This window comes from Sturnira hondurensis, unplaced genomic scaffold (assembly GCF_014824575.4).
Source record: "Sturnira hondurensis isolate 20B ecotype Veracruz unplaced genomic scaffold, ASM1482457v3 Scaffold0006713, whole genome shotgun sequence".
Taxonomy (NCBI): Eukaryota; Metazoa; Chordata; class Mammalia; order Chiroptera; family Phyllostomidae; genus Sturnira; species Sturnira hondurensis.
In genome coordinates, this window is record NW_028079344.1 from 2,712,268 (window position 1) to 2,784,356 (window position 72,089).

The following is a 72,089-nucleotide window of genomic DNA, read 5'->3' on the forward strand; positions in this document are numbered from 1 at the left end:
CTATATTTTTACCTTCAACATTTTGTCTTTTATCTTAAGTGAGTCTTTTATTGACATCATATAAGTGGATCGTGTCTTATTTGTCCAGTCTGCTAATCTCTGCATGTCGATTGGAAAGTTTAACTTATTTACATTTAAGTAATTACTGATAATGGGGAATTTAGGTTTCTTATTTAGCTCTTTTCTGTATGACTGGTTTTTTTGTTCTGCAATTCCCACTTTACTGCTGTATTAAAATTTGGTTTAATTTTTTAATATGCCATTTTGATTCTCTTCTTCTTTTCCTTTCTACATCTTTTTTAAATTTTCTCAGTGATGACCACAGGATTGAAATTAACATCTTTAACTTATAACAACCTAGTGTGAATAATAATTTAGTTTCAGTAATCTACAAATATCCTACTCTTGAACATTTTCATCTCTCCCCCTTATATTATTGCCAAAGAGTACATCTTTATATTATTTGTGTATTTATCTATATATTTATATTATTATATTTATTTTACAATATATGTTTTTGTGGCCATTAATATAGATTTATAATCTTTATGCATTTGCCTTTTAAGTCATGTAATTATAATTTAAGAAATGAGACGTTACAAACCAAAGTACATTAATACTGGTTTCTCTATTTACAAATGTAGTTACCTTCACCAGTAACTTACAGGAAACAAAGGCAAGCACCTGGCGTTAGTCCTTCAGGTAGCCGAGGCAGGTTGGAGTTTCTTTGAGAATTTCGGCTCTGCTCCTCCAGAACCAGGACTAGAGTCTCCTGCCTGGAATACAGGCTGTGGCCTTTCAGACTGCTGTCGTGCTGGCTTGGGGGGCAAAGGCAACTAAAACACACAAAGTTTCCCTACCACTTTTAAGTGGCCTTTCTTTCAATTCAGCTTTTTCTTCATTATTTTAAGTCTTTGTCTATTTCCCAGAGTTCTGATAAAGTTGATCCTGACAGCGTTTGCTTGGTTGTTTGATGTTTCTGTGAAGGAACAGACCTTGTGTTAACGAACAAGGGACCAAGGGGGTACAATACACTATTACCGAAAGGACCCCAGTAGGTTCTCATTGTCCGCCACCAGAGGAAAGACATCTCTCAATGCCAGAGATTTGTGGAAAGGAAAGGAAATGTTTATTTCAGACTGAAATGTTTATATATGCCGCGGCCCGCCGCAGCAAGGGTGGTCTCGAGGTGAGGCGAGGGACTGAAAGAATGGAGAGGACCAAATGCTCTGCTGGCAAATGGCAACTTTATTCAAAGAATAGCTGGCTTATATACAAACTGCTGTGGCCTAAAGCAAGACCGCAAGGAACTAGAAACAATGTTACACACCCTAGAGTTATCAAAAGGGCAGGATGTTCTCATATCCTTGGAACATTAGCCCAAGGACAATGGTGTCCTCATTACTATCATTTCCTTGGAACATGACGCATATGCCAAGATCTTGTTATCTCCTTCAAGGCTGGGAACAAGAAGGTCCGGAAAATGTCAAGATACCCGCCGGCTCCAGGGACCAGAAACTAAGTTCCTCCACCATTTTCACAGTGGAGGACTCTGTCCTTGGTCCCCTGCAGCCTGGCGGGCTCCCACATATATACAGTCTGAAAGTAGTGACCCAACATGTTCATTAAACTATCAAAGTCCTTTAGGATATCCGCATATGCACACAGTCCTTCCTTCTCCTCCACCCTAATTTGGGGTACCGAATGTCAGGAAAAGTAGATTCAGGCTCCCGACACCAGCAGCTGTGTCGTTGGCCAGGATCAAGCCATGTGGTTCTCCTTGGCAAAGCTGCGAGGGGGTCTCCACTCTGCCAAGACCACGTGGCTCTCCCCTTAATGGCTGCCAAGTTTTGGGTTAAATCCTCCCACCAATCCTCCTCTGCAGCCCCATTTCCAACTCCTCCCACAATCACTGATGCTTGCCAGCACTCCCCTATCCTTCCAGCTTTACTGGGCTGCCATAGTGAGTCTGGGCAGGTGTGACCCCATGGCACGGAGCCAATCATCTCCAAGGTCTCACTTGGGTGCTGTAACCAGAAGGAGTTGCCTCCCAGTTACATCTTGGGTGGAAGTCACTTCCTTCTCCCTGGCTCAAAGCATGGCCACAGCTATTTAATGTATCTATGAGACCAGTTAAAAGTTATAGATACCTTAAATGACTATGCCAGAAGTTAGCTGCAAAGCTGTTGCTATGTAAAACAGCTTTCAATGGCCCTGCTCCATTCGTCCCTCCCCCCAACTCACACCTGTGGCCAGGGCAGGTGGGGAGGACATTCTATATATATTTTTCTAATACTTCCTGGACACCTTGAGTCCTGGACCCCATTCCAAATCCCTATTTGGGCCCCCCCTCTTGACTGCACCCTGTTACGCTTGGAGCTACCCTCTGTACCATTTTTCTGATGTCCTCCACCCTATTCTCTTTTAAAACATGTACTTTGAGGCCCTGGCTGTCGTAGCTCAGTGGATTGAGCGCGGGCCTGCGAACCAGATGATCGCGGTTCGATTCCCAGCCAGGGCACATGCCTGGGTTGCAAACCGGTTCCTTGCAGGCTAACTACCAGCAGGGGATGCACAAAAGGCAACCATACGGGCCCCCCCTCTTGACTGCACCCTGTTACGCTTGGAGCTACCCTCTGTACCATTTTTCTGATGTCCTCCACCCTATTCTCTTTTAAAACATGTACTTTGAGCCCCTCCAATGGACTTGATGGGTCACAGTCCTCCCGACCCCCTTCACTCCACATTCCTCACACACCCCCTGAGGGAAGAAGCAGCTTCCTGCTTCTTTGCTCATTGCTATCAAAAACAGTCATGGGCTTGCTTTAGGTAACCGCAACATACTCAGGACTCTCTCTTCTAACCTTGCAGTTCACTTCTAGGCCTTCCTCCAAGTAGCTATCAGAATTAAATACCTCTCCCTGGCTGGTGTAGCTCAGTGGATTGAGCATGGGCCTGTGAACCACACGATCATGGTTCGATTCCCAGTCAGGGCACATGCCTGGGTTGCAGGCCAGTTCCCAGCAGGGGACTCATGAGAGGCAACCATACATTGATGTTTCTCTCCTTCTCTCCTTCCCTTCCCCTCTAAAGATAAATAAATAAAATCTTTAAAAAAAGAATTAAATACCTCTACTAAGATTATTTCAGTTATATCCAATGCACAGTTCTTATAGGTCATCATCTACTTTCCTTATGAAAGGCATTCTCATCCTTATACTACCTTGTGTATTTATTCTACTGAATGAATTCTTCACTGCACCAATCTCTTCCTGCCATGTTCCTTGTGCTTTCTGGAACTCCAACATAAGGAGTTCCAACCCTTCTCTAAACATTCCCAATACCGCTTTGCCCTCATTGAAACCTTTCTTTTCTTTGGAGGCAATAATCCCCTTCAGTCCTCTCAAGCAGAGGCTGTTCATACTCAAACTATTCAAAGGTTGGGAGTAGGATAAGTGCCCCTTCATATTCCTCACTGCTACTTCCTGACCACAGTTCTCTATTTTTTTAATTTCAGGTTTATAATATTGAATTTTTTAAGGAAATAAAGTGCTTGGCCAAAAATTGAAATCAGGTATACAGTTGAAAGCAATACTTTTTCACCCCAGAACCCAGTCCCCCATAGGCACCCATCAGCATATACCTGTATGTGCACTCAACATAGGCACAGGTACACTTGGGGACATGTAGGCATATACATGAATAGACTGATACCTGCACCTTTATGCAAGCATGTGCACATGTAGACACAAGTACATGTATCCCATCTGTACATGTAATTATATACACACATGAATATGTGCATGCTTACATATGTTTGTCTTTATAAATTAGATCAATCTATTCATACCTTTAGTTTATCAACAAACTTTTGTGAAGTATTATATATATGTAGAAGAGTGTACAAATCAGCTTGATGGATGATATTAAAGTGAATACACACATTTAACACTCTTCTGCTACTTATTATTTTTACTTAACACTTCATTGTGGAGATCTTACCAATGAACACAAATTACAAACTCACTCTATATATTGATTCCATTCTAGGTGTGAGTGTATAATTTGTTCAACGAGTCCTGAATCTTTAGGCCTCTCTCAATGGTTATCCATGTGCAAGTCATTTAGACCACATTTATGAGCATATCAGAAACTGGAAATTCTGTATTCCCTCACTGTCTTATGCCAACACCTCCATAACTTCCATTGGCAGTATCTCCTTGGTTCGTTGGAGGAACAGTGGCCCACTGGTTGTGAGGCTGCCACCTGGCCTTTGTTACCCCAGGGCTCTGTCATCCCCACCGATGTGCATGTACTCAGCTCTATGCCATCCTCTCTCACTGTCATTCCAGCCTATAGAAGAGCCTCCACTGAACTTCTAGTGATGAAAGTTCAGGGTGCCCCCTCATCAGAGAGGGCAAGATGACCTTTTTAAAAGGTTTTGTTTATTTATTTTTAGAGAGAAGGAAAGGGAAGGAGAGAGAGGAGAAAAACATTAATGTGTGGTTGCCTCTTGTGCACCCCCTACTGGTGACTTGGCCTGCAGCGCAGGCATATGCCCTGACTGGAAATCAAACCAGCAGCCCTTTGGATAGCAGGCTGGCTCTCAATCCACTGAACCACACCAGCCAGGGTGAGATGATCTTTATGAATGGGACATCCTTGGAGTTATCCTGTGGAATCTAAACCCTCAGGGGAACTTCTAGATTCATAATATATGCATTCTAGCATGACCACTTTTCTCAGACTCGTAATCTCTTCTGTTTTTGCCAGGACAACTCAGGCATGTCCAGTTCACTTAGCTTTGGCCATCACTTTCTCTAGGCTTCAGAGAACTCCTCTCATAGAAAGTTTGCTCATCTCCTGCTAGATTTAGTCAATAAAAATACAGAATGTTCAGTGAAATTTGACTTCCAGATGCCTTTTAGCATAAATACAGCAAGTACTTTTTAGCAAAAGTATGTCACAATATTATATGACACATACTTTTATTTTATCAGGCAACCCTCCCTGGGGTCTTTGCCAGTGTCTTCAGTCCTGTGTCCCCAAAAGCACCCCCAAGTCAATAGATTCTTGCTTTTCCAGCCTTATTCTGTATTCCTTGATCAAGCATCCTCCAAATCCCTTACCAGGGTATTCCAGGCTATTACAGTGCCTTCCATATATATTCTCTTTCCCCCCTTATCAGGTCCAGTACACCACCAACCAGATTATGCTAAAATTTAACCCTGTCAGCCTTGAGGTTATGAGGAGAGGTGAAAGCAACACTGACTGCTTTTCAGAGAAGAGGCCTCTGCAGCATCTTCGAGCACAGGGAAGCACTGGCTCTTCCTCGGGAGGGGTAGCCTCATGTGCAGGTTCTGAGGGTTCAGGTGGTCTGCAGAGCTAGCAGCTTCTAGAAATTGCATCCAGACATTCCATTCCACATTTCAGAATCACAGGCTTTGCCAGCCAAAGCCCTGACTGGTGGTGTGCTGGTAAGTGTTTAACAATCAGCTCTCAAAAAAGAAGGCGAAAAATCCCCTGAATCTTAGTGTTTGCTGGTTTTCATAGTATAAATATTCTACCGTGACTGAGTATGATGTCATTGAGCATGGAGCTCTGAAGGTGAACTAATAATCATGAACGAGGAAGAGCTAGGACCAGCATAATGCTGGCCCTGCCCAAAGCATATGACTTTGGCCGAGCATTTAAACATCTCTGGAGCACGGTGACTCTATCAGGACTGGTATCCGTTGAACAGCTGTGTCTGCTCTTCTGCTACAGGAGATAAGGGCCTTTGTGTAAGCTACTGAAGAGGCCATCTGCCTCACGCTTAGCTTGCTAATGGCTCTCAGTCTCCCATTTTCTATCTGCAGAGCAGTGATACAACTTCACAGTAACCAGACAATTCTGCCTCCTTGTAGGCATTTTTCCCTATATATTTTAAATACCTGAGTAATTTCATCTGCAAGAGTTTTGTCTTTCCCTGGCACTTTCTCTAAGTCACTACCAATGAAATCTTTAGCAATTAGGCCCCTCTTTGGGCTAGAGACTACCTACATCTCATATAACACTCATATTGACATACTTTTTGTCCACTGGGAGCTAAATAAGCCAGCCTCTAAGCCCAATCTTACTGTCTATTTTCTTCTTCTTTATTTTTTTTTAATTACTGTTGACACACAATATTATATTACTTTCAGGCACACAACCCAGTGATTAGACATTTATGTAAGTTACAAAGTGATCACACTGATAAATCTTGTACCCATCTGACACCATTCATACTATTATAATATTATTAGCTATGTTTTCTATGCTGTACTTTACATCCCTATGACTATTCTGCAACTACCAATGTGTACTTTACAAAAAAGATTCTATTTACCTATTTTTAAAGAGAGGAGAAAGAGGGAGAGAAACACTGAACATCTTCCCCTCACACATTCTCAACCTGGGTTCTGGCCTGCAACATAGGCGTGTGCTTTGACTAGGAATCAAAATGGCAACCTCTTGGTTTGCAGGATGACACCCAACCCACTGAGCCTTATATAAGCATTTATATATTGTTTATTTCTTGTTTTGAACTCTGAAGAGGTTAAAACAGAAACAAAATGGAATATCTTCTTAAGCAATTCTGTACTTTTTAAAATTGTTGTTAAGTTACTGCTGTTCCCATTTTTCCCTCATTGCTCTCCCTTGCCCCATCCAACCCCCACTTCCAAAGAAAATCCTCACCCCATTTTCCTTGTCTATGGATCCTTTGTACATGTTCCTCAACTGGACCCTTCCCCTTCTTTCCCCCACTATCCCCTTCCCTCTTCCTCTGGGTAGAGTAGACTTGGTTGAAGGCCTTTGTTTTTCATTATTTGGAATATTTCTTGCCATTCCCTTCTGATGTATAGTGTTTCCATTGAGAGGTCAGCTGCTAGCCTTATTGGGGCTCCCTTGTATGTTACTATCTATTTCTTCCTTGCTGCCTTCAAGATTCTCTCTTTGTCTTTGAACTTTGCCATTTTAATTATGATGTGTCTTGGAGTGGGCTTCTTTAAGTTCATCTTAAAGAAGATGAACTGTGCTTCCTAGACTTGCGTGACTTTTTCTCTCATCAAGTTAAGGAAGTTTTCTGTCATTACTTTTTCAAACAGGTTTTCTATCCCTTGCTCCTCTTCTTCTCCATCTGGTATCCCTATTATATGGATATTATTACATTTAATGTTGTCCTGAAGCTCTTCAGGACATTAAACCCTCTTCATTCTTTTTGAGTCTTTTTCTTTTTTTTTGCTGTCTCTGAATTTTTTTCTACCTTGTCATCCAGCTCACTGATTCAATCCTCTGCTTCATATAACCTGATTGTAATTCCTTCTATTGTGTTCTTCATTTCAGGTGTTGTATTCTTCATCTCTTCCAATCATCTTTTATTGGTAGTTTCTATGTCTTTTTTCATGCTTGTGTAGTTCACAGTAAGTTCCTTGAAGCTTCCCTGGAGTTCTTTGAAATTCTCACTGAGCTCCTTGAACATCCTTATAACCATTATTTTGAACTCAATGTCTAATAGTTTGGTTGCCTCAATTTCATTTAGTGGTCTTTCTGGAGATTCCTCATTTCCTTTTGATTAGGGGTTGTTTCTTAGTCTTCCAATTTGAAGTGACTCTTCTTGTTTATTTCTGCTTGTTAGATCTATCTTTTTTGACTTCCTGTCCTCATGGTGTGATCTTCTGTGGTAGGACGGCTATGGAACTCAGTGGTGCAATCTCCTTGATCACCTGGGCCTGATGCTTTTGTGCTGCCCTTTATGCCTTTTATGTGGTTTTAACTAGGTTTTGGTTATTGTTGGGTCACTCTTTTGTTCTTCCTTCTGGTTGACTGACTGAAAGTTACTCTGCCCTCCACATCTTGTATACTATTGTGCAGGTGCTACCAGAATAAAAACCAAACAGCCCAGGAAACAGATCCACAACCACAAAAATATCCCCAACCTACAATTACACTATCAACAGCCAAAAGTAATAAAGACTATTATAAGAAATGAAAAATGAATATGAGATGACTAACTGAAAGAAAAGAGATTTTGTGAGGCTAAAAGGAGGGGAAATAAGAGTAGGAATAGAAACAAAACAAAGCAGGAAAGAAAACAAAATTTACTTTGTAACTAAGAAAGGAAGGAGGGAAGCTACAATAGAGTCAGAGAGAAGTGTGTAGTATTAGGTTAAAACTGAATTTAAAGAAAAAATACATATATTTGTATATATCTAGTGAGAGAAAAAACAGACATAACAAATATATATATATATATATATATATATATATATCCCTAATTTCAGAAAATATCCACTGCAATGGTATCGACAACTAATGAACTAAGATTTATATAGGTGGAATGGGAATAAGAGGGCAGAAGGAAAGAAAGAAGAGCTCAAGAGATATCTAGAGGAAAGAGAAACTATTTTGAGAGGATACAGGAAGAAGAAATACTAAAAGTGTGGGATGAATACCCATCTAAGACAGGAAAAATTAATGTTTAAAATGAAAAAAGGGAAAGGCAGGAAGAAGGCAAAATGGAGTAGGAGAGGGGAACAGTGAAAATTGAGATTGGCAATACAAAGATAGTCACTAGCTAGAAATAAGATTGAAGAACTGTAACAAAAACCACCTTATCCACTACCTATGAGCAAAGATTGATAAAGGTGGAGAGAGAATAAGGGTATTTTAAGAATGGGAAAAAGAATGTGAGATGCCTAATGACAGTCACAAATGGTTTTGAGAGACTGGAAGGGGGAGGAATGGCAATACTGCAGAATAGAAACAAGTCATAGCAAGAGAAAAAACAGAATTTAAAGCAAAAATATGATTGAGAAGGAAGGAGGTAGTATTGAGGAAGAGAAGGAAAGAGCAATATATGAGATTTGTTTTTTTTTAATTTATTTAAATTATTTTAATTATTAAAATTATTTATCGTTGTTCAATTACAGTTGTCTGTACTTTCTCCCCACCTCTTCCCCCACCTTTTCCAAACCCACTTCCCTCCCTTGCTTCCATCTTCCCCCTTGGTTTTGTCCATGTGCCCTTTATAGTAATTCCTGAAAACGCTTCTCCCCACTCAATATATGAGATTTGATATAAACTATATTATAAAACCTTGAGCCATATTATGCCCAAACTTGTAGGATATTAAATGAATGTTAAACAGTTTTGCAGGAGAGAAGATAATGTCTTGTGCCTGTCACTATTTTCTCTGCTCTGCTGGGTTTAGTAAATCGGGGCCTGAGGAGCTGTGTAGCACATAGTATCTGGTGAAGGGCCTTTTTCCTCTTTCCCCTGAGGAAATGTATGCAGCAAGAAACTCCTAGGCCTGACCTCACAGCTCTGCTGAGCCCATAATCCCACAGGTGGGTATTGAGTTTGCCTGTCTGTGACAGGCTCTGGCTGACTGGAGCAAGTCTCAGGCATTCAGCTCCTGCCTTCCAGACCCAAGCCTGTGGCTCTCTTGCTGGAGGTTTGGCCTTAATTCTCTGCTCTGCTCTGCCCTCTATTTGCCACTCATGCTGGGTTGGGTCCTTCCATTCCTTCAGTGTATTCTCTGCCTCTGAGTTTTTTGGTTAGCAAAGCTGCTGCGTCCCACCTGTGTGCACAGGCCTGCACACCCAAGCCCCTGCCAGGACTCAGGTACTCCTCAGCTCCCCTTTTAAAAGAGTTTCTCTATGGCCCCCATGCTGTAGCATGGTTCCCTTGGGTTCCTGTCCACTATGCACTCTCCCTCTCCAAAAATCACAGTCTCTCATGGTCAGGGCTTGTCACTTCCTTACAGGGCCTCCAACAATTTCAGAAAAAGATTCTCTCTGAATCTTTCTCAAATGGTGTTGGAAAGATCCCCTCAACTCTACTATAACACAAGGCAATGATGGTGTGCTGTCCCTGCTCCCTTCAGAGGTCTTCAGCCTTGGGCCTGCCTATTCCTACCATGCTGTTTCTGGAGTCCACACATCCCAGGCCTCCCATCACCATCCAAGTAGCTCATGGGTCCTAAGCCGTTCTGTAGCTTACTCAACTCTGTGCAGCACTGGTGGTCTGCCCAGAAAGCCTGGGTCATCAGCTTCCAGTCCACCTAGAAAGCCCAGGCCATTGGCCCCTGAGGAACCCACAGGTGGTCTGGCTCCTGCATACTCCTGTGCATTCCGCACACTCTCTTCCATGTACACTCTCACTCACAGACACTTTCACTCACTTTCCACCCTGTGTTCTGAGTTCAAATTCAGTCCATGTCTAGGAACAGATGAACTGAACTGCCTGCTATTCTGCCACCACCTTGGATCTCTGCAAGGCTCTTTATCTGTCCTTTAAGTCTAAATGATAGCTTTACTGGGTAGAATATCTTGGTTATACCTCCTTAGTTTTCATCACTTTGAATATTTCATGCCAATCTCTTCTGCCATGCAAAATTTCTGTTGAGAAATCAGCAGACAGTCTTATGGGAGCTCTCTGTTACGTAAGTGCTTTTCTCTTGCTGCTTTTTAAGGTTTTCTGTCTTTAAGTTTGGCATTTTCATTATGATGTGTCTTGGTGTAGGTCTCTTCCAGTTTTTCTTGTTTGAGACTCTCTCCACTTCCTTAACTTCTATGTCTGTTTCCTTCACCAATTTAGGGAAGTTTTCCATTATTACATTATCAAATAGGTTTTCAATTCTTTGTTCTCTTCTTCTTCCAGCACTCCCTTGATGAAAATGTTGGTATTCTTGAAGTTGTCCCAGAGGCATCTTAAGCTATCCTCATTTTTTAAATTTTCTCCTTTTGCTGTTCTGATTGGTTGTTATTCACCCTTATCTTCCAAATTGTTGATTTGATCCTTTAATCTACTGTTGATTCCTTAAAGTGTATTCTTCATTCTAGTTAACATAGTCTTCATTTCCGACTGGTCCTTTTTTATGTTTTCAATCTGTTTTTATGTTATCAGTGTCTTTGTTAAAGTACTCACTAAGTTTACATTGTCTTCCTCTAAGGTCATTGAGCATTCTTATTACCAGTGTTTTGAACTGTGAACCTGATAACTTGTCTTCATTTTGTTTTGTTCTTTTTCTGTTCTGCTTTGTTCTTTCATGTGGGACATGTTCCTTTGCCTCCTCTTTTTTGCTGCCTCCCTGTGTTTGCTTATATGTATTATGTTGAGTTGCTATGTCAAGTGGCTTTATGTAGTAGGTGTCTTGTAGGGCCCAATGGCACAGCCTCTCTTGTCTGGGAGTTCCAGGTGTGGGCTGTATACACTTTCTTGCTCTAGTTGAGCCTTGATTGCTGTTGGCACATGAATGAGGGACTTACCCCCAGGCTGATTTGTTTTGAGCACTAAGAGCAACCACAGCCCTGGCTGGTGTAGCTCAGTGTATTGAGCACAGGCCTGTGAACCAAAGGATTGCAGTTAGATTCCCAGTCAGGGCACATGCCTGGGTTGCAGGCCAGTTCCCAGCAGAGACGCTCAAGAGGCAGCCATACATTGATGTTTCTTTCCCTCTCTCCTTCCCTTCCCCTCTAAAGATAAATAAATAAAATCTTTTAAAATTATTTTTTTTAAAAAAAGAGCAACCACAGTGGAGCATCTTCCTTGCAGGATTCAACTCCACGGAGCAGGAATTACTTTAATGGGGCTCTGGTACCTGATGATCCCTCCGCTTGAGTGTGTCACACATGGAGGTGGTTGGGTGGTGCTCTGGTGTGGTCTGAAGCTGTCCAGTAGGTACACTAGCCCTGCAGCCTCCTGGAGGGTGCAGGGCAAGGTCAGCTGCTGCCCATGGCCACCTAGTATGAGCTACGAAGTGACCTATACCTAGTTGATACTCAAGACAGGTCAAGCTGTTTACTGAGGCTGTATGCTGCTAGAGCTGGGTCTGGGGACACTTAATAACATGTACCCAGGCAAGATGCTTCTTGTTTGGGGCTTGTGAAAATTTAAGAGATTTTAAGAAAGTTCAAAGCATGAGCCAAGACAGGCCATTTGTATGGAAAAGCCACTGTTAACAGCTTGGGTGGGCCTGGAAGCTGAATGGGGCAGAGTCCCAGGGAATCACCAGGATGGGGTGAACAATGTTCATCAGGCTGAACATCAGGCTGAGGCTGATGGAGACTCAGATACTGCATTTACCTGCTGGCTCTATGGGGGCAGGGTTTAGCTAAGAAACAATAACCTCTGCTAGCACTTTTGTCCAGGAGAAAGCTCAGCCTCCAGCCCTTGCTGGATAGTTCATTTCTTCCCCATATGTCCCTGGTACCTTTTAAGTTCCCTCCCCAGTGCTAGAGCTCAGAGTGAGTGAGTCCATGTAACTCTGTGTGTGGGCCCTTTAAGAAGAATGTTTGGGACTCCAGAAGCCCTTGTCTCACTCAGCCACAATCCCCACTGGTCTTCAAAGTCATGGTGACTTGTCTTCCTGGCTCTGGAGCCTTGTGCTAGGTGGCCTAGTGTAGGGCTGGTAGCCCTTGCTTTCTAGGGGGAATTTCCACAGCTGAGCTATCCAATCTCAGTTTCTAACCACCACGTGGGGGTTGGGACCAGCTTGTTCCACATTTCTGCCCTTCCTACCTACCAGTCACAATGTAGCTTGTTCTTTATATCCTTAGTTGTAGGACTCATGCTCACCAGGATTTCAGGCCGTTCGGAATGATGGTGGTTCTGCGGTTCTGATGTGGTTGTGGAAGGAGGAGAATATCACGTTCACCTATTCCACAATATGACCTGAAGCCACTGTTTTCTTGCACAATTCCTGGAATCATTAGTGTTAGTTCCGCTTCCCTGAGAAGCAGACGCCAAAACAGGGTTAGATGTGTAAAATACTTACTGAGGGATATGCCTTTGTGTTGTGGACCCCTTTGCCTGGTTTTAAGAATTGTAACTCTACCCCCTGTGGCTAAGGATGAGCGAGTGAAGACCTTTGGAATGGGAGCTGCAAGAGATAAGGCTTGTCTCTGGTAACGCTGCCTCAGTTTCCTCTCCCTGCCCCCAAAGCTTGGTCGGAAGTTCTTGATGGGTAAGACCCCTCAGAAGAGGGGCAACCTAGGCCAGAAATGATCACTTGGGAGGCCTTCATGGAAAGACTCAGGGGCTGCAACAAAGAGGGGGCAATGGACTCTAGCCCCCCGCCATTCTGAAATAGCTCGAGTCCCCATGTTCTCTGGGAGAAGTGCTTCCTGGCTCTAATCCACTTAAACCTGAAAACCTAATGGGGAGGGTGCAGCTCCTTGCCTTCCTAGAGTGTGTCCTGGGGAAAAATCTGCCATCACAAAAACTTCCCGCTAAACCTGTGAAATCTGCTCTGCAAAAAGTGCTTTCATTCATATGTTAAGGGTTCGAGTAGGAAACCCTAAAACTCTGTTCTTGACAGACTCTGACTCAGACTATCCACTGTTTGATCCTTGCCACCCTGTATTCCTGTGTATTACAACCCAAGAAAAGCCCTCGGAGGAGGGGGCTCAATGCCCTTTTCCCCTGAGAAACTGGCCACTGCTCAAGGCCTTTTTTCCTCTGGGAAACTGGCCACCTCTCCTCCCCAAGCAGATCATGTCTCACTCATGCTTACTCTCATCCGTGGCACACGGGGGACTTGCGAGGAAAGTCGCCCTCATACCTTTGAAGTATAAATAAATGGGAAAAGAGGAAGATGGTGAGCCACCAGACTACAATACCAGTCTGAGCCCTGTAAAACAGGAGGGCAAAGAAGGAATTGGGAAGCATAATCACAGACTACAGTGCATTTCTAAAAAAGTTCCAGCTAGGCTGATGGTGCAGAGCCCTCAGAAAACAGTTGCATGCCAGAAAAATCCTGCATTTCACAGAAAGAGCCTGCACTAGAACCTGGAAAATGCCACTGACAAGTAAGATGTGGGGAGGGGCGGGCAGGCAGGCAGGCATGTGAGGATCCAGAAGTCCTCAGCCAGTAACACCCCCTCTAGCAGGAGATCTGAGCTTCACATTGCACAGTTGCCACACCTGTGTTTCCTAAAAATTCTACCTAAATTACATCTAAATGGTCATTATACCTAAAGACTGAATGGATGGAATTTAAGGATTTGGGGCTACAATGGATCATTGGTGATGCTGCAGAGCTTGTGTTGCATTAGTTTTGAAGGCTCATGACATAGGACGTTCCTACAATTAGGGACGCTCACACCGACTCTTGGCTTCAGGAGTAACGTCTCGTTATCGAAGCGCTGTCATCCTCGATCACAGTCTTTTTCACCAGTGGCCTCCCACCCCACCATTCAGCCACCGGTGACCACCATCTTAAGATAAACTCGATTGTTTCTGAAACTGTGCTGTCTTCAAAACACTCACCCAAATGATCATTCCCAGCCTCATGTATCCATTCATCAAGCACAATTCACAAGGTTCTGCCTGCTTTGCTTTAGTGTCAATAACGTAACTGTTTTCAGTCTATAAAAAAGTAAGTTGGGTGGAAAATGGGGAGTGTTTCTTTAGCATTTACCATCTTTCAAGTTCTATTTTTGACATTGCAAATTTTATTTAGTGTTCACAAAATCTTCTGAGGCGGTGCAACTATCCCTACTCTACAGATTGCAAGGGCCAGCGGGGGGTATGAAACCCTGCCTGCTGACCCTGTGGCCTATACCCAGCCTGGCACAGCAAGCAGAGGAATTTATACAGATGTTGTAAGTGAAAAAGGAACCAATGGGGATTTTTAATGGGATTAAAGTAGTATATTTTAAAAGTTAGTCTGATGGTATAGCAGGTGGGATTAAAGGAGGGGAGAACGAAGTCAGAGAGACCTCTGAGAGGCGAGCTTAACCACCTGGAGGCTCGTCTGGGGGCAGGTGTAGCAGAGAACAAAGCAGAAGGGGCAGCGTCTGGAAGGAGAAGTTGGTGTGAAGTTGTTCTCCTGACATACAAAGTCAACAGCGTTTCTGGATTTTGAGGCCGGGTGACTGGGAGAGTGGGGTTGACCTAGAAAGGATGGTGAGAGGGTGTGGCCTGCATGGCAGGCATGGGCTGGTAGTGGAGTCATGAACATGGAAGAGAGCTTCCAAAGCGGCTGTGGGCGGGGAAGGCAGAGGGCCAGCTGCCATGTCTGGGAAGCCTCCTCATTCGCAGGGCGGAGGGAGGAAGAGCTGAGATGCCAAAGCAGCACAAAGAGCCACTGTGGTGATCGGAGGAGACAGGCCGTGAAGGACCCAGCAGCTAAGCGTGTGGGGTTGAAGTCATGTTATTTCAAAGATGTTTACACTCTCTAGAGTATTTGAAATTAAAGGCAAAGTAGGCAATATTCAATTTAACATGTTTGGCTGAATAATATCATTAATAATAGGGCTTCTTTTTTTAAAAAAAATGGAAATTTTTGCAGTTAAGCCAAGGGTGTGATGTGTCCCACAAAAAGAAAGACTAGATATGGTTTCACAGTTAAGATAAAAAGGCCAGTAATTATAGAACAGTCAAGTCGGTCTTTAGACAAAGGGAAGTCCCGCTCAGAAGAAAGGCGTCTGGAGCCCAGCCATGCATTTCCTCATCATTCCTGAACGTATGGATACTTTTAGCACACCCTGTCCTCAGCCAGCAACCTTGACTCCCAGCCCCTTCTCTGAAATTGCAGCTCTGCTGATAGCTACCCCTGAAACTCTGGCTCTACTCCAGGGCTGTGGCAAGTAAATATCGCCTGGTTTCTTTTCTTTGAAAATTGTGAGATTTTTCTTTTAAGCTCTTAAAACTCACACAGTCCTTGCTGTGTTTAAGCTGTCTCTACCAATGTACTTTACAAATGTTTAGGCAAGAGCTCACTGAACTTACAAATCAGCTAAATGGATGTGCCAAGTGCATTAAACATAATAAATAAGAAAAATGAAAATGTCACAGAACTGGAAATTGCTCGTTGAGCCAGCTCATTGCCTGGAGCATAGTCAGCCAAAAAGTCTCCCTACTACAAGGGCAGGTCCTCTGTGATATTGTGACTTATAGTAAGAAACACACCAGGTCTGTCCAGAAAAAGTCCAACCATAGTTAATCTGACGAGGACGGTTTGCACGGCATCAGTGTAACCTGGCAGCCAAGGAGAGGGGACTGGAATGTGAGTGCCTGAACAATGACAACTTTACTGTGCTAGTCATTGGGACTGGTAGACACCACTGAGTGAGCATGTGCACTGTGTGGCCATTGCATTCAAAATGACTGAGCAAGTAGGAAAATGAATCATCAAATTTTGCATTAAGCTTGAACATTCCTCTGAGGAAACTATTGGGATCATTCAGAAGGCCACAGCTATAGACAACTGCTGATTGGCAACTTCATCACAACAATGCATCCACTCTTGTATCATGTCTTGTGCACAGTTTTTTTGTGAAACATCAAATCACCCAGGTGACTCAGCCCCCCTACAGCCCAGATTTGGCTCACTGTGACTTCTGGCTTTTCCCAAAACTAAAATAATCTTTGAAAGGGAAGAGATTTCAGACTGTCGATAAGATTCAGGAAAATACAATGGGGCAGCTGATGGCATTTGGGAGACCTGTGTGAGGTCCCAAGGTGACTACTTTGAAGGAGACTGAGGTGTCATTGTCCTGTGTACCATGTTTCTTGTATTTTGTATTTTCTTCAATAAATGTCTCTATTTTTTATTTTACATGGCTGGATACCTTCTGGATACAGGCCCATATATTTGATCTTTGTCTTCATTCTGGCAGAGTTCCTAAAACTGTTGGGATTTTCTAAGTGATGAGAGTGATAAAGGTGTCTTAATATTTATAACAAACCCCTTTCAACTACATCTGTATTTACGTCAATGAGGTGATCTTGGAAAGCCACTAAGGTTGAGGGCTGGTTTCCAGGGGAACTAATGTGATTGGCATGTTCAAGCTTGCAGTCTTACCCCCTGACCTTAGGGGAGGGAAGCAGAGATGGAGGCTGAGTTCGATGACCAATGACCACTGATTTAATCAATGCCTATGTAATGAAACTCTGGATGGGTTTCAGAGAGCTTCTGGGTTGGAGACCACATGGAGCAAAGCAGACAATGTGGTAGTGAAGAGAAGACAAGAAAAGCAAAGCAGAAACAAGAACTGAAATGAGTAAGGTGGCCAGAGCTCCTTCATGTCTGGACGAACGAGGTTGGGCAACCAACCTGACCGCCGTTGCCCTGGGACGTATTGCTCAGGGAAAACCTGAAGTTCAGTGGGAACCCCCACCTGAAAGTATATGCTATATTTTTTCTGACAAGAAAGACATACCATATTTAAGAAGGCTATCCATCCAAAATGATTAGCTCTTTCCAAAAATATTTTGAGGACTAATTAAGTAGAATTTGGTGACTATATTTTTAATTAGCTTATTATACCACCACCAATATTATAATATTGGATAAATGAAATGTTATTATCATATAATTCCCCTGCTATTTATAATGATGCTACACTGTACAATGAGTAATTTAAAATAGATAAAAATTAAAATTTTTTAAATCTTGGCTGACCATTTCTTTTTAAATTAAATACAGCGTATATGTATTAATAAACAGATTATGCCTCTTAGCTTAATTTCTCTGCAGATAGAATCAAAATTCCTCATTGATTTAGATACTGAGTTTATATGCTAAAAAACTTTTTAAATCCTCAATAGAGGATATGCCCACCGATTCTAGACAGAAGGAATGGGAGGGAGAGAAACAGGAGGAGAAACATCAATTGGTTACCTCTTGCACACTCCCTGACCGAGGTCCAAACCCACAACCAGGCATATGCCCTTATCAGGAATCGAACCTGCAACCCCTCAATCTACAGGGCTAATCTTTTGACTAAGGCTGCTAAAAACCTTTTTAAATAATTTGTAAACAATAATAAAAAAGAATAATCCAGGGCCTCTTGGAACTGGCAGCCAGGAGGTGCGGAACAACAGAAAGGACGTTAGGGGCTCTGTGTCAGGTTTGGAGCTAGTCAAAGGCGGTTGCTCTGGCCTCAAGCAAGCCACTTTGCCCCTCTGAATCTTGGCTTTTTATGAATGATTCATCTAGATGGATACATTGTTCATTTAAGAAGCATTTTGAAAGCTACTAGAGAGGTGGGGAGCACTGGGGAGGGGGCAGGGCTGGGACTATAAGACAGAAAACTGTACTTGAACAAGAACAGAATAAAAATAAAAATTAAAAAAAAAAGAAAGCTACTAGGTCTCAACCACGAAAAGGTAAGACAAGGTCTGTTGCTTAACATGTTGTTAAAGAACCTTACTACTACTCAGAACTTTTGGGATTCATAAAGCCAGAAATGAGTTCAAGACAAGTGACCTGAAGTTTTTAATTGTAAAATGCTAAGGATTACAAAATTCACTGACTGCTTTACATCTACAGTAGAATCACATTTTGTTTTCTTCTCCTTAGAAGGTGCTAAACTTGATTTGGCCCGGGGTCCATGCTGCCCCAGCACCACCTACTGGCTCCCTGGGGAATGGCCGGCCCTCCCTAGCCCAGCCGGGCAGCTCCACCTCACCTGGTGGCAACAGTGCTGGAAGGCTGCGCCACTGGGTGTGGAAAGCTGGGAGAAACAGGAGGCCTGAAGGGTTAACATTGTTTCTGAGCCAGGCAGGATCGCACACAAACAAAACAATATCACTGTCCTAAGTATCATAAAAAAGAATCCTTATGTTGTTGTGAGTATAATTTAGGTAACAATAAGATCACATAACCTGGAGTTGAAACTCCATCCCAGGCCTGTGACTCCCTGTCCTATACATGTGTCCCCTAAGGAGATGCCTGGCAGCAGGCGGCCGAGACTGGCACCAGCCCACACTCCCCGGAGTAGCCGCCATGGCAGAGAGCCCAGTGCTGGCAGATGCCCAGTGAGTGCGTGATTACTGGACAAATGAGGGCCCTGCCTGTGGGTCCCTCTTTCCCGGTTCCTTTCTTAGCACTTTACCAGGCTATATATTGGCTTAGTAATTTTCTATCAGGATTGAATCTGGTTTGGCTTCAAAGAGAAAATGAAGTATTTGTGTTCCTATAGAAAGACATAGACTAAATAGTATTGTGCTGCGTGGGTTTCTCCATGAAACAAACCTGAGACAAAAGCCTGTATGGGTGGTTCATTTCATGGAGGTGGGGTGTGGTACAGGGGCATAAAGCAGGGGAGGAGGGACAGCTAACACAAGAACACGTTCTCTCAGGGCCTCTACACTGGCCACTGATGCTCTGTCCAGCCCAGATCTTCTGAAAAGTGTTGTGAAACGTGCCTCAGAATGGCCTTCCACAGGGAATTGAGGAGGCTGGACCCCATTCTGCGTCTCCTTTCCTCTGAATTGTGCAGGTGAAAATGTAATGTGGGCTCCTACTTCCATCCTGCACAGCAGCCTCCGGCAGGCCCCAGGGCAAGGAAGATGAGGCACGCCCAGGTGTGAGAGCGCACCTGCAAGCCACAATCAGGACCCTCAGAGAGGCAGCTGTGGAGGATCATGAAATGTACGAAAGAAGTGCCCAGCTCAATTCTGATTCTGTTTTGGCTCAGCAATAAAATGTTCTGAACATGTCACCGATGATTTATAACCACCACCTAAGTTATTACAACATTATTGATGGATTGGATAGGTGGAAATACATGGATGCTTTGCTGGGGCTGGAAATGAGGGTGGGCCACCCTTCAGCCCGTACAGTACAGAGGACCCCCAGTCACTTTCCATGATCGGCATGCTGCCAGGCTCTGACCTTAGCAGTCCTGCTGAGACTGATAATATTAGATTTAGAAATTCATTGGTAACTAAGGCTATACATGAATGGTCCTTAAAAAACAGATTTATCATTTATTTTGCTGATTGTGTCTAATTAGGCAACTAAAATGCATAATAAAGACCTGAGAGCATTTTACCACAGAGAGGGACTAATTGAATAATTAATAGCCTTTTTCATTTAGCATGAATAATTAAGAAGTCCGAAGGAAGTACAGGCTGAATTCCATTAAAATTAAAGACTTCTAGGCCAAGCCCATGGCATATCCAAAGCAATATTAAATACAACCAAATTGCAGGACATGCAGACTATGTGAGCCTTCTGTTAGAGCTTGTGGTAGCATGTGACTCCGCCCCGAAATCACTGGATTTTTCAGCATTGCCACGGAGGGATACATTTTGTGGTCTGTTCGTTTCTTGTCCAGGTGGACAAGGTATGTTTTTCCAGAAGCAAATCAGCTGTTTCATCATTAGTGTGGCATTTGGTGGGGAGGCAAACTCAAACTTATTGGCTTATTTATCACTCATTTCTGGAGGTTATCACACTGGTTTTAAATACGAATAAGATATTATAAATGCAAAAAACACTAGGATTTTTCTATAATGAGCATCACTCCCTGTCCAAGTTCTTCTTTGTAATTTAGTGTCTAAAACTCCCTTCTACATGAAAACTTCACTTCATGTTATATGTTATATAACATGTTACATGGCAGCAAAACAGCACCATAATGTTACTGGAGGTGGGTCCTTGGTTCAGCAACTTTGGTACTTCAGTTTTGGATTAGAAAGAATTCAGAATCAAGACTCAAATACCAGCAATTTACATAGAAAGTCACAGAGGTAGAAGAAGTGACTTGTGGAAGAAATGGGCCTAGGAAACAAGTTACAGAGGCCAGAGAAGGGCACTTGGAGCTTAGGAGAGAAGCCAGGAAAACGGGCCCAGGGCAAGGGGTGGGGAAAGGCACAGGCAGGCTCCCCAGAGACAGCCACCCTGGGTCCTCTGTCTTGAGGGTATTTCTTTGGCAGTCTCAGGGGAGGATCCCAATAGAATATTCATTAGCTTTCCAGGTGTGTCCTTTCAGGGTAATGTTCTCTACTGACTGGTTGGCACCAGAGTGATGGAGGGCATTAGTTAATGCAACTGGTCCTGATGTCAGCCACGGTGACACTTGTCTGGTTTGCTGCTTTTCTCAGTCTGGAGCTGAAACACAACTGAGGCCTAGATGTATTCAATGCAGGTCAGAGCCTCATTGTTCTGTGGGCTTAATGCTCAAGGGCTATTCTCCTGCCCCCTGCTTCCATCCTCCTCTAAGGGGTCTAATCTGCATGACTAGCAACATGCCAGGGGAGGAGAGATCAGGGGAGGGCTCAAATCACATGACCAATGATATGAAAGGTCAGGGGGTCTCAACCACATGACCAGTGATATCCTAGAAGAGAAAAGGTTACCCTGCGAGTGAGGCACCTGTTTTCCCAGTTTTACCCATTGCTAGACATCCAGGGCTCTCTGCCTTGGTGACATTTTGTACCTGGCCCATTGTCCTCGTTTTCCTCATGTATGTCTAATTGCCTCCCATAGATATACTGGTGGTCTGGCACAGTGGTTTGATTGCACCTTGGGACTTTTACATAGCACCCATGTGATTTCATACAAAGCACCCAGGCTGTCTCTTTTTCCTTTAATGACTGTATACTGTCATTACGCAACAGGAGTTTCTGGTGCATTGAATTACAGGCAAGTGCTTTGGCTAAAATCAAATTAAAATCATAGATTTTCTACTGACCACCTATAAAGATATAATTTAAATAGTTTCTTTCAATGTGTCTTAAATCAAGATGCATCTTAGATTTGACAGAAATATTTAGTATCATATTATCTGGGGAGCTGTGCAATCAATTCTATCATTCAGGGAAGAAAATATTTTATTGGAGTAGAGCAAGAAGACATGAATTATTGCATCCCAGGAGATGCATGGGGGAGTCTGCAAACAATGACGGTTGAGGTAGTACTTCTCAACGTTTTTCCAGTCCAGCATACCTGTAGGATGTCACCACAGCCATAGATGTGGTAGAAATTTAAGAAGTCTCCTGGCCGGGTATTTGCTTGTTCTCCTCTCTCTCCCACACTTGTTGAACAACGACACTGTGCTGCACATGGGGCCTTAACCATGACCGTCTGATCAAACCACAGCCCCTTGCCCAGCCCTCTGCATTGGCCTTCCCCACTTTCCATTTTCCCTAGCAAATGTCACCCACTAACATACCAGGTGCTTCACTTGTTTATTGTTGTCTCCTCTCTCATATAAGGTCCCCAAGGACAGAAACCTTTGTCTGTTTTGTTCACTGGTAAACCCTGAAAGCCAGTCCTGGTCTAGGCACATAGTAAGCTCATTGACTATTGCATGAAAGAATAATAGTTTGAATGGATAATTTTTCTAGTGGGGAAAATGAACAAACAAATGAACTCATGAACCAATGAGAAAGTAAGTAAGTAGGGAGGCTCCTGGGGGGAAGGGAATCTTCTGGGAGAGGTAGCAAGCAGAGAGCCAAGGATGAGTACACCGCAGTGTGACAGCGCATGTGCTCCACGCAGAGGCTGCAGGAAGAGTGAGTCCTGGATGGGGCAAGTTTAGGGTATGGTCCATGAGGAAGATGAGCAGTGAGGTTCATCTCAGGCAGCCAGTGCAAGGAGAAGGGTAAGAGATAAGGCCGGGAGGAACGTTAGAACCAGCTTGCACTCAGGCCAGGAGGCCATGGTCCAGAGGTTGCATTTTATTTCCAAAGCAATAGAAATATCGCTGAAGGATTTGTAAGTCACTCCATGAGCTACATGATCTGAAACTTTATGATTTTCTCTCCAGGGGAAGTATGCACATTATTGTTGCTGGTGGAAATAGGATTCTTTCACAGAGTTGCAAGGAAAGCATTTCAGGGACTCACGCGTGTAAGGATGTAACGCATAGTGGCAAGGGTTATTGGAGTGAAAACAAGGGACTGTCCCCAGGTGTCAGTGTCTCATTTATGATCAGGTGGCTCAGCTCCATCTTGCTATGGAAGAAGTCCAGCTTCTGGGGCTGAAAGCCCCCACCTGTACCTATCAGGGCCAAGAGTGGCAAGATCTGGAGACATAGAGCTTCTCTGTGTCTCATTTCCCCATCTGCTTGTCTGCCACCAAGGCTGCATGTGGGCTGTGGTCAGTGCTGCACTTGGGCCAGTGCTTGGGCCCACACAGCTGCCATGCCCCCCCGACTGCTACAGAGAGAGACCGTGAGAATGAACAAATGAACAAACAAATGAAGGGGCCTTTGTTAAACTTTGTTTATACCATCTCGGGTTTGGGAAGGGGTAAGTTTTATTTCAAACTAACAAGTCTCTTTCCTGGCCCTTTGCAGGCTCTTGCTGGGCCTTCCCTATGTCTAATCTGTGGGGGCAACTTTCTCGCAAGTCCCCCCAGTTGCCACAAATGAAAGTGAATATGACCGAGACATGAAGTGATCTGCTTGGGGAGGAGAAGTGGGGAGTGGCCAGTTTCTCAGGGGAGACAAAGGCCAGCAGCGGCCAGTTTCTCCGAGGAGAAAAAGGCACTGACTGTCCTCCTCCATAGCCTTTTATTGGGTTGTAATACACAGGAATACAGGGTGGCAAAAATCAAACAGTAGATAACATTTCAAAGAAATCTGAGGGCTTAGTCTGAGTCAGTGTCTGTCAGGAAGAGAGGTGCAGAAACTTTGGGAGACATACTCATTTCCTCTCGGACCTTTATCATATGAATGAAAGCACTCTTAGCAGAGCAGATTTCACAGGTTTATCAGCAAGTCTTTGTGATGCCAGATTTTTCCCCAGGACACGCTCTAGCAAAGCAAGAAGCTGCACCTCTCCCCATCAGGTATTCAGGCTTAAGGGGAGTAGAGCCAGGAAGCGCTTCTCCAAGAGAACATGGGGACTAGGGCTTTGACAAAGCTAGGGGGTGAGAGTCCATTGCTCTTTGTTGCAGCCCCTCCCCCCAGTCCTTCCACAAAGGCCTCCCAAGTGATTGAGTCTGGCTTAGGTTGCCCCCTGCTGTGAGGGGTCTTACTCATCATTGACTTCAGACCAAGCTTTGGGAACAAGGAGAGGAGACTGAGGAGAGAAGACTGAGGCAGCTACCAGAGACAAGCTTTGTCTCCTGGGGCTTGCAGTCCAAAGGTCGTCCCCTGCCCTCAGCCACAAGGGATCGAGGTACAATTCCTAAAACCAGGCAGAGGGATCTACAACACTAATCTCTTTCCTAGATCTTCCAGGATTCCATGTGCTTATCCAATCCTATCCATTTCCCAGATTTTCCCAGGCTAGATTTCTCCCTTTATACTCACCATTTTGGCTTCTATTGTGCATGCCTCAGCAGAGAATTTCCCCTTTACTGGTTTGCCCTAACCCCGGTAACCTGGCAGAATGAAAAAGTTGTCCCCTGGGAAGATTGGAAAACCAGTGTTTCCCACCCACCAGAGGAATGAGGATGTTAATCCCCTTGGTGGGGCAATTGGGCTATCCTTGGGAGTGTCTGGCTTAATTCCTATATGTTGATGTGTATAATGTGCACTTTTTGGCCCAGTGTGGAGGGAAAAATAAGGATGCACATTATATATAAATAGTACTAATTCTGAATCTGCATAAATATTTTTCATTTTTATTTATGCTTATGCATTAAAATGTAACTCTAGAAGGCAATAACAATATCTGTATTTAGATAATACCCAGAAATCTGATCATTAGTTTTATATATTTAAAAATTGAGTTAAAAAATTAAAACAAAATATTTTTTTCTGAAAGCTTAGGCCAAACACATGGGTGCACATTATAGGTGGCAGAAAACAGGAGCCGTCTGGCTGCATTTGCTCCTTTTCTTTGACCACAACTAACTAGCGGCCTGTGTTGGCACCACCACTTGGAAATCTCTGGTCTAAGCCAGAACTTGGTACCTGTCTCACTAATCCTTGAGTATTTGATTCCTCCTTTTTCTCCGATGTGGCTTCAAAGAGAGGAATCCTTAGCAACGTTTCCAGGCCTTAGCAACCACCCCTACACTTCTGCGTCGCTCTAGGCTCTGTGCTTGCGTGTGGCATCAAATCCCTGTCTGACTGTTCTTGAGGGGGAGGCTGCCTTCTTCTCTAAAGATCACGATCCTCTTTCTCTTTCTCTCTTCTTAGCCTACAACCCTGTCTCCATTCTGGTAAATGACTACGGAGCTAATCTGGAAAAGCAGCTCTGATTTGCATCACTAATTCCTTGGCTGTCTGTCCTTACTCCATCCCTATTCTCTAGGGTGAAGCAGGTCAGCGCCACTCAGTCTCTGCACTAAACGCAATTCCATTCCTTCTTTTTCCCCAGGAGAAAATTTGCATTTGCACCTCACTCTGCCCTCACCCTTTTGGAGAACTCACTCACAGCCACCTATTGAAGACTGGACCCGCAAGACCTCCCTTAGCATCTCCATAGCAACAACTACGGTGCACCTGCAACTACGGTGCAACTACGGTGCACCTGCAGTTTTTGAAATTGTCCTGGTTTAAAGTTCCCCACAAAGAATTTTCCAAAAAAGCCTGGATCTCATCCCCTGAACTCATGTTTTTAGCAAGGCTCTCTGAATGTAGGTTTGTTTTCCTATCCTTCTACTAATGGAATTAGGGCCAGACCTTTAGCGATTAATTTTAGCCAATACTAGTAAGTAAACTTGAGACCAATGGCTAATGAACAATGACAAAGTTGTCATTCCTCCTAAAAACACAGGCTTTTTTTCCTTCGGGTGTATCCTGGAGATGACATGAAAACTTTTTTGCCCTCCTGCAGTGAGAAAAGAACTTCTCTAATTATAGTGGAGAGATAAGTTGATAATACATGTGAAGTTTATGGCCATTCATGTTATAACAAATCTTAAAGGACTGGGAGACGGTGCCAGAAGTCAAATTTGTAATAGCAGCAAGGTTTCTACACCATGCGCAATTACATAATAAATGTTCCCGCTTGTGTTTTCAAATGAAATGAATTGCAGCCCTTGAACTCCTGGAAATAAATAAATAAGTGTGTGTGTGTGTTTGTGTGTGAATAACACTGGTCTAATTGCCCATCCTTTAACTACACACTGATTCTCATTGATTAATCAATTAATCCTGGGCCATGTGCTCATCTCTGGAAAAGGACTCTGTTTAGCCCTGGAAGAATCACATGGGTTGAGAGCAGAATGGCTTTTGAGGGAAAATCAAAGTGCTGTTATAGGAAGAAGGAGGATTTGAGGCTAAATCAACACAAAATTAAACAAACAACAGATGTATAAGATGTGTAAATTGTTTTGAAAGAATTTACATTGCCTATGTCTAAGACAAGGGGGAGGTGGAGAGAAGTGAAGGTTCTGGGATAGGTAAACAGTCCAGAAGGAAGAAGTAACTGCTACTTTCAGATTGGCTGTGGGCAACAGTCCAAAAAGCTCCTGTGTAAACAAGATATAAAGGTGCCTCATGTTTCACTAGTCACTGTAGATAAAAGCTGAAATAGCCACCTGGAAGTTGATTGAAAGTTTCAACTTACATCCATGCTTAAAAGGAGTCTAGTTTCTGCCAACGGCTGTTCACTGATTAACCTCCTTTGTTTCTTCCCACATTCTCTGGTCTGCTTCCATTAAATTTAGGATAACTCAAAACGTTTCTCTTATCAAATATATACATATATTTATTTTATTTTATTTTATTTTATTCTATTCTATTCTTGATCTATTTTATCTTCTCTGGCTATGTAATCCAGTGTCACAAATAGCTTCTCATTCTAAAATATTCAAGATTATTACCTATTTGACCTAAAAATTTCATTAACTCAAAAAAGATCAAAAGGCCCTGGCGGGGTAGGTAAGTTGGGTCGAGCATCATCCTGATATGCCAAGGATGTAGGTTTGATTCCAAGTCAGACAAGAATCAACCAATGAAGGCATAAATAAGTAGAATAACAAATCAGTGTTTCTGTCTCCCTCTCTCTCATCAATAACTTTTTAAATTTTTTTTAAAGATCAAAACATCGTATAATAAGGGTGAGAAAAAGACAATTTAACATAGAGTCCCGCCTATCTCAAACAACTGAATGATTAACCCAAGATTATAAAACTCCTCAGCAATTTACACTCTTTCTTGGCATTGCCTTAAGGAAATGCTTCCAAACAAATACTCAGTATGGGAAATTACAGTGCTGGGTATGTTGCCACGGTCCAAGTGTTTGCGTGCACCCCTCCCACATTTGTTTTGAAAGCTTCATTTCCGGGGTGATGGTTAGGAGGTAGGGCCTTTGGGAAGTGATTGGGTTGTGAGTGTAGATCCCTTATTAATGGGATCAGTGTTCTTATGAAAGAAGCCCCAAAGAGATCTCTAGGTACAGCAAAAAAATCAATGTCTAGGAAGTGGGCCCTCACCAATGAATCTGCTAACACCATGTACTTGGACTTCCAGCATCCAGAGCTATGATGAATAATGTTCATTGTTTATAAGATACCTAGTCTGTGATATTTTTTAATTGTACCCTGAATAGATTAAGGCAATGTTTGTTTTCCTCAGGAGAAATGCCACAGTTCATCAACCCTGATGAGTTTTCTCATATTCTTAAGCCGATCTGCCTCAGCCGGGTCCCAGCTGTGCCATAAATCACCAGGTCAACTTAGGATATCTCACCTCTCAGTTTCAGCCCTCCATCTATAAATCAGGAGTAATTAACAGTGACTCTTCCAGGAGGCTATAAAGCTTAACTGAATTAACAAAGCCAAATTACTTACAGTAATGATTAGCACATAGTAAGCGGTCAAGAAATATTAATTATTATTTGTACAATGCAGATGTTAGTAAGCTAATTTTCAAAAGCCAGAGAGAATCCGTGATGTGTTGGAATGTAAGATCATAGCCAGATGATGGGAATTCTGGACTTGCTCTGTCTTGAATAATAGGAATATCTCCTCTACTTATATCCCAGATTTATTTTTAATCTATAAAGAAATAATAAATGGGAAGATTGTATAATATCTGTCGTGCTAAGCAGCTCTATGTGTTAGGATTTGGTTTTGCTACAAATAAGAGAAATTCGGACTGTAGCAACTTAGAGAAAAGGAAAATTTCTTTCTTTCTCACCGAGGAGAAGTTTTGCAGGTGAGCAGTCCCGAGACTGGTGCAGGAGCTCCAGGGCACCAGGAACCGGAGACGGCAGCTTCAGCATCCTGGTGCCGCCGTGTGCAGGGAATGGCCCTTGCCTTTGTGGGTCAGGATGTGTGAACGCCCCACATGACATGCCTACTTACATTTTATTGTTGCGAAGAAAAATTGAACTAATAGTCTTGTAGTTACATGGCAGTATGCCCAGCTAAAAATCAGGACCCATTAATAAAAGAAGAGACATAATTGAATTGCAGGCAACTGGCAGTCTCTGCCACAGCAGGTTTGTTGTGCCAATACCTTACACACGTGTGATTTTCCTCAGGAGAGTTTGCATTCTGTGTCTTTCTTTCTCCTCCTCCTCTTCTGCTTCCTTCTCCTTCATCATTAACATTTTTAATGTCATAGAGTAATAAATTAGTTGGTCAGTGTTAGGATGATAGCTCAGGGTACAAACTGTATTTTTTAAAGATTTATTTATTTATTTATTTTTAGGGGAGAAGGGAAGGACAGAGACATCAGTGTGCAGTTGCCTCACTCATACCCCTTCTCGGGACCTGACCTGGCCTGTGACCCAGGCATGTGCCCTGACTGGGAATTGAACAAGCGACACTTTGGTTCACAGACCCACACTCAGTCCACTGAGCTATACATACCAGCTAGGGCTAATCAGTATTTTTCAAATCTTTTCCTCCTCAGAAAGAAGTGAGCTCTTTTAGGATCAAAATCACTATTTTAATTTTGTTAGAATTATCTCTTTAAAAAACAAATCTAATGGCAGCAGCTAAAAGCCCCAAATTTCAGCTGATCACAGAAAAGCTCTCGCTGTTGGTCTCTGCAGGGACCCGGGGAATGGGGTAAATCAGAGCGAATCCTCATTGTTCCTGTCTGTGCAACTCAGGGGCATTGTCTTTAAGGGATCCAAGACAGCACACATTGCACCCAGAGTTTGCATGCTTACTCTTTTTGTACGCTTCCTAAAAAGAGGGGGGAAAGCCAAAGAAAAATCACATCATGTATCAATAACCAAAAAAGAAGGCCCTGGCTGGTGTAGCTCAGTGGATTGAGCACAGTCCTGCGAACCAGACGATCGCGGTTCGATTCCCAGTCAGGGCACATGCCTGGGTTGCAGGCCAGTTTCTGGCAGGGGCCAGTTCCCTGCAGGGGATGCACGAGAAGCAACCATACATTGATGTTTCTTTCCTCTCTCCTTCCCTTCCCCTCTAAAAAGATAAATAAATAAAATATTTTTAAAAAATAACCCAAAAAGAAAAATCAAAAGAAAGATTTCCCATCAAATGGAGGTGCCAGCACAACCATAGGAGCAGGCTGGTTGCCACCAACCTGTGCACTCAAGACTGACTGAGACAGCAAGTTTTATATTAGGTGCTATTTTACCACAATTGGAAATTTTAATTTTTCATTAGAATACAAGAATTCTAATGGAGGGAATTGCTTTGTGTGCACTTCATCAAGCCGTATTCCTCTCTGGATCCAGATGCAACGTCGCCGTGTAACTGTTTTGCATGTGTGTGCATAGTCACTCTCTGACTTCTGAACACACTGCTGGCAGCTGCATCGCACCATGTAACAAATAACCAAAAATATGCTGTATACAGAAGATGGGCATTCATCTTCTTGGATAATTCAAAGGATTCAAATTGGATAATTCAAAGGATTCCAAGTGACATCAAACTAAACTTCATTTGATGTGTTAATGAGACAGGCAGGTAAGCCAAACTCTAAAAGGCTTACTGTCTTCAAAGTGCCAGTGCTCTGCCTCGTTAGAGACGGCCAGTTTTCCTTAGTCAGAGTCCTAAGGTCTTCCAGTCGGCCAGTCTTCATTCCAATGAAAGCACTGTGGGAAAGCATGTCATTGAGGATGTATGCATGTAGTGTCGCTGGTCACTTCCTAACTTCACACTTGAATAGGTAGAATCTCATATACGTTCTTTACTCCCTGGACAAATTCCATGGATAAATAATTTCTTCTCATTAGAAGTTAGTTTCTGTTAATTGTACCAATAAATGAACTAAAATAGGGAAGAGATGGAAGTAAAAGTATTGTTTTATCATTGAACTAAAGCATAATCACCCCAGGATGGAATGGATGCATATTATAAAGGTTATGTCCATGGAAGTGTTAATGATACTATCAAAGTGTGCAATCTAAAAAAATCATTGCCCGAAAAACAAGACAGGCTTCACACTTGTGACATGTTGATGATAAAGTAAGAACAACTTTATCCCAATGAAGTTTTTGACAACGTTTAAATTCTTGGAATTTTACAAAAAATCTATTTTTGAGGTTTGAAAACTTGTTGAATCATAGCTGGACTCAAAATGCCTTAAGGAATAGTAAACAATGTATCATATTTTGCTTGAGATTTTTATTCTTAGAAGAAGGTTCTATGGACAGCAGCCTTAAATAATGACAATTATGAATGCCCATGACATTGCTCGACTTAGTGTGTCTGCTGAAAGAGTTCTTTACTCTTCTTATTTTATAAAATATTCAGAGATGTATTTGTTTATTTTACTTTGTTTTAGGAACATTTTTAAAGTGACAAAATAAAATTTAATGAAGAGTATTCTAATGTTCTAAATATGGTAAAAAATACCTATGTAAGCTTTCTATTGAAATTTAACTGGAAAACCTAATAGGTATATATAATAAAATAATCTTTTACTTTTCTGTGTACACACATTGTTAGACTTTTTCCTCGGGTGACACAATAACCCTTTAAATGTCTTCTGTGATGGTGACTGTGGAGGGCCTAAAAGGCCTCCTTCTAAGATGAGATGTTTGGATGTTGCTATTTACTCAGGGAGAGCCTTTTTTATCCCCAACCAGCGATATACAATATAAAATCACTCTCAGGTAATACTCAACCAGGATTTCTTTAAAGTTTTTTTAAAAATTGTTATTGTAGTACAATTGTCCCAATTTTCCCCTCTTTGATTTTAATTCATCTTTTTTTTAAAGATTTTTATTTATTTATCTTTAGAGGGGAAGGGAAGGAGAGAGGGATAGAAACATCAATGTATGGTTGCCTCTCGTGAGTCCCCTGCTGGGAACTGGCCTGCAACCCAGGCATGTGCCCTGACTGGGAATTGAACCGCGATCGTGTGGTTCACAGGCCTGCGCTCAACCACTGAGCTACACCAGCCAGGGCTGATTTTAACTCATCTTTAAGTCACTATTTCTGTGCTGATTTGGGAGATAATTCTGAAAAGAGAATTATATCCAAGAATCACATTATCTACACTTGTTTCCATTATGATGGGACCCTTAACCAACACCACTTCTAAACTAGTTGTAAAATAGCCAAAACAACCATTCCTGGTTCCTGGGGTTGGTATCAGGATTACATGCGGTAACCCTTGGCGCACATTCCTGGCATGAGATAAATCTTACTGGCTCTTGGTAGTGTCACTAGAGGCAGCGCAGCACCAGTCCTTCTTCCCAGAACAACAACATGTTTGCATAAAGTGCACAGATGCATGTTTTAAACTATAGTGATGAGCCAGCAAGAGTGAAGGAATCCTGGGCTAGCCAGTAAACGAAAGTGGGACCCAGAAGGGTAAGCAGAGCAAGGAATTCGACTTTTGTGTTGAGGGCATGTGTGCTTTGGTTTTATTTGTTCGTTTGTATTTGTTTTTGTGGAGGCTTATGCATACAGAAGTCAAAGACCAAGCCCTCTCTGAGGGGATAGATGGAGCAGTGTAAGAATAAACTCCCTGTCCACAGCCACCATGGGGTACAACAGATGACAAGGAAATTTTTCTTGGTTCTGACCCCAGGTCCCCACCTGGTGGTCAGCTAAGGAAAGGACCAGAGACCTTACAGGGCACCTCTCAAAATGAAGCAGGGGCTCAGGAAGCCAGAGGCGGGCTTATGCAGCAGCAAGGTGGGGACAGAGTTCTGCAAAAGGACACTGTTGAACACTGCCAAAGAAAACTAGTGGCATTATCTATGTATGGGACAAATACGTCTGCTGCAGATGCTTACATAAGACCAACCCCAAAGGAGAAAGCAGGTTTTCCCACTTCTCACCACCACCCAGCACTGAGAGTTCAGAGTCGGGGATTGAAATGACTCCAGTCATTTCAGTCATTCAGTCTTCTTCACTGAAACGAAGAAGAGTGCATTTTTCTTTGGCATACCCAACTTTATTACTGTAAAGTTTGAACTTACTGAACTAATAATTATTTAGCACCCTGGACCAAAAAATATGGGCTAGCTCATTATATGATGTCTGTCCAGAAGGTATGCACCCATGTGATATGAAAAATAGAGAAATTTATTTAAAGAGTCACAAGATGTAAGAAACATTGTGCATAGGACAATGATGTCTCAGTCCCCTTCAAAGTAGGCACCTCACACAGTTCTCCTAGTCACCATCAGCCACCCCATCATATTTTCCTGACTCTCATTGGCAGTCTGAAATCTCTTTCTTTTCAAAGGTGATCTTAGTTTTGGGAAAAGCCAAAAGTCACAGGGTACCAAGTCTGAGCTGTAGAAGGGCTAAGTCACCAGGATGATTGGCTGTTTCACCAAAAACTCTACATGAGATGTGATATATGAGCAGGCACATTGTTGTGATGAAGCTGCCAATTACCAGTTGCCCATAGCTGAGGCCTTCTGAATCATCTGAATGGTTTCCTCAGAGGAATGTTCAAGCTGAATACAAAATTTGATGTAGATTCATTGCGCTACTTGTTTAGTCATTTTGAATGTGATGGCCACACAACACACACGCTCACTCAAAAGAGTCTACTGTCCCCACCAACTATTACAGGGAAGTCATCATTGTTCACCCAGGTGCATTTCAATCCACTCTCCTTGGCTGCCAGCTTACATGGATGTCACACAAATCATGCTTGTTATATTAACAGTGGCTGGACTTTTTTCTGGATAGACCTCATATATTACCTCATTTAATCCTCACTAGACCTATATAAAGTTATACACTCTCATTATCTTCATTTTATAGATGAAGACATTGAAGCTTAGAGATTTAATAATTTGTGCATGGTTACACAGCTGGGAATTTAAACATCTGGAATTTACACCTACGCAGGCTCATGTTCTTAACCACCAAAATTTTGTTTTCAATTGTAGGCTTCTTCAGGGAATCTGTATTAAGATAAAAAATAGACAAACAAATGAACCTCTGGCCTAAATCTGGCAGCTTAAGGGGTTAAATCTTCAATATGAAAGTGAGCCAGAGATATATATTCCCTTTCCTCCCCCAGCACCCAGTAAGGAAATTGGCCTATCTCAATTCTTGGTAGTTACTGGGAAGAAAAAAATCTTTCCACACCATCTCATATATTATAGCCATAAATTGCCTCACACATTTTTAGCCTGAATTCATACTATTGGGTAGGATCAATAAATCTCAAATGAGGAACTTTAATTCGAGTGACTCAGAACTGGGAAGGAACCCAGACAGACAGCAGCTAAATATGAACCTTCCAGAAGAGTTCACCTTCAACCCAGTCTCCAAAGAACTTCAAGACACACAGAGATCTGAAAAACATGAGCTCTATCTATTATCTACCATCAGTCTATCTGTCATCTATCAATCATTCATCTATCTAAAAACAATGACATTGAGGAAGAATCATAGAAATCAACACAATCACATCTGAAAGATTTCAGATATTAATGAATAGATATAGAACATCAAGTGTGTATTTAATATGATAAGATATTAAACAAAGGTTTAAGAATGAACCTGGAAAACATTATGCTAAGTGAAATAAGCCAGTCAGAGAAAGACAAATACCATATGGTTTCATTGATATGTGGAATCTAATGAACAAAATGAACTAAGAAGGAAAATGGAGACAGACTCATAGATGAAAAGTAGGATGACAGCCATGGGTGGGGGAGGAGGTTAGGAGGCGGAAGGGTTGAGGAAAAAGGGCTCATGGGCATGGAAAACAGTGGGTGCTTGCTGAGGGGAGGAGGATATAAGGCAATGGATGGTAAGCAAAAATACAATAAAATTTTCAAAAAGAAAATAACATAGAAGACCTGTATTTCAATCCCCTCCCACACACACACACAAAAGAAAAGTAATTAAATAGCCCCAGAAATGTAAAATACAGCATAGGGAATATAGTCAATAATATTGTGGTAACTAGGTAGGGTACCAGGTGGATACTGGAATTACTGGGGAGACACTTTTGTAAAGTATACGATTGTTTAACCACTATGCTGTACACCTGAAACTAATGCAAAATAATATTAAATGTAAACTGTAATTGAAAAAGAAAATAAAATGGATAAAAAATAAAAAAGAGAGAAAATGTGTGAGGGGTACATCACTCTTTCTATATCTATTTGTATATATCTCAAAACATGTAAGTCCATGATGATACTTTAGATTCCAATCCAACACCCCAGGTTCTCTTGAACCTTCTCCCCACTTCTCTTCTTTGTAACACTTTTTTCCAACAGTGAGAGACCTGGCTCTCATAATTTGTATTCTTTTACCAGGTGTTTATTTTCTCAATTCTAGTACACCTAAAATAGCTTTAGAATCTCTAATTTAAACCCCAGTAAATAACAAATTTACTACCTCAAGTACAAGATTTGTGTGCAATTCATTAGTATACAGCCATTATACTTTTTTCTAAAGTAATTAAGTTAGCTTTCCACTCCCTCTCTTTCAGTACAGTTGTCATTAACTTGTATTATTGTTAGGCTCAATTGTTGGTTTGCATTTCATTTGAGTTCTCCCAGAGCCTGATAGATCTTAACTGTTAATTTATTGAGGGGCTATGTGAAATGTTTCCATGAACACCTTTTGTTAAAACACAAACAAGACAAAATTGACATTTATCACCATTCAATTCAACATTGCACTAGATATTTAAGCTGATATAATAAAGCCAGAAAAAGAAAGTTTATAAGGATTTTAAAATAAGAAAAATGTTCATTGCTTTTAAATAATAGTTAAAATTGAGCTACATGGAGAGCTCAATAGACTCTATAGATTTTTACAATTAATACAAGTTTAATAAATTTATTGGCCAAAAAATATATAAAAACCAGTGGTATGTCTAGACAAATGTTAACTAGATTTATTATAATGATAATTTTACAATACATACAAATACTGAATCATTATGTCGCGCACCTAAAGCTAATATAATGTATATAATTTACATCTCAATTTAAAAAATGGTATATCTATAATTTAGTGACACATATAAAATATAATGAAATGCCATTTACAAACTATTAAAATAAAAACGATATAAAAATATACCTAGCAAAGATGTGAAAGAACTTTATGAAAACTATGTAAAACATTATTGAGAGATGTAAAAGCAGACCAAAATAAGTAGAAGTATATTTCATGTTAATAAATTGGTATACTTAATAATATAAGTATATCAGTGCCCTCTGATATGATGTACAGATTCAACATATTCCAGTCAAATCCTAACAGGGTTGTTTTTTTTTTTGAGTGGGGTCCTTTGAGGAACTTAATGAAATGATTCTAAAGTAGAGAATAAACAACATTATAAAACACTCCTGAAAAAGAAGAATAAAATGGAAGATTTGCCCTCCTAAATATCAGGCTAATATAAATCTAAAACAATTAAGACAGCGGTATTTGCACAATGCAAATCATCAAAAGGAACAAAATATGAAGCTCAGGAACATATCCACATGTGTATAAAAACCTGAGTTGTAGTAGAGCTGGCTTTGCAAATCAATATGAAAAGAATGGACTTTTTAATAAATGAAGGAGTGTCAAATGATTATCCATATGGAAACAATGAAAATTGAATCTTATTTTTCATCAGAAAAAAATGACTCTAGGTAGATTAAAAACTTAAATGTGAAAGGCAAAACTATAAATTCATGGAAGTCAAAAGGAGTCTCCTTTTATAATCCCAGGAAGAGTTTCAAAAATAGGCAAAATGTGGTAAATTTTAAAGGGAAATATTGATACATTTGATGACATTAAAACAAAGAACTTCCCTTTATCACAAGACATCAAAAGAAAGTAAAAAGATAAGGCAAAGGAGAAGAGGGGCAAAGGGAAAAAGTAACTGTGATATAACCAACAACAAGGGGTTAGTATGATGGTCATATAAAGGACTCCTAAACCTGCTCCCTGAAAACAAATAACCATCTAGTAAAATGAACCCAAAATATGAATAAGCTGTTCATAAAAGAGGAAATGCTGATCAACCACATTAGCAGTGAGAGAAATAAAGGTGAAAACAATGAGATGCCATTTCACAGCCACCTGATGTCACAAATTTAAAAATGTGATAATGTTCAAGTGTTGGGCAGGATGCAGAACAGCTAGAACCCTTACACCCTGCTTACGGGACCTTGGCTTGACACTGCCAATCTGGAACACAATCTGTTCTTTAAGTAAAAATGTGCATACCCACTGGCCAGGCCAGGCCTAGGTATACACCCTTGATAACTTTTGTACATGTACATCAAGGGATGTGTACAAGGAAATGGATAGCAAAAAACCCCACAGTAATCTAAATTATAGACAATAACAGAATGTATGAGTACACATAGGTGGTGGTCTAGTCATTCAAGCACCTATCGTAAAGCAGTGAAAATGAATGAGTTCAGCTACAGGCATACAGACATACCACATGCACGTGGATTTGCTCTCATCTACACGAAGTGCAATAACCTGTAAAATTATGTCACAGATTTATTTAGAGGTGATACACATGAAAAAACTAAGAAGATAAAGCAATGATCAACACAAAGTTCATGTGAGTGGTTACCTCTGAAGGGGAAGAGTAGTAGATGAGACTAAAGGAGTTTCTGAATTAAATTTTTTTTCTTAAACTGGGTGCTAGATGTGTGTTTGTTGTACCAGTAGTATTCTGTATATCTCACACATATAATCACACAGAATAATTTATGTCTATTGAGATTTAATAAAATATTACAATATTAAAAAATCAAATCACAGAGTATTACCTGGAGTATAACACCCTTTAAATGAACACACACAGACCAAACTCCATACATCTGTGAGTACATTGTTGCAGAAGCAGGTCTGGAAGACTGTCTGAAAACTGAGAATGGGGCCTCACTTCTTTTTCTAAATTCTTTTAAAAATATTTTATTGTTTATGCTATTTTAGTTGTCCCAATTTTCCCCCTTTGTTCCACTTTATCCAATCCAACCCCCATTTCCACAGTCAATCCCCACACCATTATCCATGTTCATGGGTCATACATATATGTTCTTTGACTAATCACTTCACCTTCTTTCAACCAGTCTCCTCCTTCTGCTCTTATAGTTTAGTTTTCAGGCTGTTTCATGTTTCCATGCTTCTGGTTCTATTTTGCTCATTAGTTTATTTTGTTCATCCGTCATATGGTATTTGTTTTTCTTTGACTGGCTTATTTCACTTAGCATAATAGACTCCAGTTCTATCCAAGTTGTCACAAAAGGTAAGAATTCTTTCTTCACTGCTAAGTGCCTATCAGTAAATAAGTGGATCAAAAAACTGTGGTACATTTACATGATGTAAATACAGCAGAAAGAAAGAAGGAGCTTCTACCCTTTGCAACAGCATGGATGGATCTGAAGAGCATTATTCTAAGTGAAATAAGTCAGGCTGTAAAAGACAAATACCATATGATCTCACCTATAAGTGGAACCTAATCAACAAAACAAACAAGCAAGCAGAATATAGTCAGAGGCATGGAAATAAAGAACTAACTGACAGTGACCAGAGGGGAAGTGAGAGGGGATAATGAGGGCAAAAGGGGAAAGGATTGTCAAGGAAAATGTATAAAGCACCCATGGACAAAGCCGAAGGGAGGTGGGAGGTAGGGATGGCTGTGGTGGGGGGAGTGGTGGAGGGAAAATGGAGACAACTGTACTTGAACAACAAATTTTAAAAAAGAAAAGTGATCCAAAGTAATTTGCCATGAAATTTTACATATAAGGACTTATTTTATTAAAAGTTATAAAAATCTATCCAAAATTATTCAGAACAGGGTCTTACTTCTAAAAAGAAAGGCTGCTGTTGTGGTTAGGGGTCAAACTAAATTTGCATATATTTTGATTTTGGATTTTTTACAATGTGGGGGCAACTTTGCCCACAAGTCCCCCCATCCACCACGGATGAAAGTAATACTACCAAGACATGATCTGCTTGGGGAGGAGAGGTGGCCAATTTCTCAGAGGAAAAAGGCCAGGAGCCCCCTTTTCCAGGGGCTTTTATTGGACTGTAATACACAGGAATACAGGTGGTAAGGATCAAACAGTAGATAACATTTCAAAGAAATCTGTGTGCTTAGTCTGAGTCAGTGTCTGTCAGGTAAGGGGGTTGCAGAAACTTTGGGAGACATACTCATTTCCTGCTCAGACCCTTAATACATGAATGAAAGCACTCTTAGCAAAGCAGGCTTCACAGGACTTTTAGGCACTCTTTCTTATGCCTTATCACCCTGGATTCCACTCTAGCTAGGCAAGGAGCTGCACCGCCTCTCTCATCACATGTTTTCAGGCTTAAGTGGATTAGAGCCAGGAAATGCTTCTCCCAGAGGACATGGGGACTCAGGCTATGTCAGAATAGCCAGGGGGAGAGGGTCCATCACTCCCTCTTTTTTGTAGCCCCCCAAGTCCTTCCATGATGGCCTCCCAAGTGATCATGTCTGGCCTAGGTTGCCCCTCTCTTTGAGGAGTCTTATCTGTCATGGACTATCTGACCATGCATTGGGGGCAGGGGGAGGAAGCAGAGGCAGCGTTTGCTGCCAGAGACAAGCTTTGTCTCTTTGTGGCTTGCATTCTGGAGGTTGCTCAGTCATCCTTAGCCATGGTGGGTAGTTACAACTGCTGAAACCAGGCAGAACAGTTGCCAACACTACAATACAAATATTTTTATATACTGTATAATTAAAATAGATGTTAGAAATTTGAAGAGAATAAATTTGAAGAGAATTTGAAAGAAAGGAAGGTAAAAAGGAAAGGAAGAAGAAAGGAAGGGAAGGGAGGGAAGGAAAAAGGGAGGCAGGAAAAAGGGAAGAAAGAAGAGTAAGGGAGAGGAAGAGAAAGAGAGGGGAGGAAGACAAGCAAAATCAAAACCCCTACTATGGCAAATGTCCCCATTTTCCCCACTTTACCCCGCTCCCCAAAGCACCCTGTTCCCCTTCCCTCTGGCCCTCACACGCTGTGGTCTGTGTCCATGTGTTCACAATAGTGTCAACAATAAAAGTAAAGGAAATATAACATTAGATATGAGAGAAAGAGAGAACTTCTGTTAGCCCTCCTGATAGAACTCAAACTTGCTGAGTTATCTGAGGTGAATGTACATGTAGTTTGTAGTGAATTTCTTTATTCAAAGCCCTGTTTAGCATAAAAAAAAAACCCAGTCTAGAAAAAAAATGCAGGTCTGTGTGTGTTCACAAGACAGGGCTAGTAGAGGAGAAACTGAAGCTGAAGCTGCTCCCCACTGTGGGCAGGCCTGGGGACCACAGAGTTGCCTTCAAGTCACAGCTCTGCTGCAGAGACTCCCTGAGGAAGGAAGCTTCAGTCGCCACTTGGGGTGGGCACAGGGTTTGAATACTCAGATGCAGGTGAGCCAGCTGGTCCCAGAAAAGGGAAAATATCTGGTGTCTAGGTTCTCAGTGGAGCCACTGTTTTTTGCTTTCAAGATGTTTCTTCAAAAAAGTATCCTGCCCTGGCTGGTGTAGCTCAGTGGATTGAGCACGAGCCCGTGAAGCAAAGGGTTGCCGGTTCAATTCCCAGTCAGGGTACATGCCTGGGTTGCAGGCCAGTTCCCAGCAGGGGACTCATGAGAGGCAGCCATACATTGATGTTTCTCTCTGACTCTTTCTCCTTCCCTTCTCCTCTCTCAAAAAATAAAAATACATAAATAAAATATTTTTTAAAAGCATGCTAATAAACTCTTTTGGCAAAAAAGAAAAGAGTGAAAACTTCCCCTTCTATTTTTAATTATTCATAATAATATATTTATAATAATTAGTATGAATAACTAGTTCCCCAGAACACTGAGCTCTTTAAACAATGAATCCTACTTTTTGATTCTTTTTCTATGGCAAGATTTCACTTCTTGCTGGACAGTAGATTCTGTCTCTTTGAGATTCTTCTCCTTGTTTGGTAAATGTTTTCCTCCAAGACAGTAATCAAATTCACAATGAAACAATTCTTAAAGGTACTTAAAATGCAATAAAAGTACAACTTTGGTTTCAAGGTAGGATAGACATTAATAATAGCAGAAAGCAAATCTGTAACCCAAAGACTGTCACAAAGAGAATAGTTTTAAAGGGTTGAGAAATGCATTGACCTTTCTCAAGCCTATTTGTAAATGCAATAGCATTTATAGCGCACAGATTTGTAATTACAAATCATCTACCCTAGGAGCCACGTTCCATTTGGCTGACTTCAAGACAGTGATTGGGAGAACAGCAAAAAGTCATCTCTGTCTCATTCTTTGGAACACTCAGTCACATCTGTTGTGCAATTATAACAACTAATACATTACTGCATGGGTTCTATTTTTAAGTTTTCATAAGTCAAATTGTGTGTGCTTTGTAAATTACGTAATGTATGGTAGACATTTTAAGAATGAAAGCGGGGGGCAGGATGGGAGGGGTAAAAAAAGAAGGATGGAAATTTAAAAAAGGAAAGCAATGATTCCAATTAAATTTAAAGCTGAAGTCTAGACTTTAAAATCTTTAATAATTTTTGCTTGGTGATGCATCACTGTTACACAACACACATACACTTTCTGCCTCTCACTGGTCTCTAACTTGGATTTCTTATTAGAGTCAGAATAATTCAGTTGTGAAAATCTGTCTTAACATTATTCACTATTGCACCTTGCTTGAGCTCTTCCCTTCACTCACTCACTCATTCATTCATTGATTCATTCATTCATTCGCTGAACGTTTATTGAGCACCTGTACGTGCCAGATACTGTGCAAGGCAGCAGGTATATCATGGAGAAGAGCGCTGTTCTCATGGAGCAGCCCATTGTCTAGAATGCTTCTGTCCTTCCTCTTTCACTTCCTTGTTATTCTCATGCCCAATTTTCCAAGACCTTATTAAATACCTCTCCTGACCTATGTTCCAACATCCACTCCCATCTCCCAGCCAGCCCACACCACAGCCCACACGATGCCCAACCCCAAATGTTTCAGAGCAGTGCTGAGATGCTGTTGCCTGGGAAGTTCTGTGGCGGAACACAAACAAGGGATATATGTTTAGTTCTAATCCCAGGTTAGAAGTGAAGCTTCCTCTAAGGATTTAAAGACATTCCCCATGACCACAGCTGTCAGCGAACATAGCCATTAGGATGGCCGACAGCACACCCCACAGATGGAAGAGAGCAGTGGTTGATAGTTCTTGACACACACTCAGGGGAGCGACAGAGCTGCAGTATTCAATATGCAGCTATTTCTGAATTAAAAAGCAAGAATTGAAAACCGTCTGTGGTCAAACCTGAGTGTCCTGAAGTAAGATGTGGTCATCCCAGTGTCTGGGCATCACATAAAAGGATGCAAATTGAGGATTAGCAGCCTGGAGAAGGGCTTCCACCAGTTCTAGTGACAGTGGCCTGGAGACAGACACCGGCATCATCCTTTTTAAGTCACTGTGCATAAAGGGCATGTGGTTCTTATTACAGAATACAGGTTTATTCATTCCAGACAACCTCTTTTCCATTCGCAGTGAGTCCCAAATTTAAAGAACATTTCTGGAACACCTGAACTGGGTGGACCCTATAACAATTAAGAATCAAAGTTCTGATACCCAGCAAATCTTCCACATTTTCCCACCTATCCAATCAATCAATAATAAGCAAGGGTTCCATATCTGAGTTCTGTGGTCACTTTTAAGAGACTTTTTCACATGAAGTTTTTGTTGCAGTTATTTGTGTATTTAGTGTATTTCTTTGAAAACATGCCAAACCCCACGTAGGCAGGACTACTTCAACTTCCCATCTTCTGCAGAGCTCATTAATGGTGGTGTTTATGATGATGGTGGTGGGGACAGTGGTGAAGATGATGGTGGTGGTGGTGGTGTTAATAGTGATAGTGATGGTGATGATGGCAGTGGTGGTGATGATGATATGGTGGTGGTGTTGGTGATGGTGGTGGTGGTAATGATGGTGGTGGTCGTGGTGGTGATGATGATGGCAGTGGTGGTGATGGTGGTGGTGTTGGTGATTATATGGTGGTGGTGATGATGTGGTGGTGGTGGTGGTGGTGGTAGTGGTGGTGGTGGTGATGGTGATGATGATGGTGATAGTGATGGTGATGATGGTGTTAGTGATGGTGATGATGGTGTTAGTGATGGTGATGATGGTGGTGGTGGTGATGGTGATAGTGGTGGTGATGATGGTGTTAGTGATGGTGATGATGGTGGTGGTGGTGGTGATGGTGATAGTGGTGGTGATGATGGTGATAGTGGTGGTGATGATGGTGGTGGTGGTGATGGTGATAGTGAGGTGATGGTGTTAGTGATGGTGATGATGGTGGTGGTGGTGATGGTGATAGTGGTGGTGATGATGGTGTTAGTGATGGTGATGATGATGGTGGTGGTGGTGATGGTGATGGTGATGATGATGGTGGTGGTGGTGATGGTGATGGTGATGAAAGCCAAAATATATAGTGCTCACTATTTACCAGGCATTGTTCTAAGCACTTTACATTTATTAACTCATTTAATCCTCATGACAACCTTTTGAGAGGGATACTATAATTATCCCTATTTTATATAAGTAAGCTAAAGCACGAAGAGGTTAAATACAGTTATTCAGCTCCTGGTAAGTTTTTGGTTAATATTAGCTAAATTTTACCTTTTTGAAATAGGCTGAGTGATATGAGCCTTTATCTGATTTTGACATATGTAAAAATATATTCTTACATTAATGTTCACTGGTTTTCAAAATTTAAACTGTTTTCTTGAGTGTATATCTGAAGGCTAGCACATGATGATTTCAAAATAAGATGAAATAAAACTTTTATGCCACATATTGAAATATTTCTAATGTTTTAGTACCTTTAAATGTTTTGGTTTATCATAATTAATGATGAAACTTCACTTTTGCTTTTCCATATTCTAAGCACATTCCATCTTGTGTTAGATGGTAATTACATTTTAACAAAAACACTTAGCCTTTTTTCCCCCCATAATCTTTTCTTTTGCTTATCTTTTATCCCAGGGGCTGAGATTGGTAAGTCACTGTTCTTAAAATTGTCTGCTTCTGTCACTTCCCAGTGTACAGCCCATGAAATGGGCCCCACATCACCAGTGAGAGTGAAAGCCTGTTTGAATGCTTCAGCAGATCTGGGGGTGTCAGGTCAGTGGCTGCTGTAGATTGACTTGTCTTTGGGAGGTGAACGTGCAATGTGCTGCAGGGTCATATATGCATCTGAGGAAGTGTTGAGCTGGGCGTGTTGGGTATGTACACACGTGTGTGTCAGTCTGCACCACTGTGTTTTCTCTGGTGCATAAAATTCCTACAGGACAAGGCAACTTCAGCAGATTTTCATTAAGTTTTGCAATTCCTTTGAGCTGCAGTCACACAGAGCTGCTAAGAAATGCGTTTTCACTGTCCCTTGCATAAAAATGTAGAAATAGCATATCAGCTGCCTTTTTATGCAGCTTGGGGATGATTCAACAGTTCAAAATGTCCATATTTCCAACTGGCCTGCGGGAAGTCTGACTATGATCCAGACTCGGGAGACGAGTAACACGACACAGAACAAATTCGGAAGCTCACTGTTTATCTTTTCTCCGTTTTGGATCTCGTGTGTGTACTTTTTTCTAAGCTGTCTAGAATCAAGTTGATGATTTCCTTGCCTTTAAGGATATTCTGTAGGCACGATGCTTGCTGGCAAACCACCCCAGAGAGCAGGGGCACATTGAGAGGGGCCAGGGCTGGGCAGAGCCAGCCTGAGGGGCTTGGTAACCCAGTGCCCTATGCCATGGCTGGAGGTGAGCCTTGAGCTTTGAGCCGGGAGATGTCCTACAATCCCAGGTGTAGAAAAGAATAAATCAGGCTCCATTTTTAGAGGTTAAAATATAAAGTAAATGTCATAATAAGATCATTTAAAACAACCCTCTCCCTTTACCCTAATTTCATTTCTAGCATCCATAGGTGAAGATGGAATGGTGGGAATGGGGGAACTTTTATTGGCTCCAAACAAGCAAAGATCATCTTTTGGTAGATACAGTATCTTATGTGGCCCAAATACACAGCAAACAGGTTTCCTAAATCAGAAGGTGTGACCATATAGTGATGGGGTGGAATTTCAAAAACTGAAACTATATGGGAAAATCTAAGTAGTAGCATTTTTTGGTTTTGGTTCTCTTAGAAGCAGAACCTGAGACAAGGATTTGAACAGAAATAATTACTTGATAGGTAACACCAGCAGGGGCATGGATCAATGAGACAAGGACAGGGAGTCCATAAAGTTCTCAAGTCCCTAAGGGGCAGCATAAAGCGTGCCTTGGAGTCAACCCAGCTGAGGGCCAGTGAGAGTGGTTATCCACCAGCTGCTGAGCATCCCTGGTTGAGTACCATTTCAGGAGTTTATCTTCCCAGTACTTTTGCCTTGCCCTGTTGGAAGAGCTAAGAGCCCAAGTGTGTCCCTGCAGTTAGAAAGAAAAAAAAATTCCTCAGGCACTGTCACAGGTGTTTGTAGTAAGCAATTTTGCTGAGTAGAGGTGAGGGGCAGGGGGCTGACCATGGAGTTTCAGGAAGGCAAGTCATTGACCAAGTGAGAAACTGTGCTTCATGAGGCTTTTCTTTTTTCCTCGCTTGCCTCCTCATGCCTTGTTTTTACTACATAAACAGCACTGTGGCTGTGCCTGTCGTTTAGATCAAACCAAGCTGTTGAATGAATGAATGAATGACAAGTTTATTTTTATGTAAGCTGAGGTGACTTAACTTTGTGTCCTTGGTTTTTCCCTTTTTTTCTATGTCAACTCAGGGGCAGTACTGTGACATATGACCTAACTTCTACCATGATGAGTATTTGGAAGCTCTTGGGGCCTCTGAATGAGCAGTGCCTTTTTGTTCTGCAACAGTTGGGCGTGTGCAGGCAGGCAGCGGGACCTTCCCTTCTCAGGGTCTTGGAAAACCTGGTGCAACAGTGGAATCTATCTCTCTTTGGCAGATCAGCATTTTGACAGATTAGCATTTCTCGTACCCAAGTTCAGGGTATGTTATGCTCAGGTGTTTATGGGAAGAGACCTGCAGCATGCAGAACAGCTCTTTGGTGATGACGCTCGGATCTCATACAAACACTTACTGGGAACCTGCTGTGTGCTGAGCAGTGTTCCACGTGCTCGCACGTTGGTTGGAGTGTCTGACCTATGCGGGTACACTGGAACTTCTCTTAGCGGGAGGAAGCATCATCCTCAAGGCTCCTTGATGCGAGCTGGTGGTTTGCAGGGGGTTATAGAGACACTGAATTCAACAGGGTCTAAAGATGGTAGTCCCAAGATAAAATTTGTTTGTTTAGCGCAGACATTTTTAAAAAATTGAATGACTTTGGGCAGGGCATGGTGGCTCTACTTTGCCATGGTTCCCACCTCCATGGTGGGCAGCCCAGCACTTCACTTATGGAGGGTTCCGGTCTGGCCTTGAGACAGCTTGAGTTTGCAGCCTTTGAATGACAGCTTCCCATAGCGTTATGTCCACAGCAATCCATAGAAGGATGGACAGTGTTTGAGCCAGCTCTCCCTCACGACGAACACTTCTGTCTGTGCTGAAATTAAAGACGAGGGAGACTTAGAGGATGAGTGGTAAAGGGCAAGATACTGACGAGGGGAACCCTCTGTCACAGCTTCCCAGCTTGAGGACCAACCTATACACACTGTGGTCCAGGGTTTCACATTTTTCTAAAGTCTTATAACTCCTGTTCTTCTTCCTCTCATCATGTCCATCACCCCCAGATGCACCTCTCAACCTCTTCTTCCTGCAATTCTCCTTTTTCTTGGTCCTGAAATTTAACACCCGGTCTTTATTTTGCTCCTCACCAAGCAGCAGATTGCCAGTCATAAGCAAGTGAGCACTGGGGCATTATTTTCTTTAATGGAGCCAGTAGAATGGGGAAGAAGCCAGGTCTTGCCCTTTGGCATTGGAGGCTCAGGAATGAGAGACCTAAGGGAGTGTACACCTCGGGGAGGGAGGATGGGAGCAGAGCTGCCTTTCTTATCTAGGGAAGACATACGGCTTACCTTCAGGTTAGGACATCCACATCTCTTAATGCAAGTATAACTGGTTGTGAAGGTGAGACGAGAGGCAGCTGATAAGTGGTGGCAGCAACGGGCGGCAGACAGCCACTCACCCACCTGTGGGGAGCTGAAGACACTTCCTCAGACAGCTAGCATACTCCAGACTTCCAGCAGCTTGGCTCCCACGACCCTGTGTAAATGGTCACCTGAAGTGAGGTGGACCCAAGGGCTACTGGTAATCCTTCCAAGGTAACACCTGCTTTTATTTTCTTTATACTCACAAGACATCCAGAAGTAACACTATGCTCTATGACATTCTCCCAGAAGTTGACACAAAATCATGGAATGGGTGAAGGTTGTGAACAGGATTGGGGACGCTGAGTTGGTGGTAGGTACCTCAGTGACCCCACATGTGCAGAAACTGAAGGACAGCCTTGAAAAACAGCCAAGGGCTGATAAACCAGCATTAAATGCATGGCTGTTTCAGAGAACATCTCCCTGATTTCCCTGTTTGCTTTCCAAAGAGTAACTATAACCAATATTACTTCCTTGAAGATACATAGTTGCTTTTAGACATTATCATTACCTTTTTATTTTCATTGAGGTATTATTAACATAATATTAGATTAAGTTGTACAACACAATAAGCCAATATTTGTATGCATTGCGAAATGATCACTGCAATAAATCCAGTTATCATTGGTTCATGGTAATATTATTTCCCTTGTGATGAGAACTTCTGAGGTCCTTTCTCCTAGCTACATTCAAATATACAATACAGTGTTATTAATTATATCACCATGCTGTACATTTTATACGCATGACTTACTCATTTTATAACTGGAACTATTATATCTTTTGACCCATTTCACCCATTTGTTGCTAACTTTGTGTCTCTGGGGACCAGGGGTGGAGTGGGAGGGGTGGTGGGAAAGGAAGGGAGCCAGGGAGTTTACTAGTCCACTCTCTCGTTTCCATCAATCCTTGTTGACATGAATTTCAAAGAAATGTACATTTTAGCAACAATAGATTCCCCTCACCAAAAGAATCCCCTCTTTCACTAGGGAAAAGATGCCTGATGAATTTCTCTGCCAGTCTCAGCTGCCTCCAAAACAGACCGAGGAAGCAGGCAGTTACTCATCCTTCAAAAGTCCCTAGTCAAACATGACCCTTTCTTCCCTAAGTCTGCTATGCTACCTAAAATAACCATTATTGTTTCCATACATGTATGCAAATGAAAAAGAAACAAATTATTAGAGACGACACCAGCTACGTAAAGGATGAGGTATGCATCTTTCATGTACATATATCCCAATCGTAGTTGGTATTATTTACAAAATAAATCTTTTTTTCCTGCTGTATAGATACTCAGCAACAACATGTTAATTGTTATTTTCTTTGCTCTTCCCACAGGAGGACAGTTCAGTCCTGTCTTTCTTGAATTCTGCCCTGAAACTCCCCCTTAGGCCTTTGCTTTGAAGGACTGGATTCCCGTGGAGGGAGAGGACCTGGAGGCTGTGAGGGGGGCTGTGGCTTTTCACCTCCGAAGGCTGTTGGATCAAGACACGGAGAAAAATCTAAATGTGAAAAGCTGGGAGGTTTGGGCCTCACCCCCAGGCCACCCAGTGGGGAGATGCTGCCATGGAAGTCTGTGGTGGCCAGGTGCTGGGGCCAGCCTGTTCCTCGGGTATATGGTCAGCATCACCAGATCCTGCTTTGATGAACTACGTGGGACTGGATGAGTGGCTCTTCAACACAGACCGGATTGGTGGGTAATTATCACTACCCTGGACCACCTGAATTCCCTGTCCAGGCACCAGAGGAGTGGCAAGGGAGGCACAAAAACAAGGACTGTTGTCCTTCCATCACTGTGGCAAACAGAGGCTCACAGCTAGCCATGATTTAATGTAGAAAAGTACCTTGCTCCTCGAGAATTGTGGATCAATATATGTGTAGATTTTTTTTCAAAATGGAGCTATACATTGCTTTTTTACCTAATGCTATATCAGGATTATTATTCCATAATGTTAAATATTATTTAATAGCATCATTTTTATGACTACATAGTATATTACTGGTGAACTATCTTTTGAAAGAAAAATTTGATTATGTTATTTAAGAAGTGTGGGTGGAAAAGAGACTTCTCTGGCCTGCGGCAGCTTGCTGTGCAGCAACGTGGGGAATGTGTTTGAAGGACGGCACTTGGTGCTGTATTGGAGCCCTGGTCCACCTATGCCCAAAGCTCAAGGGTTTTTTCCACCACATCAGAGACTTAAATTTTTTTTTTACCACATCAACACTAAAAAAAAAAAACCCACAATTATATAACTACCTAGTTTATTCATTCGCCCATTTGTGCCTTCACAATCATTAACATTTGTCAAGGCCTACAATATGCCAAGCACTATTCAAGATGTGAACAAAAGAAAGAAAAATTCCTTCCACCACGAAGATTATATTCAGGTGGGCAAGACTCATGAGCAAAACAAAACCTGAAAGTAAATCGACAGGGTGTTTAGATAGTAACAAATGCTCAGGGAAGGGGAGTATAAAGCATGTGTCTGTGTGTAAAGTTTAGATGGGGTGTCCAGGGAAGGCATCACTGAGTCGGTAGACTGGGTCAGGGCGTGGAGGAGCAAACTGGTACCTCTGTGGTGGAGGGTATTCCAGGCAGAGGGACAGCAAGTGCAAAGCTCCTGGAAGAGGAGCCTGGTGGGTTTAGGGAGCAGGGAGAAGGCCAGTGTGAGCACAGAGGGTAAAGCAGAATGAGGGGAGTGAGCAATCAAGTCAGGCCAGGGGCGGGGGAGGAGGGTGACGGTGTAGGACCTGGTTGGCTACTATAAAAGAATTGACTTTAACATTGTATAACGTGAAAGGTCTAGAGAGGATTTTAAGGAAATGACATAACTGTTATGCTAAGAATAGACAGTAGCAGAGGGAAAATTGGGCTATTGGATGACAGCAGAAGCAAAGAGATCAGTTAGGAAGCAGAACAATAATACTACAGGGGAAAGAGGGGACTGAGACCAGAGTAACAGCAGTGGAGGTCAAGGGAAGAGAGTGGACCACCACTTCCAGAGCCACTGGTCAGCTAAGCAAGGTGAGGGCTGAGAAATTACCAATGAATCTGGGACTCTGGCCATCTTTGGTGACTGTGACTATAGTAATTCTGGGGAGTGAGGGCTCAGAATACTGAGGGAAGGGCAGACTGGAAGATAGACTAGAAGGAGAGAAATGAGAAATGATAGATACCACTTTCAGGAAATTTACTTTAAAGGGGAGAAAATTGGAGTAACCAGGGTGGTTAGTGGGGACAGGAGAGGTTTCATTTTAAAATGAAATAATTGCATGTTTGTGATAATGGGAAGCTTGGCTGGAGAGAGAGAAAAACTGATGATGCAGGAGATTTTATATTAAGAAAAAGGCTTTCCCCATACATATCCACCCTTGTGATGTGCCATGTGGTCCATTCTGCTGCTTCCCACGCCTTCCGAGTTCGTTCTGTTCTATTCTGGTCTATGCCGGTCACGCCACATATAACGGGTGTCACAACTCAAAGTTTAACTTTTTACAAAAGCACTGAAGTCCAGCAGGCTGCCTAATTTACACTCCCTTCATCTTTTTTGTGACAATAGGAACCATGGAGAAGACTTGCTCAGAAAAGTCAGGCTAAGACACTTTACAGAAACTTGAGCAACTCAGGAACACTTTGTTTTAAAGGCTAACGGTGTTTACACCCGAAACTCCGTAGCCTGTGCTCCGCAGCAGAATGTTTTCAGCCCACAGAAGCGCTAACACCCCCTCCACTGAGTCCATTCATCCAAAGTCAGCTGCATAGACAGGCTCAGGCTGATCTAAAAGAAAATAAGAATTGATGAAATATTCATCTTTCTGGTGCTATTGTTTGTGTCGTCCAGCCTTGATGTTTGCTTTCATCCTCCTAATATGAATCTTTGACATTTCACACACGAAAGTGACATTTAAAAATGAGCAGTTGGCCGAAGCTTCTTTTCTAGGAGTGTGAGATTTTCTTAATTTCATGTGTAAGAATGTTAGTTATTCCTAGAGGTAAAACAATAAAGACTAATGGATACATGGGACTATTAAGTAATGGGTATGTTAAAAATTAAAAGCATTTTTAGAATATATCTTGCACATACACACACACCCCAACCAAATTATTTATAATTGGAGCCTGGCACAAACATTGGAGGCACTCAATAAATATTCACTAAATGAATAAATGAAGGAATGATTGGATGAAGAAACAAATGTATGAATGAATCAATGAAGCCAACCTAACTTACAAAGGTGTGAGGTTTGACTGAACTTTTTCAGCTTTGGTTTTCTTCCTTTTCTTCCCCTGTATTTATTAGAGAAAAAAAATGAACCATTCTCAAATAGGGGTATGAGGTGAATATATATTATAAAAATTAGCATGAACTTTAAAAAAATAACGTGTTTTTAGAATGATAATACCGCTTTGCTCCCTTTCTGCTTTGCTCCAAACCATCAGGTAACCTTGTCTTGTGATAAGAACACTGCACATGAATTCTTATCTTAGCAAATAAATAAAACATTCTTATTTAAATGGAGCTGAATTTGGAAATGCAAAAATGTTACATTGAGTGAGCTAGGTTTTTCAAATTTGCATCAGCGCTGTCATTCTTGTTCTCATTCCTCCTCATGTTGAAACATCAAGATGGTATTGCTTCAGAACAGAAAATGAAGTACAAAAATAAGCACAAAATCAGTCTTACTTCCTATGCAAAGATGCTAAATAAGGGCTGATAAGAGGTGCGGAGTGAACTTGCTTCTGATCTTTCAGAAGGTTTGGATTGATGCCACTGGACCATCATTGGTTGAGCGCCTGGAGTTAATTTTCCAAGGAGTGATGCATTTACAGTGGCCTGACTTGCCGTATTTCACTAGGGACAAAAAACAAGCATTTATGACATGGCCAGCTGGGATAAATCCCATTTATAGATATGAATCAAGTAACACAAAAAGACCAAAGTAGGGGTGGACTGCACTAAATCAGCTTCAGGAGCAGCAACCTATCCTTAGCTAAACTAATTTAGGAGACGCTAATCTAATTACTCCTAAACTTAAGGCGTTAGAGCTGGGGTGAGAGTCAAGCCTTGCACATTAGAACTCAAGTATAGGAAGCAGAAAACAGGAGAGATACTGGCTGGGGACAGCCATTCTCTGACTCCAGTGGGCTTAAGTGACAACTTCCATTACCGAGAGTTGGATAGTAAGTAATGACACATGCGGTCATAAAGCTGCCGTGACTTTGATGCCAGTCTTTGAACCTATGACCTCCTGGTGCACAGCACAACACTCCAACCAACAGAACCACCTGGCCAAAGCTGAGCATCTTGTAGTTTGTCTGGCAACCGTAGGTACAAAATCCTGCTCCAGACCACAGCATTCTGCATTTACCCATGCACTAACTCCTCAGATGTGGAATTATTGATTACACCTATCATTGTAAGAAATGAGCTTCAAAGATATTAATATTGATTATAGACTGCATGCATTTTTAGACAGGGAGAGAGAAAAACAATTCAGAGATAGGCCATTTAAACATTAGTTTTGTTTAAATATTAGGAAGATGATCTGTTTACTCATACTATTTAAATATTCTCAGGCTGTGGTAGAAGTCCAGGCTGTGGATTTCTAGACTGTGAGCCTCATGGGTGGGTGCTACAGGCTATGAGAATAGACCATTATAATTAATCTATTCTAATTTAGCAACCTGTTTAAAATCTCCCATTGGGAATTAAGGTCTGACCATCAGGGTAAATAATTGTACAGGACTGCAGGAAAACCTATTGTAACCATTGTCATCCCTGGCCTTGGATGTCATTTTCTCTAAAATGCATTATTGGCATTTGTGGTGATTTGCTCCTGAAGGATGACTTTAACCCTGGCAGAGAAAGCCCCTGGAAAGAAGTATGAACTAATTTCATCTGCTGAGGGGCTCATTTAACAAATTAGCTGTCTCCCCCTCACCCCTAAGGGCTTTTACAGAGAGAAGTAAGAAAAATGGGACAATCACTATTACTGGAAAGAAAAAAATACATAAAATGAGACAAGAGTATTTTCTCACTAATTTGCATGTTACATCAGGAGGAAGGAGCAATAAACCCTTCTCACTGATTTTAGAAATTGCCTTGAAAATGATCGCGGGCGCTGTCAAGACACTGCACAGGTATGGGTCAGCAAGTGGGTACAAATTGGTAAGGCAATTAGACACACTGTGCGGCTGTTGAAGGCTCTAAAGGAAAAGATAATTTCAATGTAACCAGTCCACAAAACTGATACTGGTTGCATCAGATCTATATATCTGTTTCAAAAGCTTTATAAATTCCAGAGACAATTTCAAGAGTACATGTCTACTTTTCAAATAATTTCTCTGCATTTTTATTAATTTCCATATCATTGTTGACCACCAGTGTACCCTTTAGTGGCATTTACCTTTATCACCAAGTAAGAACCCCCCAAATCTCCTCCTTAGTGGATTTGTGTGCAGCTACACCGTGTGACGATAATGGAAGAGCCTAGAGGCGGCGGAGGGCACAATCTGCCTGCCGTTGCTGCTGGCCCCATCTGCCCACTGAACAGTCAGTTGCCTTCTTTCCTCATTGCAGTGTCCACTGAAAATTCTCAGATACTTAAACTTAAGAATTTCTATTCACTGTAAGAAAAAAATGAATAAAACCTTCCAATGTAATTTGTATAAAGTAGACTTTTAGCTTTGAAATGTAATTCACAAAGAATATCATTGACTTTAAAAAGGGTATCTTTTTTGTTCTTTCCCATATTATTTTGTCAGTAAAGGAATATTTTTTACTTCACAGAGTCTTTAACTTTATTTCCCTTTTGAATGTTTAGTGCTAATGATGAGCTAGCAGGGACTGGTCAACTGGAGGCCCACTGAGTGTGCCCATCGGGTCAAAGCTCATTGATCTTGATGTTCTGGAATTCTTTCTGACATAGTAGACAGGAAACAATATTTTGGGCTAGCTATTTTCTTCCTCTAGTATCAGTCTAGCTTCTTGGAAAGGGCAATGATGGACTAAGCTAAGGCAGCCAGTTAGGAGATTGGCTTTGGATAAAACTCTTAGTTGAATGGTCAAACAAACAAACAAACAAAAACAATGAACAAAATATCAATGCAGAAATAGCAATGATGGTGACTGTAGTGACTGATTTCCTGATTCGTGAGAAACCCTACCTGATTTAAGGTGATGGGTTTAAGGTCTCCTAGTCAAAACAAAAGTTCTCTCTGGTCACAGTACATTTAAAAATGTGGCAGATACTATTGCAAATGCAACAGGCAATATTTTCGTCGTGTGAAAACTATATATTCTAGATCTTATCAGAATTCCTAGTTTTGCAGGATGCAAACCTATATACAAAATCAGTGAATTTGTGGGTGAACTTACAAGTTTTATGCCCATGAAATATTGACATTTAGAAAGGTAACAAGAAACTCTGGTTAAGTCATTAAGGTGAGGACATCAGTGTCAAATGGTTGAGTGTCATCAGTTCAAACAGTATTCAAAATTGGTCACAGAACAAGAACTTGAAATCCTACATGACAAAAACCTAATAGACATTTTTCTAAATTGACAGCAATCCCAGTAACTTATGGGACATTAACAACTATGAGTTATGAAGCTGAATTATCAATATAAACTAAACAATGAATCAATCAATAACAGAAGAACAAAATAAAACTTTAATAAACTATGCCAGAAAAAGATTTAATTACCTTTCAATTTTCTCTATAGAAAATATTGTAAAATTATTGTCATAAAAGGAGGTAGTAAGAGGATATAGCCAAAAATGTAGGGGAAAATATTATAGCTATAAGTAGATAGTTAAGAAATATATGAAGGTCTGTCTGGAAAAAGTCCAGCCATTGTTTATATAATGAGAACAGTTTGCATGACATCGATGTAACCTGGCAGTCAGGGAAAGTGGACCGGAATGTGCATGTGTGAACAATGATGACTTCACTGTACTAGTCAGAGGGGGTGGTAGATGCCATTAAGTGATCATGTGTACTGTGTGGCTTTTGCATTCGAAATGACTGAGTGAATAGAGCAATGCATCACATTTTGCGTTAAACTCAAACATTCCTCCATGAGAACTATTTGGGTGATTCAAAAGGCTTACCGGGACAATGCAGTGAGTGCAGCACAAATAAAAGTGTGGCACAAGTACTTCAAAGTTGGTTGAGAATCTGTTGACAGTGATGACTCAGCCCCCTACAACCCAGATCTGGTAGACTGTGACTTCTGGCTTTTCCCAAAAACAAAAATGCCTTTGAAAAAGAACAGACTTCAGACCATAGATGAGATTCAGGAAAATACGATGGGACAGCTGATGGCAATTTCAACAAAGGATTTTGCAGAGTGTTTTGAACAGGGGAAAAGATGCTAGGATAACTGTGTAAGGTCCAAAGTGCCTACTTTGAAGGGAACTGAGGTGTCATTGTCCTGCGTACAATGTTTCTTGTATCTTGTATCTTCTTCAATAACTGTCTGGTTTTCATAGTTCATGGCTGGATATGCCCCAGACAGACCTTACATTATGTCCTTTTTCTGGACTTGGTGATTTTTATGCTAATTGTTGGCTATTTAAAATATAATTTATTGTGATTTCTGTGCTGGCTGGTGTGGCTCAGTTGGTTGGAGCATGGTCCTGTACACCAAAAGTTTGGGGGTTTGACTCCTGCTCAGGGAGCACACCCAGGTTGTGGGTTTGATCTCTGGGTCAAACTGTGTACGGAAGGCAACTGATCACTGCTGCTCTCTCATATTGATGGCCCCCTGTCTTTCTCTCCATTCTTCTGTCTCTAAAATCAACAAAGATATACTTAATAAAAAATAAAATAAAATAAAAAATAATTTATAGTGATTTCTAATTCTAGTAAATATTTACTTTTATACCTAATTTTGTATTGATAATTTTGTTGTTTTTTTTTAAAGAGGGTCCTTCAGAATGTGTAGATAAGCTTTAAGCCTCATAAATCTAGCCCTGTTGATCCCTCACTAGGACCACCAGTGACAGACACTGGGAACACAAAAATCATCCTTTTCCCACGCTTTCTGGAACTGCATTCTAACAGGAGCCATTGCTACACAACTAAGTAAAATAAAGCACACAGTAAGTTAGATGATGATTAGAGAAAAGTAAAATAAAGAAAGAGAATGAAATGGCATGGAGGGTGGGTTTTGAAATTTTTACATACCAGGAGGAAAGACTTCACTAAGAAGGCGCGTATCACCAAGAAAGGAGGGGTAAGGTGAGGGGCTATTTGGATAAAGTGGGCCTCAGGCAGAGGAAAAGCCCAGGAACAGACTCTGAGAAGTGAACTGGTGTGTTACGGTTCAGAGTATCCAGAAGATGCGATTGGGGAGAGAAGGAGAGAGGGAGGGAGAGGGAATGGGAGAGAGAGAGAGAGAAAGAGAGAGAGAGAGAAGAAATTAGTTCAGAGAGCCAAGGAACAGAGACCTACAGATAGTTCAGGGCCTTTGGCTATTATAGGGATGTTGGCCACTACTTAGTAGAACAGACACACATCGAAAGGTTTTAGACAACAGATTGACATGAACTGTCAGAAAATTTGAACAGAAGCACTGTAACCGCTGTTTTGAAAACTGACCAAAGGCAATGAGTGAGGAAGCTGGAAGCCCAGTTGGAAGCTTTTGCAAAGCCTTAGGGGAGAAAAACAGTGACATGAACCGGAGGGCTGTGAGGCTGGAAAGGAATGTCTGGATTCTCCAAAGATTTTGAAGACAGAGGCAAATTTTGAAGAAGGTGTCTGCTGACATAACAGCAGGGGCTTTGAGAGGAAGAACAAAACCAAGGACAATTCCAGAATCTTTTGTCTGAGCAATTGGAAGCATGACATTGCCATTTACTGCAATGGGTAAGACTATGACAAAAGGAGGTCGCTCAGCTCTTCCTATAAATTTTGGAGTGATGTCAAGTAGGCAGGTGAATAAGTAAGTTCATAAATTCAATAAATAAATAAGGAGAGCCATGTGAGCTGCAGACGTGAAAGGGAGGGGCCAAAACAACAACAACAACAATTGGGCAGAAGACTAATTTTTAGTTTCTGTCATTTCTCTAGTGTTCACCAAAGTCTTAAATGTTTTACTAACCTTCGCTCTTTCACCACACTCTCCACCAGACAGTTAGTCCACAGCTGGTGCGCTGCTTCAGGTTTCCAATAAACCAGTGAACCTTTAGGAATTCCTCACACATCGCTAATTTCATCTTAAATTATTTCCAGATACGTATGGTGTGTATGGAATCCATGGAGGCCAGAACCTGAAACTGTTTCTTTTTTTAAGTTGAATGTTTGTCTATTTTCTATGTACACTGGAGGTCAGGAGTCTTCTTTTTATGACTTTTTTTTTGCACAGTTGATGTATGCCGGCATTTAAAAATAATTTTTAATTTAAAAAGTGGAAAAAGTTAGACTGAATCCCAAACAGGGTTATGCCCTAGCTATCTAGCACTTCTGCCATTTTTTGAGAACTCAGTACAAAATTGATTACTGACTAGCTCCTGAAGAAACCGAAAGCAAGAATTTGATCTATGAGGAGAAATTTTCCAAAGTATGTGTTTAACATTTGATCCTTTAAGTTTTTTAAACTCTCACCTTGAAACGAGTTAGAGCCCAGGAATGCTATACATCTACATGTCATTAATACAGTGCTGTGTCCAGAAATAGCTTCAGTAAGATGGATTTCAGAAAGGGACATTTACACAAAAAATCAGTTACTCAAAGAAACTTCTTTTTGTATTTTTCATAATACAGTACTACATTTGAAAATATTGCCTACTAAAATTTTCAGTATACGCTTATGAATATACTTATACTTTTGACCCCTTCATTGCTATTGTTTTTCTGACGGAGTGGTCTAATTCCTTCAAAGAAAGGAATGCATCAATCCTGTGTCTATTTTTTATCTTGCATTCCAAGGAGCTAAGAGGAAAGTTAACGCCCAGTCCTGTTTTTAACGATTAAAACTGTCTTTGAGATACAGCAGGAAGAACTCGTGCTTTGGAATTACGTACGCCTGGCTTTGAATGTCAGTGATTATCATATAACACGTAATTTTACTTTCTAAGTCTCTGTTTTTGCCTATGGAATGGGAATGAAGTATCTCCCCCAGGGAATATTAAATTTGTCAAAATACGTAAAGCATTTCCCATGGTACTTTACTAATTATTGTTAATCTGTCTTTCCGTATGAATAACATTAATCTTTTCTCTTTATATAAGGTTTATTTTACTATTTGTTGCATGCAATGGCCACTTGATAAACAGCTTTATATTAAATTATTTTAAGCTAACTCAAAACTTTATTGTAAGTACGTAATAATAACAATTAACATTTACCGAGAGACACTCTGTTCCAGGCACCTGGCTAAGCACCTTATACGCATTCATTCACTCCCTGCTGTGAGTTAGACCCTGTCACTTTCCCACTTTAGAGATGGCGGAATCTAGACACAGGAGGACCTTGCCCAGGGTCATGGCAGCCAGTCAAGCTTGGTCTGGAGCAGTCTGGGTTTAGGGCTGGTCGGTGCCCTTACACACGATCTGTTGCTGACTCCAGTAGTGTTGTCAGTAAACACACTGTGGAGTCTTACAGCTCGCTTGTTCACAGATTCAGATGAATTCATACATATATTAGAAACTCTGGAAATCGTTTCAGTAATTTCATTACCTTCATATTTCAAATGGACAAAATGGCGCATTCTGTGCTGGCCTACCCTAAATGAGAACCTTCTGTTTCTGTAATGAGGATTTGGATTGAGTTCAGGAATAAGCAGGGGATGGACTGAGTTTGCACTGAAAGCAGGACAGTCGAGTGTGGCACAGGTCCCTTGTCCCTCCCTCTCTGCTCTCAGCCACATGCAGCCCTGGAGACGGGTTTCCGATGCCCCTGTCCTGTCGTGAACCATCCCTCTTGCACAAATGGGGTTCTGCTCTCTGCTGGGTCTTGCCCTTTATTGCGTTTGCTCTTCCTGAGCCATCATACACCCAGAGGCAAAGCTGCGAAAAGCCCATTACTACTGCAGTTTGACTTGGATGGAATGAAATCTGTGAATAGGACCCATAAATAAACGTTTGTAACAAAGCAAGACACTGTCACAATTCAGAATCTAGAGAGCAAGGGACACAGCAGCGATGTGCCCAAGGGAAAAAAGCAGAGACCCATGGCACTGGGCTTCTGCTTGCTCATGGTAAGGATTGCTAGGTCTCAAAAAAGAAAATACCTTAGTGTCCCCTGGCTGGTGGCCCCTCATTATATTCTTCCACTTACAAGTAGAAGTCTTCATTTCTCTCTTTCAAGCCACATAAATAAAATAATAAGGTGAATTTTTGGAAGATGCTTCATTGTAGCATATTCCTTCCTCACAAAATTCACTGTTGAACCTGCAGGCGATGCATGCGTGTGTGATGGAAGACTGGCGAGATTCTGACATTCACACAACTTTCCTTCTGACAGGATTGGGCTGGAAGAACAAGTAGGGGGTTGTGCCTTGCTCATTGAAAGTATACATTTTTAACCCCAAAGCATCTTGAACTCTGTTGTTGGCACGTTAATTAATCATTTAAGGTTGCTCGCCATTTACCTGAGAACGTGGCAGTGTTAGGAGGTTCCCAGGCCATTGTAACTAGCATGCTAATGAGTGTCTTCAGGGCTTCAGTCCTGCACTGTTTCATTTTCTGAGAGTATTGGACGGATTCTCTTGCATCTGTATTTCCCCTTAACTATGTGCTTGCCAATCTTCTTTCTCTAGATTCTGAGTAACTTGAGGCCGAGAAGCTGCTGAGCCAATATTTGAATTTATTTCACAACTTTTTGAAGCTCAATAAATATTATTAAAATGAAAGACACAAAAGAAGTATTTTATAATGCCTAAAACCTTTCTTTGATGGGAAATATTATGATTTCCTTTGACCCACCTTCAGATTTATAAACTATTGTTACCAAAGATACGCTAGAATTTCTCTGTCTTGAACAGGAACACAGGCAAGTGGGGATGTTAGTGACTATTTTTAATTTCATGAAAAGAATGTACATTGCAGCCATCAATTCACATTGTAAATATTGTAATTTGAAGAAAGACAATCCCTGGCAATCTTTACAGAAAAGCTGGTGAAATGGTTTTGGAGAAAGCTTTTATTTTCCTAAGCAGCCTACGTGGAGATTTAATCTGGTTATTTAGGTCAGTTCTTATAGATGAGATTTTATAAAGCCTTAGCAAAACCCATCTATCTTGCTAATCCTTTAGTGAAAGACTGAAATAAAAATGTACCGCAATTCATAAACACGCAGGTTAGTTTATTTTCTTTTTACTGTAACTTTTGTTACTTTTTTCAACAACATCCAAGGACCAAATCACCTGCCTGTTAGAAGTGATGCTCTATCATCCTGATATTTTATGTACAATTGATCTTAAAAATAACCACTAGATGGCAATGAATCAGCATAAACATGCAGGTCTTGCAAGCAAACACCCATTAATAAATAGCTCGAAGATGCAAGAAGAGAAATGTTCGCAGATGCCTAACGTCTTCCTCTTTCTCAGCATCTCCATAGTCCTGAAGGATCCTGGAAGCCACGGCTCACCGCATGGGGCTGGTGGGTAGGGATATGAGAACAGAGCAGCGGAGGGGCCCCAGACAGAGCGAAACGAACACGAGCTTCGGAAAGGGAAAGACCTGACTTTGAATCTTTGCCCTATTACTTGCTAGACGTGGGAGCTTGAATGAATTGTTCAACTTTGTTGGGCCTCAGTTCCCCCATCATTAAAACAGTAATAGTGATACCCTGCTCATAAAGGGCACGGTGAGGATCAAATCAGATGACGGATGGACGTACAGCACCTTGCAGGCAAAAAGTGCTTAACAAAGGACCACTACTCCAGGGCCATGATTTGTTATCTGAAACCCATGGGGCAAGATTTCTTTCCGAATTAAGAATTTTAACACTTTTAAACAATAAAATAAAGCATAAATTCTCTATCTGTGCTCAGTGGGGGGCGGGGCAACATTCTATGATCAAACACATCTATATTTCTGCAGGAAAATTTGTTTATACTACATAAAATAAATAATATACCCAATTATCAGTAAAAGCCAGGTTTTGTCACCAGTAATTTAGGAAAAAAACTTGGCTTTCAGAGCTTTGGGGGTTTTGCAATTGTAGATTAGAGATTGTGGGTCTGAGCTATTCATTTAAAAACCACTTCTTCGTGGCCCTATATGCGCGCTACAGTTTATCAGGGTGAAGGCCCAACGTGAGGGGCCGCGAGAGTGCTGAGCCGACACCTTTATTCCCGCGTAGTCCCCATGATTCGGCTAAACAATGATGCTGGCTACTCTCTCTCCGAGATTTTATTTAAAGAACTTGCACCTGACAACATGAGGACACAAAAAGCTGGGAAAATGCATAATCTTCTATATCCACGCATGAGAACTCTTGATGAAGAAAAAAGCTCATACTGGAGCAGGCTTTAAGAGCTCAAAATTGGAATGATAATATTTGCCAAGTAAGTTGTATTTTAAAATTTTCTTCCTGGCAAGATTTATTTTAGAAACATTGATAGAGGTATAGTGACATGTTATGAGAGGGATATCACCTAAAAATATTGAAATCTTGTTTGAGGGAGACTGTTTCAAACAGTCTCACTTAAATTTCTCCTTAATATATTTTTAACACAATCTTTTCAATTATTTCATTTGTGTTTATGCAGCTTCGTAGTGAATTGCCCACTCTCCAGGACAGATACTAGCCTTTCTGTATTTTTCTGTCTTTGTAATAATCTCTAGGATGCTGTTTAACTTGTATAGAACTGTGTTCAAAGATGACATTAAATACATGTTGGATTTCTTAGCTCTAAATAAGAAAGATTCCTCCATCACAGTTCAGAGAGTCTCAGGAAATAAGTTAGACACATTTGGGAGTTATATTAACTCTTTCAGAATGCAAATATATCATGCAGCCCAGGAAAAGAAATTTATCCTATGGTTTGAAATAGCTGGAGGGACAGCTTATAAAATGAGTAAATCTGCCTTCCAGCCACATCTTCCTATTCATAAGCCACTTTGAGATATTTGCTCAATGTCCTTAGATTTTCTTGAACTGGCTCTGAGCCTTGACTTTGCCTTGAGTGTCCTTTGGACCTCCTCATGCTCCTCTCCACTTTTGTGCTAGAATAGTCTCCTCATCTTTCCAGACTGGCCCAAATAAACACTACCCTGAGGATATTTTCTGGGCTGCCATAGCATATTGTATTTAAAAGCATTTTAGTTGTTCTGTGTTTTTGTTTGTTTGTTTATTTGCTAACCATAACAGCTTTGAGGGAAGGAGTACCTTTGAACTGATTTTCCGTCCTAGTAAATGATGCAGTACTTAGAAATAGATGGACATTTGATAAATGTTTGCCATTGCTGGTAAAAAGTTGAGTCAAGCATGGGCCAACTCACTAGCGTAACACCTGTGGTGAATGCTGAACGAGAAGCACAAGACTCTCCCTTTGTTTCCCTGCCCTACTCAGTTTTCAGACGAGCACAGCGGGACCAGCTCGAGGTTACACAGCTAATACATACAGAAGTCTTGGCCCTATATCGAGTATCCAACTGTCAATCCAGTGTGCCTCCCACAGCCCTGCCTCCTACAGATGAAAAGGCACAAAGACCATGTGGTACCACTTAATGGTTGTCCAAGTGACTCTGTAGATAATGTAAAATACGGTATGCTCTTGTTTCTTCTTTCTCTTAACTGAGTAAGTTAATATTCCGGAGAGAATTATTTAGGCATATGGAAGAATTATTAAAGGAAATTTAGTTTGCTAAATCTCAGCAGGAATGTAGAGTGTTGGAGGTTGTGCTATATAGGTTTCATGCAGTTTGGCCACTTTTCAGGAGATCGACTGACTTAGGACAAGTGAATCAATGAATTCCTTGTATCTGCAGAAATGCAGGAACTTCCCTCGACTGTGACAACACATTCATATTAGGGGTTTTTACTTAAGTTTGTCTGTTTTTCCCCCATTGGTTCCAAATGAAACTGTAAAAATAAATGTATCTGTTAATTTTTTTGTGTGCAAATATAACACAAAATGTCAGATCTCTCTTCTATTCTAGTGACTGCGTTGAGGCTCCAGTGCGAGCCTGGCCACAGTGAAGATTATGTCTTATGTCTGACTCAGTAAAATTCTAACTTTGTAGTTTGTCGCAACTTTTGCCATATTTAATTCTCTAGTTACTTTGAGAGAGTAACTTCAAAATGACTTTTTCAAAAAAGTCACTCAATGGGCATAAAATTAACACAAAGATTCCGTTGTCTTTCTTAGATGGATAAATTTTGTTCACCATATGGTTTGTCATCCTCAAAAGTATTATCCTGAAAATTCATATTTTCTTATGGTTATTATTTTTATGTTTTACAGTTGCACGAATTATTTTCCCCTACATGCCCCTCCGCCCAGCCTGTTCCTCACTTCCACAGTCAATCCCCACCCCATTGTTCTTGTCCTTGGGTCCTTCATATATGTTCCTTGACTAATCCCCTTCACCTTCTTTCAAACGGTTCCACCCCCTCCTCTCTTACTGCCGTCAGTCTACTTTGTGATTCTATTTTTCTGGTTCTATTTTGCTTATTAGTTTATTATGTTCATTAGATTCCTCTTATAAGTGAGATCATAAGGTATTTCATTTAGCATGATTATCTCCAATTCCATCCATGTTGTCGCAAAAGGTAGGAGTTCCTTTTTCTTTCTGCTGTGTAATATTCCATTATGTAAATGTATCACAATTGTTTAATCCATTCATCTGCTGATGGACACTTAAGCTGTTTCCAACTCTTGGCTATTGAAAATAGCACTGCTATGAACATAGGGATGCATAGATTCTTCTGAATTGGTGTTTCAGGATTCTTAGGGTATATTCCCAGCAGTGGAATCACTGGATCACAAGGCATTTCCATTTAAAATTTTTTGAGGAAATTCCATAGTGTTTTCCACAGTGGCTGCCCCAGTCTACATTCCCACCAACAGTGCACTAGGGTTGCCTTTTCTCCACATCCTCACCAACACTTGTTGTTTTTGATTCATTAATAATAGCCATTGTGATAGGCATGAGGTAATGTCTCATTGTGCTTTTAATTTGCATCTCTCTGATAATTAGTAATACTGAGAATTTTTTCATATGACTATGGGCCCTCTGTATGTCTTCTTTGGAGAAGTGTCTATTCAGGTCCTTTGCCCACTTTTTAATTGGATTGTTTGTCTTCCTGGGGTTGAGTCATATGAGTTCTTTATATATTTTGGAGATTTAACCCTAGTCAGATGTATCACTGGCAAATATGTTCTCCCACACAACCAATTCCCTTTTGGTTTTGATGATAGTTTCTTTAGCTGTGCAGAAGCTTTTTAATTTGGCATAGTCCTATTTGTTTATTTTCCTAAGGTTATTCTAAAGGCTTTCATCTTTCAGTTAACTACTAAATGTGTCTTTTCTAAATGCTTTATGTACAATATGTTTGTTTTCATTCACTTAACAGTTTTATTATGGAAAATTTCAAGTATTTTCAGTAATAGAGATAATAAGCCATCACGTACTCATCACCTAGTTTCAATAATTATCAACTCATGGCCAATCTTTTTTCCTCTGTGCTCCTCTCCAATACTTGCCCTTCTGGATCATTTTAAAGCAAATTTCAGATGTCATATCATATCATCTGTGGATGTTTCTCTGTGTATCTTTTAAAAAAACAAGAACTTCCTATTTAAACATAAGCACAAGATCAATAACCACCACCTGCCCCACCCTCTGCCAAAGAGTAATTTCCCAACACATATTGTCAGATGTCCAGTCAGCTTTTGTATTTCCCTAACTGTACTGTAAGTGGTTTTTATACTTTGTTTCTTGGACTTAGGACCCAGGCAAGTTCCGTATGTAACAGTCGATTGATCAGTTGTTGGAGTCTGCTTTTGTTTATAGGCTCTCCAGTTCTTCCCCACCCACCCAGTCCCTCATAAACGGGGTTGTTTGTCCTCCACAGTTACTAGTTTCTCAAGTGTGGATTTGCTGATTACATTCCAATGGTGTCATTTAACATGTTTGCTTCTCTGTCACCTGCAGAGCCTCTGAAGTAATAATTATATCTAGATGCTTGATTAGATTCTAGTTCTTTTCTTTCTTTTGTTTTATCCCCAGCAGGTTTTCATAGATAGAACTATTTACTTCCATTAGGAACGAGATCCTGTCTGGTCGACATTTTTACATAATGTTAACTATATTGATGATCATTGCCTGGGTGCTTGAAAAGACAGGATGCATGCTGGATCTCTGCTTTGGGTTTCTAGTGCACGACTTGCCCTCTAAACAACAACCAACACTAAACACAGTCGGTGTGCTTCAGTCCTCTACATTATTATTCTCATTGATCCCCTACACTTAGCCCTCGGGAGCTTCTTTAATGAGGATCCTGAGTCCTTTTATTTATGACCTTAGTAATATTTGATAGGTTCTTTGACGTCTGGTTTGAAAAGATGTTGCAAACCCTGATTCTTTTTAGTGGGCTATGGTATTTAGACACTACAGTCTGCCTTCTGTGTATATTATTGCAGTTGGATTAGTCATTGTTTCTAGGCTCTTCACTAAACAGAAGTAGGAAATAAGGTTCATATTGATATTTCCTCCCTAAGTTCATTAATGAATCAACCATATGTCTTTTTCTCCTTTTGCCCACACCAAAAAATCTTGGTATTCAAAGATAGAATTACAATCACTCATTCATGTTATCTTACATTATACACAATCATCTCAGAATAATAATGCCAATACTCCCATGAACATTGAATTACAGGAAAAGTTTAAAATTATATTACTTTTATTAGCTATTTTTTTAAAGATTTTATTTATTTATTTATCTCTAGAGGGGAAGGAGAGGGAGAGAAACATCAATGTATGGTTGCCTTTCGTGCACCCCCTGCTGGGAGTTGGCCTGCAGGGAACCAGCCTGCAACCCATATTAGCTATTCTTTTATGCAGAGTACAGCCTACTAGAGTTGCTCAAAGTAAAGTTAGACCAGCAACTACACATTTAAGCTCACTGTTTAATGTCACCTGTGATTATAAGATTCACATTTAGTACTTTGAGCTAAATTTTAATCGCATTTATAAAATACACATTTGCTAGGTGTATTTAAGGAATCTAGCATCAATCTCTGTCCTCTCCATCCTATTTCCTCTTCTTTTTATGGGCAATAATTTCTACCGCTTTTATTTGGTTTATATTTGTGTATTTGTTGTTTCTAGAATATAAGTAAATACTATATATTTATTTTATGTCAAATGTAAATATATATTCTTCATGATTTATTCACATTCACTCTTCAGTGTATCTTTCAATATTTAGAAAAGTATGCATTTTAAAAGTGACTATCTCACACCTTTAGTCTTTCTTTTGGCCGTGGGTAAATTCCAAATGAAATTTCCCATTATCCTCATGGCAGATGTATTAATAGTTATTATTGTAAGAGCAGTGTATGTTTTTTTCTGAAATAATGTATCCATCCTGTTAAGATTGGTCACTTAGTAACAGGCTTTTACCTTCTGATGAGACAAGTGTTTGCTCGCAGCAAAAATGAAACCAATAGAAACATCAGGTACTTGTATCTGCATATTATTGAGGATTGAGTAGAAGTTACTAGACTTAAAGGAAAAGCTATTACATTCTTTTCTCTATCATGCTAGTCACTGACATATTTTTCTATTAACTGAAAGATGTACCATTTCCAGGAATCTTGCAGATTCCATTTTCCTAGTCCATCTTTTCTTCATAACTTCCACGTTGATAATTTGGAAGCCGGAGTTAAGCTTTTAGTCGGTAATGTTGGCTACATGGAAGCCACTGCACGAGGCTCTCAGCAGACCACAGTGTCTTGTTTTAGGACCACAGCAACTCTGTGAGAATAAGGTTGATGGGAGCTTCACCGGTGTAGCAACAGTCCGATGCATCATATACTGCCTCTTTGTTCTATTGAAATGTCTTCCATACTCACATTTTAGACTAGTGATTAAAAAGAGCACAGTCTAACATTCGTAAGGTTTTGTAGGTTTTCCTGACACTTTCAACAACAATTATCGTACTTTATCTTCACCACACCTTAGCCTTATGAGGTAACAGATAAATGAAGCATGCTTTGTTATCCCCAGAATGAGTCCCAAACATAATGAGTCCTCAAAATAATGAGTCCCAAAGGAGAGCTTGGCCTCTCAGTACCCAGACACGTGTGGGGCAGGGCAGTGGAGTGGAGTTTAAGTGTGTGGATTGGAGAGGTCTTGTAATTTCATACATCGTGAATGTAATCTGCTTTCTCGTGGGTCAGCACGGAAGAGACCCCTTCATCTAACCAAGGTGCCCGTGTGAGCTGTGCTGCCCTAAACACCCTTTTGGAAATTCAAAGGGGATTGTCTTTAGTTGTCAAAATTGGGGGTTCACCTGGCACTTGTGGGACAGAATGCCAGGCACCTGACAATGCATGAGAAAGTTGCACATGCTGTAAATTTTCTTAAGTACCTGGGACATTTCAATATAGTCCAGGACATTCATGTGTAGGGGGAAACCCGTATTTAAATATCTCAACCTAGAACTTACTTTCATATTATACCTAATCACTAAATATTTTGTACCATTTTAATGCACACTAAAAATTTCAGGAATGCAATTACCACAAGAATCAAGGAAAAATTTTTTTGTTCAGAATTGATCAAAAGTTATTTACTATTTTAGGAAATGACATAAAAATCACTTATGTGTTTAACTTCATTAAGTCATCAATGTAATACTAAGATTTTTGTAGCTGTATTTGGAATGATTTCACATATGGATAAAATATTTATCCACTTTATCTTCTGGTATGATTATTCCTAATCTTGTATATGCTGACGCATGTATTTACTTAGTATAAATTACTTTTTAAATTTTTTACTTGCATGACTGTCAGCACAGTATATAGATTGTTTTAACTTATGTGTGTAGGTTGTATTAACTAGAAATTTTACTTCAGGTTAAAAAGAGAATTATAAAATATTTTTATTGAAAAGGGGCATTAAGTTTTACAATGTTGAGACACACTCTTCTAGAGAACCTGTGTTTCAACACATCCAAGATGCTGTCAATTGTAAAATGTGTCACTAAGAAAATTTTTAAATGAGGTCATTAAACTATGAACTGCTTTCCATTGTGAGATACATTCTGATTTTGAGGAGGTTAAAACATGAAAAGGTGTGGCTCTTAGACTGGATGGATATTGAAATAATATCAATTATAATAATAGCAATTGCTGCTTATTCAGCATCTACTAGGTTCTGTGAGCCCTGCATGTATTATCCCACTTAATCCTCACAACAAAAATGCAAAGTCACCACACAGAGAAACAGAGGGATGCAATATTTTCCCAAGGCCATGAATTAAGGATGCGGTGGAATCAGGGTTTGACTCCAGATCTACCTTAAATCTCACACCCATTTCTCCAGATTAAGCTGCTGCCTCCCCTTCCACGTTGCTCTCAAGCTGGAAGAAGTCCATACCTCTTCTCTGCTTTTGAGAAATCCAAGATAGGTAGCAGCCTCCTTCTCAAAATCCAGTTCCTCTCCCTCGAGCAGGGAGAAGCAGGACAGGTGTGGAGTTGAAGAAGGAAGGCACTTGGCTCCTCCCACGTGGGGTCAGGACAGGTCGTGGGGTCATGGCACTGTGCCTGCAGGACAGCCCCACCTAACCAAANACCCATTTCTCCAGATTAAGCTGCTGCCTCCCCTTCCACGTTGCTCTCAAGCTGGAAGAAGTCCATACCTCTTCTCTGCTTTCGAGAAATCCAAGATAGGTAGCAGCCTCCTTCTCAAAATCCAGTTCCTCTCCCTCGAGCAGGGAGAAGCAGGACAGGTGTGGAGTTGAAGAAGGAAGGCACTTGGCTCCTCCCACGTGCGGTCAGGACAGGTCGTGGGGTCATGGCACTGTGCCTGCAGGACAGCTCCACCTAACCAAATGTGACCCCACACTTCCACGGCTTTCCAAGTCTTTTGATTGTAACACAAAAGTAGAGATTTTTTTCACTTTAAAAAATTGAGGTGAAATTCATATAAAGTTAGCCATTCGAATGTGTAAAACTCAGTGATATTTAGTACATGGGCACTGTTGTACAGTTACTACTTCCCTTGTTTCCAAAAATGTGCTCATCACCCCCAAGGACAAGCAGCCCCAATTTAGCAGCCACTGTCCACTGCCCACAACTACGAGACTCTAACAACTACTAATTTATTTGTTATTGCTATGGATTTACCTATTCTGGATATCCCGTATAAATGGAATCGTACAATATGTGAGCTTTGTGCCTGGCTTCTTCCACTTAGCACAATGTTTTGAGGTTCATCTAGGTTGTGGCACACATCACTACTTTGTTCCCTTTATGCCTGAACAATGACGCACTGTGCAAGTGCGCTGCATCTTGTTTGCCCACTCCCCCATTGCTGACTTGGTTTCCACCTAGGGCTATTGTGAACAGTGCCGCTGTGAACATCTGTGGACAGGTATTTGTTTGAATACCAATTTCCAGTCCCCTGAGTGAAATTGCTGGATCATGACAATTTTATGTTCAACCTCTGGAGAAACTGCCAAATTTTCCACAGTAGCTGTACCATTTTACAATCCCATCAGCTGTGTATGAGTTCCAATTTCTTCACTTCCTTGGCAGCACTTACAATTTTCCATTGTTTTTAAAAATATAGACACCTTAGTAGGTGTAAAAATACATTTTAAAAAATTATTTACATTTTATATGCAACCTATTGTACACACATGCAAACAAAAAATAACTGAAGTAAGAGTTTCACAAAATAGTATCCCATTCTGATATTTTCCATTTTACCCTGGTATGGTCTAGTCTATTTCATTTTTCTTAAAAAGTGCTGGTGCAACTCATTAAACTGATTTTATTATCCACTACAGGGTCGTGGGCTGCTGTTAAAAATCACTGCATTGCTGAACACACAAATTTACATGAAAAGTAGGCCTGGTTGGTGTGGCTCAGTGGATTGAGTGCTGGCCTGCAAGCTGGGGGTGGGGGGCGCTGGTTCGATTATCAGTCAGGGCACATGCCTGGGTCGCGGGCTGGGTCCCTGGTTGGGGGAGTGCAGGAGGCAACCACACATTGATGTTTCTCTTCCTCTCTTTTTCTTTCCCTTCCCCCCCGTCTAAAAATAAATAAATAAGTTCTCTAAAAAAGAAAAACAGGAATAATTTCTTTTTGTGAGTAGTAGAAGTAAAATTTTATTTACAGGAAATAAAATTCATAATTATACTACCAGTGAAGTATGTCTAATAACTCAAAATTATGGGGAGAGTCCAGGTGCAAAGGCTGCAAAGCCAGGGCTAATTCTGATCCTGACACTCTCTTTGCATTCTCCGATGAAGAGCTTGTTCGCCGTTCACTGTCTGCAGCTGGTAAATGAAGGGAACAATGAGCAGCACACCCAGCTGAGGCCTGTGACGAGGACTGGGTAATAGCACGATGGATGTGGTTACAGTTTGAGAGCAGTGAAATGCTACAAACAGTGAGCTGTTAGTTAAGTGTCACCACAGGAGCCTGTTTGTAGAGCTCCAGTCCGTCCAATCGATAAACAGCCACAGCCAGGGCAGCCACATTCATTGGCTACTTACTCTATGCCGGGCACAGTTCTGTGTGGGTTGTGAGCACATGCATTAATTTAAAGTGAGGACATACTTACCTATATCAACTCTTTGTCTCCGTAATACCCTAGAAGGTAAGTAGTGTCAACATTAGCTCATTTTACAAATGAGAAAATCGAGGTACATGGTAACTTGGTTACAAGTAACTTCAAATTCTCTAATTAAAGTGGCAGAATCAGGTTTGAACCCGCAGTCTGTTTCTTGTGCCTGAATGCTTAACCGCTAATGCTATAGTCCCTATTTAATTAAGGCAAAACATTGGAAGTTTATATTGGCATATCTGAGCACTTACAAAGTTTCCTAGAGCATTAAGTACCTCTGCAAATTAAATGTTTACTTGAGAATAGCCAGTGAAAAAAAATGTACTCTTTTTTGAATATGTTTGCGGCAACAAGAATGCAATCATCAAGTCACTGCAAAGAAGGGTCAGATATCAGCTTTGAAGCTTACAGATTAACTGAAGGTTTGTGTGTATATATGTGGACCTGTGTGTATGTATGCTTGAATTCCCTCTTGCGGGCTTCAGAAAGACAGGACCGGCTCTCTAGGGAGGATAAAGATGTGATTGTTCAGGAAGACAAAGGAAGCCCAAGGAGAGACGACACAGTGGCTTTGCCGTCCCAGTGCCATGGCCTCCGAGCCGGCCTTGCTGACCCCACACTGACATCCGCGCTCCTGGGAATGCGCTGCTGGCCTGGCATCCTGACGGCCCGCTCAGCCTGCGGGGCAGAAATAAGATGAATACCAGCCTTTGGTTCCGGACACCAGCTAAGGCTCCCATCAGATGAAGAGACTGATAATTTTCAGCTGGAGTGACTAGGGACTCGGGAAACTCTTCCTTTATTAGTCCCATTAGTTTGGCTTACCCTTTGGAGGGAGTGAGTGTAAATGACAGAGGGAACTCGCTGAGAGGAGCCACCAATCCTGGTCCTTCAGGCCAGAAGCTGAGTCATCACAGGAGGTGCTCTCTCATCTCTGCCCACCCCGCCCACCTTAGGGAAAACTCAGTGTTGGAGATCTTTCTTCCCTGTGCTGCCGTCCAAAATCTCTGTTTCTAATGAACTGTGCTGCGGTTGAGTGAGAGCCAGGCTCCTCTTAGGAACCGGGTGTAGTGGGCTAATGAGAAACAGGCCCATCTCATTCCGCAGCAGGCGGGGCGAGGCGGGGCAGGGCGGGGTGAAGAGCCCAACCAGGGCTCCCACGTGCCGCAGGATTAGGCTTGGCTTCACCATGGCCAGGAAAGGCCTCCCCATCTGCGTAACTGAGAAAGGTTTTGTTGGCTTACAAATCGCTCTCTTTGTAATGTGTTGATGAATTAAGAGGAATGGATGGTTTTTAAAGGTCCATCACTTTCATTATTAATGCGGAACGCCTTCCCGCTGCCAAATTCGGGTCATTCTGAGAGTTCGTTGCTGACTCAGCCCTTCCCTGCCAACCGCACACAGGTGCCGCGTGCAGCCGCTTCACTGCATGGCCCTTCGTGGCCCGGCTGCCAGCAGGGTGTTCTCTGAGCACAGGAAGCGATTCCACTGCCGTCATTTGTTTCCATCCTGTGAACGTCTCTGCAGGTTTCAGAACACCTGGATCTGAATAAAGAAGGTTCAGAATACCTTTTCTGGATAGAAAGCCCTTTCACGGTGGGGGGAGAAAAGTTCCCAGTCTCACTTCACAGATACCCGGGATTCATAAAGCCTGAGGACTTCTCTCATCCCGCTTTCCACTAGAAGCTCGAGTGTGGAAGAACAAAGGCTCGCAGAGAGATCAGGACCCAGCACTGTGCAGCACGAATCCCGCAGGGAACCCCACCACTTAGCGGGTCTTTTACGGCTCTTTTGGCTTGTTTTCTGCGCTTAATACTCATAGGCTATGCTGCCTAAATTCTCAGATTGTTCAGAGGTGAATGAAAAGTGGGCTGCCTCGTGTGAGTAGTTCATTCTGGATTTTTTTTTTTTTTTTAGTATTTCTTCCTATTTTTTTTTTCCGTCTCAAGCGTATCTCCTTCAGGAAGCGTGCAGAGAAAAGAGCCAGGTCGGAAAAGTGTATCGAGTGATAATGACGTGCCCTAGTGGAAAAACTGGGGCAAGCGGGTTTGGGGTTTTACTGTTAAGCTAACAGTAGATTTCCTGTCCTGACAAGATTTAAGCATCTTGTTTTTCTAAATGCTCTTCCATTTATGATAAAACAGGGGGAAAATGACATCTAACCCTTTTATTCCTGAGAAAATAAT